This window comes from Musca domestica, unplaced genomic scaffold (assembly GCF_030504385.1).
Source record: "Musca domestica strain aabys unplaced genomic scaffold, Musca_domestica.polishedcontigs.V.1.1 48, whole genome shotgun sequence".
Taxonomy (NCBI): Eukaryota; Metazoa; Arthropoda; class Insecta; order Diptera; family Muscidae; genus Musca; species Musca domestica.
In genome coordinates, this window is record NW_026712340.1 from 483149 (window position 1) to 555237 (window position 72089).

Sequence of the window (72089 nt, forward strand, 5' to 3'; positions counted from 1 at the left end):
CTACTTGTTTTTGAAAAACATTTTAAAACTTTTGACATATCAGTGTTCCCAAGCGTTGATGCAACTGCCTGTAATCTCTACCATGTGGTATTTTTTTATTTATATTCCTTAGAAAATACTGATGCAATGGCTACCTTTAAAGAAGACGGAAATTACAGAGCCTTTTCCATTTATTTTAAGGCTCAGATGAAATGTTTTTTACATATGTAACGTCAATTTTTTTCATATATAGAAGTTAAACATATCATGTGATATTTAGAAAAAATTTCAGTTGTGAAATACATGAGTGAAGTGCATGCTTTTTTTCGATTCAATGAGCCCTATTTTCATCGGAAAAATATAATTCAAAAAGTATGTTGTTATACCCTCCACCTTGGAAAGAAGGATATAAAAACTTTGTCCTTCCGTTTGTAACATCCTTAAATATTCGTCGTAGACCCCATAAAGTATATATATTCATAATCAGCATAAAATTCTAAGTCGATTTAACGATGTCCGTCTGTCTGTCTGTTGAAATCACGATACAGCCCACATTATTTGACGTAGCCAAAATTTAGCAGAGCAATTTGCATTGTGTCTAGGATGGTTGGTATCGAAAATGAGATATATCGGCCCACGTTCTGGTATAGTCCCCATATAACGGTACCTCCTGATATTCGGTATTTTGATTATTTATGCCACATTTTTTCACGGATTTGTCTGAAAATTGGTATTGGTAGGTCATAACGGGTCCTCGAGCATGTGGCAAAACATTGCATGTATAGGTCACGTTGTGGTATAGCCCCCATATAAAGGTACCTCCCGATATTCGGTATTTGACTTTTTTTGGCACATTTTTTCACGGATTTGTCTGAAAATTGGTATTTGTTGGTCACTATGGGTTCCAACTCCGGTGGCGAAACATTGCATGCATGGGTCCATGATTTGATATAGCCCTCATATAACGGTACCTCCCGATATTCGGTATTTTGATTGTTTTTGCCACATTTTTTCACTGATTTGTCTAAAAATTGGTATTTGTGGGTCATAATGGGTCCTAGTTTATGTGGCGAAACATTGTTATTATAGGTCCACGTTTTGGTGTAGCCCCCATATAACGGTACCTCCCGATATTCGTCATTTTAATGTTTTTTTCCACATGTCTTCTAATGTCTCTTTTTCCCTAAGTTGGAGGGTATTAAAAATTTGGCCCGGCCGAACTTAATGTTTTTTTACTTGTTTTTTTTTAGTCTGGCTTAAGTCATCGGCCGGCTTCTTCGGAAAAGAACAAAGGATCGTAGAGCCAAAATCGAACTAAGCCAACCTACAACTCCTTTGTTCCTCTACGAAGAGGCCAGTCGATGACTTCAGCTAGTGAAAAAGAAACCTTCTATGCATGGTACAATAAAAAGGTAAGGTAGAGCTACCAGCTGATTAAATTTTTTTCTAAATGCGCCCGACTTCTGCCAATTTTGTGTATGTATTTATTGTTTTGAAAAACAAAAAAAAATATTTTCAAAATCAATTATTGGAATACGAGTACATTGCGGGACGCGCATTGAAGTTACTCGCCAGTTTTGCCATGTAATTGAAAGATCGAACTATTTAGATCATATTTTTAAAAAAAAAATCAGGCATTTCATTAATTTTACGCTCTGTATAACAGATTTAAAAAATAAGGAAAAATATTAAAAAAAAATTAAAACAACTTGTTTACATGCACATTTGACAGAAAGCGGGCATAGCCTCAGGGCTGTATTTCTGTAGTTTTACGAAGCTGTTCTACCTCCTTATTGTACCATGCTTCTATGTACATTCACCTGTAGTTTGTTGCTTAATACAATTACCAAGGTTATCTCATTCTATCTTCATTGTCAAATTTATATTTTATAGTTCTTCCTCAAATATGCGCGTACATCTGCCAAGAATGCATTTATTTCCAACGAAATATTTTTTTATTTTTATGCCTTTTAGAGGGTTAAACTTTAAGGAACAATATAATCAAAAACGGAAAATTAAAATATTAGTCTGTTAAATCATGAAAGGCTTAATTATGAAATGGTTTAATTTTTGTTCGCACAGGACAAGTATAAAGACAATATCACGCCTTGTTTGCTGCAATACTGGTATAAGATTGTCATACCTCATTTTCAGTCGAATTGACATTAAATTCATTGCAGGAAATTTTCAGTATAAGTTTTTGTTTTAGTTCGGAATCCATATAGCAGGTATTGTGAAGATTTTGACAAGATTTTTCAGCTGGTAATTCTGGGAATAACCCTTAAAGACGGACTTAAAATAAGAACGTTTATTTAAGATGAAGGTTATAAAATATCCGTCTTGATATGTTTAAACACATATGGAACGTACAACTGTTTTTACGTGCCAATGAACGTCGTTGCCACTCGTCATACGTAAATATTTTAGATATGAAAACAAATTGCATTTGAAAAATGACAAGGTCGAGTTCGTCAGAAAAGGGTTGCCATATTCAGTTTTGCAAATGAATTTACGATTATTGTTTTGTCATGGTTTGTTGCAAAAAATGTACTTTTATTCTGACATCTAAACTTACATCGAATTAAATGTACAATTGTCCACTTTAAAAATATTTCAGTCACACTCTCAGGCAATTTGGCATATTGTCACAGAATCTGCAAGAATTTTAAAACATACGATTTTTCTCAATTGTTTAAACAAGTTTTAAAACTGTTAATCCAAAAACACCTGATACGGATATAATTGGATTTGATTTCCAATATTTTTTTGTTTATTTCATCAAAAATTCAATTGAAATTTTTCAAAAAAAAACTTGATTGACTGTCTCACGCATTGGCAGCAATTTTTCTCTGACCAACATCCGTTTTTCAAGTGGAAAATTTATGTTTTCTTATTTCGATTTTTGTCTATGTCACCGTGTTTTATTTATTTTTTTTTTTTTTAATTTTTGTTTTTGAAAATGTTGTTCACCTTCAGCTGAACAAATCGACACACACATACATGGACATAGTCTGTTGTCCATTTTTGAGCAAAATATCAATGCGTTAATGATCTTCAGAGTTCTATGAATTAGCTTAGTTTCTGAAATTTGTTTTGTTTGCTAAGTTTGTTGTGTTCGGTAACAAATTAAGTCATTTTGGAGAACAAAAACATGTTGTCTAATGTGTTTTAAAAGGAATTAACAATTTTCATTGCATATATGTCGTTCTGTAGAAAAAAAAACTTTTACAATTACACTTCGAGCCAAAAAATTTCCCAAAACATGTTTATCGGTCACTGATGTGATTTACTCAAGATGAGAGTCATCATCTTCTATGAGAAGATCTTTGGATCTTCTATGGGTTGACCTTCTGGTCTTCTGTGGAGAAGATCCTTTTGTTCTTCTATGAGAAAGCTCTTCGGGTCTTCAATGTATCGATCTTCTGGTCCAACTATGACAAGACTTTGTGGTCTTCTGTGAAGAAGGCGTTCCGGTCTTCTGTAAACAAAACTATATAGTCTTCTTCTTCTAAGCATCCATGAAACACTGTCAAATTCGTGAAATTATTCCCTAGTTGTGTTTATTAATTATTTAAAAAGAACAATTCGGAAATCAAAGCGAGAGAAATATTGCATTCCACCAAAACTCTCAAAAGAAAACAAGTTTTTTAGTTAAAGCCAAGACAAAAAATCGATTTTTGCGACAAACGAAACGTTTTTCTCGAAAGCCACTACAAAATGCGTGACATTTGGAACATGCGTTGTTGTTACCTGTTGCGGTTTCCACTAACGCTATTTCGTGTTGCTGGTCGTTCTCCTTCACCAAGAATCGGGACAGACAGCCTACCGAAACCTACCTTCGACTGCCTTGCAACATGCATATTGTATGCCCATAAGTTATTTTAAGTGACTCTGGGTTGTGAACTCAATATCATCGATGTTAAAATCTAAATTTCAAAAACGAAATCTGCATATGGCTACCTTGAGATTCCATAGAAACAGCACGCAACTGGACCGAAAGCAAAAAATAAAACTCAAATAACTTCTAAGCGAAAATAATATTTTATTGTTTATTTAAAACGAGCACCCATTATTGGTCCATATGTTGGGCATATCACCAACACCATAAGACAAACAGACCGACAAACGGATCAGTTAAAAGGCCTATTACCAGCCAAGTCATTTGATTTGAAAACTCAACTATTTCGATATCAAGCTGACAAATATCCATATGTTTGTATGTAAATACCTATGCACGCACTCACACATTTGCAGAGACTCACGCGCAATGAAATGAATTTGCTAAACACCACTCACTTTTATTCTCGAACAGTGGGATAAAAGTAATAAAACCAATTGATTCTAAACATAGAGATCCTTCATGAGTACAATTTTTTGTATCCTATTATTTGTAATTTTTGTAGTTTATAGTTGTGTTCCAGTACTTTTTTAGTAGTAAAACTAGCAGAAGAGAGAACAGTTCGAAATGTCATTCTCAATTAGGTGTGCTCAAAAAATAAGGGAACGGAAAATTAGCAGAAATGCGATAAAATGTCAAAATTCAAAATTCCAAGAGTAAACAGTCCAAATCGGACTGGTGAAACCTTACTGAAACGGACGCCAAAATTTAAAAAAATAGTATTGAAGACGATACGTTAAAATTAATAATCTATAATAATAATTAATAATCTGATTCATCATTCAGCCAGTCCTTTTCACTACTGGAATCATCCAAAAGTGTTCATTATTTTCGTTTTTTTTTTTTTTGCACTACAAATATTAGTTTTTTCTTTAGTTTTTAAGTAGATCATTTCTTTATTTTTGTTATGACGCGGGAACATTGAAATGTATCAATACATTTTTCAACCTTGTTAGCCCTGCCAATGAAATGTCAAATTTACAATATGCACATTTCTGCTCGGCCAAATTCATGTAGCTAAAACAAGTAGAAATGTGCACCACTCAGCGCCATTTTTTTCTCGAGAGAGCTGCAAGTTTTGCTAGTCTTTGCAGTACGGGAACGCGTTGTAGCAGAATTAGTGCTAATTTGTAGGTTCTGGAACACAACTTATATTTCCCTAATCTAGTCCTACATTGATCCTATCAATAATATTATTTGTTTGTACAGATAGGTAGAATACCGTCTATGGGTCATATAAAGCTACATTATTTTATAAATCTTCTGTTTAAAAACGATCCTTTACCGATGAGTATATGAACTATTTGAAAAATCTTTTTACATATGTGCTATCACTTTTATTATCCATGTGCATTTCCGTGTGTATGTCAAAGTTGACATTTTACATATGACTCCTAAATCTTGCTAACAAACACTTGCATATGTTTTTTTATTTTATTTTATTTGGTTACATTATGATTATATTGTATTTTCTAAAAAATTATAATAATTTCAGGAAGACTTTTTACTACAAATTTAATGTTATATATTTTCCAATTTGGAAAGGAGGCTATATTAACTTTGTCATTCCGTTTGTAACAACCCTAAATATTAGATCCCATTAAGTATATATATTCATGATCAGCATAAAATTCTAATTCCATGTGTCTGTCTGTTGAAATCACGATACAGCCAACATTATTTGTAATAATATAGTTGTGTTCCAGTACTTTTTTAGTAGTAAAACTAGCAGAAGAGAGAACAGTACGAAATGCCATTCTCATTTAGGTGTGCTCAAAAAATAAGGGGACGGAAAATTAGCAGAAATGCGCTAAAATGTCAAAATTCCAAAAGAAAACAGTCTAAATCGGATTTTGTTTTCAGAATGCGTTGAAGAGTATTTAGAGGTGGTCTGCAAGAAGACTTAATGCCACAAGTTGGGAAGACAACCAACCTAAAAAATAAAAAGAAAATGTTCGCAGTAATAAGCAAACGTCTTTGATTCTAAGCTTAATTTTTCAATTTACCTTTTACTAATTTTGCACTGTTTTCCAATACGTTTTCTTCGTCTGATTCCTCATTCAGCCAGTCCTCTTCACTGCTGGAATCATCCAAAAGTGAATACATCAATTGCTCCATATTTTCTCTTTTTGTTTTTTGCACCTCAAATATTAGTTATTCTTTATTTTTTAAGTTAATCTTTTTTCTTTACATTTGTTGTTACGCGCAAACATTGAAATGTATTAATACATTTTTCAACCTTGTTAGCCCTGCCAATTAAATGTCAAATTTACAATTTGCACATTTCTGCTCGGCCAAATTCATGTAGCTAAAACAAGCAGAAATGTGCACCACTCAGCGCCATTTTTTCTCGAGAGAGCTGCGAGTTTTGCTAGTTTTTGGAGTACGGGAACGCGTTGTAGTAGAATTAGCACTAATTAGTACTAACTTTTAGGTTCTGGAACACAACTTATGATAGCATGGGATTACCTTGGTAATTGTACCATGTAACAACTAACAACATTTCTGTTTAATTATATTTTTCCGATGGAAATATGGCTTGCTGGATCGAAAAAAAACTTTGCTCGTATCCATGTATCACACAATATGTCCAACTTCTTTATATGGAAAATTTGTCTTTACGTATGTAAAAATAAAAAAACATTTCGTCAGATAGAACCTTAAAATAAATAGGAAAGGTGTGGTAGTTTCCGTCGTATTTTCATAATAATCAATATTTTCTTAATAATATCCCATGGTAGAATAATGCAGGTAGTTTTAAAATGTTCTTTACAAAAATTTATTTTTATATTTGTACTTATACGACGCCAATCGGAGGTTGTTATGGTATGCATTTTTCGACAATTTTAACGAATTTGAATAATTGTTCATTCAAAATTTTCAGTTTCAAAATTGGTTTGACAGTTCATTGTCCTGGCAGCTGTGTCGATGCGACTACCTTTATTCTTCTACCATCTATTACCCATCATGTCATACCATGTTCATATAGTATGTGACTCTCTCTCCATTTATTGTTTGATCCTTAGTTATAAAATATCTACTTATTTTCGCACACAATATTTTCAAAACAATATATTTATCATGGTGCAATAAAAAGGTAAGGTAGAGCTTCTAGCTGATTATAATTTTTTTCTAAGTGTGCCCGACTTCTGCCAATTTTTTGTATGTATTTGTTGTTTTGAAAAAGAAAACGAAATATTTTCAAAATCAATTAATGGAAGAAACTTAAATTATGGGGCGCGCATTAATAATATTAATGAATTTTGGCATGGAATGGAATGGATCATATTTTTGAGAGAACATTCAGGCATTTCATTCATCTTTCGCGCTATTTGACTCATTTTAGAAATGAACAAAAAGTATTAAATAAATGAAAACAACTTGTTGCCTATAATTTTGAATAATTCTGACAGGGCATGGGCTCAGGGCTGTTTTTTGCAGTTTTACGAAGCTGCTCTACCTCCTTATTGTACCATGGTATTTATAAGAAAAAAGGAATACAAAAATCTCAAAATAAAAAAATAGAACGTTTTAATGTTTTATTGACATTCAAATGAAAGTAGGATGTATTATTATTTCTCACGGATTCACATTCTCATATACAAAACAAAATAAATTCGATATAATAAAATATCATTTTGAAAAGTCTTTCCATGGTAGAATTAAGAAGGTAAAGGCATGCAATCATATGTTCACAATTTTTTTAAAATTAATTATTGGACAGCATTTCATTGTCAAATGTTCGTTTATTAGTCCATTGTATACACAGAAATCAGATATAGGAACTTTTTCTCAAATTTTCAAATTTGTCAAGGTAAATTACAGATAATGCAGAGATGGGAATGCTTATTTGAAAAGACTTCACTTTCTTAATTTTATAATGGGGATATTAATATAAGTGAACTTAACCCGTTAGTTACATTTGTAACAATATGAACGGTATACAAATTTGGTCAATTCAGAACCCAATGATGTGAACTTTTCGTTAACGAAGTAGCATACTCTTGCTTGTCCTGTAAAGGTAGATCTATTGTTGGACTTCGATTTGGAAGCCAAGCACAGCAAAACGGACAGCATTCGAGAGCATTTCCTACCCGTATAGACCAATATTTTCAAAAAATATGAAGATAAATACGTAATCCAAACCTGGCTGAAATAATCTCTTTCCTCAGACCTTTTTACATCTTTAAAGATTTTATAGGAAACCTCAATTCCATAGGCATAATTTCGCTTCAATATCAAATTTCCCCTCAATCAACACCTATAGTGACATTAAAAATCATTCCATTGAAAATCACAAAAGCAATGGGTCAACCTATTGACTGAACATTCCATTATTTATCCCAAACGGATTCCAATTTGTCTTCTCACAATGATTTATCTCGGCGACTGGAGTTAACTTTATCACTGTCCAATGACAGAATGTTGATAGGCCACCAAAGCCCAAATGATCGCGAATAAAATACATGAAGCTAGGTGTTGCGGCGATAGCCGAAACACACCGATGGTTGGTGGTTGTGGCGTGGCGTGTTTGGGACATTGTTATTTGGGGTGTAACCGCTGTTCTGGTTAGATTTTTTTCTTGCGTTCTGAACACGCATTTGACGAACATTTGAGGTTTGGTCAATTGAGTTTGGTGGCAAAAAACGAGAATATGTGTGGCCAAGTGTTATCTAGGCAGGCAACACACATTCGTTTATGTGTTTGAAGGCGTATTCTTTTTTTCTTAAACTGATATTCAAATTGGAATTTAAAAAGACTTTAAGATAATAAAAGTCCTAAAGTGGACCATGTGAATGAAAAGGTGTTGCTTTGTTCTACTGGATGGCCAAAGGCGGTGGACATTTGTCCGATGTTGGCGTAAAAGAACGCCTTGAGATACATGTGTATTTCCCCCAAAGATTTGCCTTTTGTTTTCCCATAAATTTTCTTACTTGTTTTTGTTTTAACAGAAAACAAAACTACAACAAAATTGTGGGGAGGGGAAATTTTTTTAATTGTCAGTTTTATTTGGTTTTAAAATATCTGAATTGGGCCTATTAAAGATAACATACGAACGTAATTTATGCCTATTCAAACATACATTTGCACACACATTGTGTGACAGAAGTGAATGAATTTGTCTGACAGCACGGCAGTTTATTTGAATTTTCTGTAACTTTGTTGTTGTTGTTGCTAAAGTTGTACTATGCGGGGTGTTCGCCCAAGTTTCATTGTCACTTGCAAACACTTGTTTTCAATTAAATTATTGCCTAGTGGTTATTGCCGTTCCAGTACAAACTTTGAAAATAAATTTTCATTTTTTTTCCAATTTTTTGTTTGGGTTTTTTTCTCGCCGAGCGTTCGCAACAACTTTCATTTAAAAACAAAAACATGTTTGTTAGGCCAGCGCGATAATGAGTATCCTTGATAGAAAGGTCTTTGCATTTACACTCAATACGATGTGCGTGTGTGTGTGAGTGTGTACGTAATTTCAACATTAATTGATTGTCACAGCGACATGTAAACGCAATTTCTAAGTTGATAAAAATAAAATGAGCTTCGAATGTAAAGGGGGCGTCAGCTAATGCATTATAATATTGATGTTTTTATTTGGGTCAGTTTTTTCCTGTTTCCCTGGTAAATGTACTCATAATTGGCTAACAAACTCGTATATGTAATATAATATATTAATAATTCTCATACTCTCGGTTGGCTTGAAATATTTGGATAGACCGCAATTTTAGTAAAATATTGACTTGTGTAAACAGGTAATGAACTGGCAAACCAATTTTGCAATTGAAAATGTTGAATGAAAAATTATTGAAATTTGTAAAAATTTTGAAAAATTCATATTACAACAACCGCCGATTTGCGTCGTATAAGAAAATATTTAAAAATATACTTATTTTTAATAAAACATTATTTTTTTTTTGACATATCAATGTTTCCAAGCGTTGATGTATCTACCTATATTCTTCTACCATGAATTTATCTGTCAAAACACTGATGCTAAAATTGTGAAATTTTGAAAACGTCTTGCTTTTGACACTAACTCGGGCCTATGCGAAGACCTGGACCTGCATAGAGAATTTTCTGTCACAGGCTGTAGTACCTATTGGGAGGTACCGTTATATGTAGGCTAAACAAAGACGTGGGCCAACATACGAAATTTTTTGTCATAGTCTGTAATAGCCATTACGAATTCTAAATACGAAATTTAAAACAACTTCCCTGAATAATGTCCCTAAAATCGTCAAAATACCGAATATTGGGAGGTACCGTTGCATGTGGGCTATACGATATCATAAACCTATATAGACATTTCTCTTACAGGGGGTAAAGTGCTTAGAAAGAAGGAACACCTTTTGTTGATTTTTAGGCAATTTCATTGAAAAATTTGGGTACAATCATCAAAATACCGAATATCAGGGGGTACCGTTATATGGGGACTATTGAACTGATTGACCTGCCAGCAGGCAAAAGACAGATGTGTGCAAAATTTAAGCTTCATATCTTTATTCGTTTTGACTCTAGAGTGATTACAACAAACGGACAGACGCAATGAAGGACAGGTCTAAAACGTCTTAGAATTTTACAGAAATACAACCCTGGAGCTACGCCCGCTTTCTGTCAGAATTATTCAAAATTAGAATCAACAGGTTGTTCTAATTTATTTAATATTTTTCCTCGTATCCGCAAATCCGATGCGGAATTCACATACTGAAGCATCACTGCTGTTTACATTAGTACTTCGATACATCCAAAGTCGCAAATATTTCCGCAAAGTCGTTATTTGAATTTAGCATTGGAAATGTAACGAAAAAAATAAAAAAAAAAAACATCTCTATATTAGGTTTTTGCATAGAACATTTTTGGCTATTTATACCCTACACCACAAGGTGGTCAGGGTATTATGTGTTTGTAACAGGCAAAAGGAAACGAGATAGACCCATAATTCCTTTTGATGATCTGCATAGAATCACATTCTGAGACGATTTTTGCATGTCCGTCCGTCCGTCTGTCCATGTACCGATCTGTCCGATCCAGATGAAAGTTTGCACAAATCATTTGTTTGGCCCAAGGACGAACCCTATTGAAACTGGAGATAATCGGTCAAAATTTAGATATAGCTCTCATATATATCTTCGTCCGATTTGCCTTTCATTGTGCACCAAACGTGTAATATCAACCCGAATAGTATGGAATTTTGCACATACAAGCAAATAAGGTCTGAAAATAAGTATGCCAAATTTGATCGAAATCAGAAGCTATATCGGTCAGATAGAGCTCCCATATATATTGTTCATCCGATTTGTTATTATTGTCCTCCGCATCCATAATATGCACTCTGTAACAACGATATTCAGGGAAATATATGAAATACAGCTGAGAAATATCTTTGACAAAGTTTATCAAGATCAGTTCAGATTTGGATATAGCTCCCATATATATCAAATGGGCAATACAAGTCCGAATTTAAAAGATACAAATGCTTCGGCATATTTAGTCTTTTGAACTTTAAATTAAAATTGTAATCATAGCGTGTATGATTGAATTCTCCCATAATTTATTATTACATTTTTTCGATAGATAAAAAGTTACGTTGTCGAACAAGTTTAATTTAAATTTGAACTATCCGATAAGCAAAAGGTCAAACCATCTTCCTTTTGTCTGTAACATGGTAGAAGAATATAGGTAGACGCGTCGACACAGCTGCTGGGACAATGAACTGTCAAACCAATTTTGGAATTGAAAATGTTGAATGAAAAATTATTTAAATTTGCAAAAATTGATGAAAAACGAGAATTATAATAGCCTCCGAATGACGTAGTATAAGAAAACATATAAAAATTTACTTATATTCGAAAAAACATTTAAATTTTTTTGACATATCAATGCTCCCAAGCGTTGATGCATCTACCTGTATTCTTCTGCCATGGTCTGTAACGTTACTTAATTCGTGTTGCCATATTTTTTTATCGATAATATATATGGCAATAACGGCAAAATTTATTCAAATCATGGTACAATAATGAGATCGATCAGCTTCGTAAAATAACAGAAGACCTACGGCTATACCCGCTTCCTGTCAAATTTACATGCAACGAGTTGTTTTTATTTTTTCAATTTTTTTCCTCATTTTAGAAATGTATTAAATAGAGCAAAAAATTGATTGAAATTGCGGGATTTTCTCTCAAAAATATAATTTAAACAGTTCTTTAAACGTTAGAACTTTTTGTAGGGTTAACCTTCTTTGAGAGGATTTATTTGAAGTAAAAGTAATGGATATGACAATTTAAATCCAAATCCAGTGGGTTAACCCTCATATATATAAACGTACTATTAGAGTATTTAATAATTCTTTCCCTTTTATTTTGTTTTATTTTATTTTATTGTGGATATTCCCAAAAGTCCCCTTCAACGGCCTACAATTGTTAATTTCCGTAAAAATTTAGCGCATTTTCTGGCAATAACACAAATTAGCCTTTCAACACTTGGCACCAAATTCATAAATTATTTGTTTAATATTTGCCAACAGCTAAGTTCTTTGCGTAAAAGTTGTTGTTTTTTTTTGCAAATTATTTTATTTATTTACATTTTACAGTTGTAATGTCATTGCCATAATTGCCATAAAAATGAAAATAATTAAATTGTTGTTGTTGTTTTATAGCATTTAAATTGCCATGCACTTGTCGACATACAGACTTATAGGCAGACACCCAATTCTACAGATGCACATTCAGAAATACACACATATGCATATGTTTGTATGTATGAATGCTATTAATAGCCAATCTATAATCATTAGAATGACCATACATACATACACACAAACATACATACCGACACATTTATTTATATACAAATGTACATTTTCCTCTAATGTGATATCAACGACCTTAAATACAGACAGATAACCTTGGCCTTACATACAATACAAACATAGTGATCGACATATGTACATACGTATGTATTTGTTGTTGGATTTGTGTATGTAAAAAAGTTTATTAGCATAAAATGTCAATTGTACTAAGTGATAATATTTGTACAATGCAAAGAATCTAAACTATGAAGACCTACACACCACCTACACTTCAACATATATAACAAACATGGTAGAAGAATATAGGTAGACGCGTCGACACAGCTGCTTGGACAATGAACTGTCAAACCAATTTTGGAATTGAAAATGTTGAATGAAAAATTATTTAAATTTGTAAAAATTGTTGAAAAACGCGAATTATAATAGCCACCGAATGACGTAGTATATGAAAGTATATGAAAATCTACTTATATTTGAAAAACATTTAATTTTTTTTGACATATCAATGCTCCCAAGCGTTGATGCATCTACCTGTATTCTTCTGCCATGATAACAAACTTTTAAGCACACCCAAAAATTTTTAATTTTAAAAGAAATGCTATGCAGATATTAGGTTTATATGATACGTATACTATAAATATATTAATATATTCTATATAAAGCGTTTCCCTTCGGACAACAAATTGTGTGAAGCGCCTTAACGTATGCTTTACATAAATGTAAAAAAGTAGCTTCACATATGATTCTAACATTATGGCCGGTTATTACATCTTCCCGATGGATAAAAAAGTGATGTTGTCGGACACATAAATCGTTTTTCGTTATTACAAATCTGATTTAAATATAAACTGCCCCATAAGCGAAAGGCCAGACCATCTTCCCTTTATATTTTAACGTTAAGTTTACTGAATTCATATTTTATATTGATAATATGACAATAACATCAACATTTATTTAAATGAAGAAATTAATAACACAAATCGTTTATTTTATATTGAAGAACTAAATTATAAATATATTTCACGAAATTAATTACAAATTTGTTTTGTTTATTATTATTTTAAACTAAAATGAAGATGCCATTGTGAAAAATGTAGTGACTACCTGTTACTTTTACAAAAAGCTTGCCATATCTCTGTAAAAAGTGCTTATATTTTAAAGGAAAGATGTAATAATGAGAGCCCGATAATGTGACCTTTATCCTTCACTTTTACTAAAGTAAGGGATAACAAAAGTGGACTATAAAGGGAAGATATAGGAGCGGGCCTATGTGAATCCTAGCTAAACCTAAATCAACCATAGAGAAGAATACATGTAGACGCATCGACACAGGTGATGGGACAATGGATTGTCAAATCAATTTTGGAATTGAAATTTTTGAATGAAAAATTATCCAAATTTGTATAAATAGTTAAAAAATGCATATCATAACAACCTCCGATTAGCGTCGTATAGGAAAACATATACAAATTTACTTATTTTTGAAGAAACATTTAAGAATTTTTGACATATCAATGTTCCTAAGCATTGATGCATGTACCTGATTCTTCTACCATAGTGACATGGAGACATATAACCCCAGGTCCTATCACATATGTGTTTTTTCTATCAAATCTGGCCACTTTATTTTATCACTTTTCTAAACGAGCTCTCTTAGTGACGACATGTTGGATGTTACAATATGGCATAGACAAATGAAGATATAGACAACGAAAAGTTAGTTTTGTCTTTTTATCCAGGTGGCTCTCATCATGTTTTGCATAGTCAACATGCTGATTTACGCGTTCAACCCACTCGACTTCGAAAACACATTTTATTGTTTTTCAAGAATTTTACTTGATTATTCCGGAATTTTTTGATGTCATCACGTAATTTTCACATTTATTTTATTATGTAACAATTTCCAACCGACAAATATCCTACAGTTTTTGTTATTTTTAACGTTTTAGAATTGAGTGACTTCAATATTCCCACTCAAACCCCTGAAACGATATAGACGACATCTGCTGCTTCGATTTTTTTCGAAGATAAACGGTGAGAGCATTTCGTTGTCTATATTTTCATTTGTCTATGAATATGGTCGAATCAATTCGAGCGAATTTGCAATTTATCCTCCTTTATCTCGGGGTAACCCCGATCTCTTTAGTGATAGAAACCCTTACAAAACTGTCAACTTTAATGTTCATCTACAAACTATGGACAGTCACAACTTAATCTAATGTTCGGAGAATCAAATTTTTAGTTATCTTTCTGTTGGCTCAAATTAGTTTTTGTTTTGTTACAAAATTAATACCATAATTAATACTAAGAAACTAATATTTTCGATTTCTTTCGGATTATGTTAAATCTCATGTAAGGAGGTGGGTTGTTGGAGGTTATCCTGATTTATCATAAGCATTCACATTGGTACATATATTCAAAATTTTACCTGGTTTTTATGATATTCAATTTTTGGTTTCCTTTCATCTCAGATCAACATGTGCTGAATAATCACCAGGATTACATGACGAGATCCAACAGCAACTTCATTTTTTTAAAATATGTAGATTTTGGGCTGACCAGTTTTCTATGAAAATTTTTGCTGAGCTCCTCCATACAAGTGCTGAGGTCAATATATTCATTGGGGTTTTCGTCTTTTTTCTCGGCCCATCTACTACACACAAAGCACAACACAAGATAATTAAATAAAATTATAATTATTATTTAAATTGTCCACTTTTTCTGGTATGTGGATATGCAATCTGGCTTTTGAAGAAACATTTACAAATTTTTGACATATTAATGTCCCCAAGCATGGATGCATCTACCTGTATTCTTCTACCATGGATTGACCAGAGATTAAGGTCCAATTACACATAATGTAACAATCATATATGACTTTTTTCATATTTTACTAAAGGCCAGATTACACACTATGTTAAAGTCATATGTACTTTTTCATGTTTAATAGCATACTTTTAAAGTTCCCAAGATTTTTATACTAAAAATCTAGAATAAATATTATACAAGTGTTACTTTCACATGTTTACTTTTGGGAGCTCCTTAAAGTATGCTATAAAAATCAAAAAGATAAACGTCGCGTCATATTTGTCTTTAACATAATGTGTAATCTGGCCTTTAACAAAATATAATATATGAAAAAAGTCACTTTAATTATGACTATAAGATTATGTGTAATCGGACCATAACCTCTAGTGCATCTGAAAAATCTACAGTTAATGCCTTTTGCATTTTAACCTAGCTGCATGTGAATATGCACATGTACGGCATGTCGTATCTGTACGAGACGAATGTATTGCAGTTTGCTTGCCAAAAGATCATGACTATTGGTTGTCTTTGAATTGTTGCTGTTGTTGTTATTGTTGCCACCATTGTTTTTGTTAGTAGTTTTATTGTTGATTATTTTCACTTAATAACGCTCTCACATTTGACCCCCCACTCTCTTTAGGCGCTTTGTCATCTGACTGCAACTGAAAAGTTATGTCCAACCTTTTATTAGAAATTAAATGGAATACCATATTTGAGAGAAACATTCTATATTTTAAATATTGTTGGCAACCGGAAAAATGAATTGGGTGTCAGTTAATTAATGTCAAATGGACCAAAAATAAAGCACAGACTCTCTCAAGGTTTCTAGTTATTGAAAATATTACCCTAGAAAATTAAGCATACTTATTTACCCGAATTGAAGTATATAATTCTCATTATACATTTGCTCTGTTCCAGAACTGCAAGAATGTAAAAGATTTTACTACGATAACCGATTTTTCCTTTATGTATCGAAAAAAATGCAAGACCTGTAGATTCTTGCAGGTTCTGGAACAGAGTTATTATTGGCACAATATCGAGCAATAATCGGCTATATAATCAAATATTTTAAATGTCCCATATTTCGATAAAAAATTTCAAAAAATTCTATTTTTTTTTACCTTGGTGCAAAGTGCCTATTAATGCACTACCCAATCTTATGAAATTAACGATGCATTTGTTGTTGTGTTCTTTCAATTTCATTGAAGACCAAAAGTAAAAATAATTCTGTGAAAAATGCAAACAATTAATGTTGATCAGCAGCCGCTGCAACAAAAACAAGTTTAAGTGATATTGGCTTTTACTCTTCCGTATAGTATTTTATTAAATAATTGCGAAGCCCAGTAGAAAATTTTAAAACATTTAACATTTAAAAATTTAAAATTTTAAAATTTTAAAACAAGATTTCGCACGTGGTAGAAGAATACAGGTAGATGCATCAACGCTTGGGAATAAGTAGATTTTTATATGTTTTCTTATACGATGAAAATCGGACGTTGTTATGTTATGCATTTTGCAACAAATCCATTGCGTATACGTCAAATGAAATCGACTCTGAAATCCGATAGATTTCATTTGACGTATACACAATGGAATTGACAGTTGAAATCCATTCGATTTAGTAAGAATAAACTTTCTTTAATTTAGTAAGTGTAAACGTACTTCAAGTTCCAACTCTGTAAATTCCATGGCAGAAGAATACAGGTAGACACATCAACGCTGGGAACATTGATATGTCAAAAAAGAAATTAAATGTATTTTGAAATACAAGTAGATTTTTATATGTTTTCATACACGACATCATTTGGATGTTATTATAATTCGCGTTTTTCAACAATTTTTACAAATTTAAATAATTTTTCATTCAACATTTTCAATTCCAAAATTGGTTTGACAGTTCATTGTCCCAGCAGCTGTGTCGATGCGACTACGTATATTCTTCTACCATGGTAAATTCGTTATGTGCGCCCGGAGTTGTATCTACCATAAACAAAATTTTCCAACTGGGTATATCATTTGTGTGTTTGCAGCCATTTAATTCCAGCATATTTTTGTTGTTATTGTTGCTGCTGCTGCATTAGAATGCATATCAATAACGGTTCCGTAGACAGGAAATAAATGGATGCAATTGCTTTTGAATGCCATCGGACAAAAACACGTCAAGGATGATCAAGTGATTCTATTTTTTTTTTTTTTTTTGCAAACAAATAAACATTGAAATGTTTGTAGGAAAACTTGACTCGGAAGTACAAAAACAACGGCGTTTCAACAAAAGCAAAGCTATTAATAAGTTTTTATACACATGTTCACACACAAGTATTCATATTTGTATTGTTAAAAATAATAAGTCAATTCCGTGAAAAGTGATAGAGTGGAGAATTTTATTAAAATTAAATTATTATGTCCATATTCTTGAGTAGAAAGTTCGCCATGAAGAAAACTGACGATCAACTTACTTTTTTCCACAAAACTCTCATCCCAGAAGCCTTTGTGACGGATAAGACATCAAGACGGGAAAACCGGAAGATTTTGTCGAGGTATTCGGGGCGCTGAAAAGAACTCCCGAAGGTCTTTTATGGACAAATGACCTTCCAAATTTTTAAGGAGAATACTTGCAAGATAGAAGTGTTCAATATGGAGAATACCTTCTAAAATTCTTGTGGACGAAGAGGTCGCACAGATTTCTTTTAGACGGAGAAGACCACCTAAATGTTTTCTTGGCGCAGAAGACCACCAGATGTTTTCTTGGCGCAGAAGACCACACAGAGGACTACTGGATTGAGAAGACGTCTCGAAGATTTTGTAGATGGAGAGGACTTCACAGAAGTCTTCGTCACAAAAAAGAGCCCCCAGAGGACTTTGGGCCTGACCTTAGATCTTTGGGGCCGGGAAGACATTAAAGAGGTATTATGGACAGAAAATAAATTCTCGTTGTCTTCGGGACGAAGAATATGTCTTCTGTGCGGAGAAGATCTTGTGGAGGCCTTTTCATAAGGAGAATTTCTCCTAGAGGTCTTTAATATGGAGCAGACCTTTTAGCAGTCTTCAAAATGGAGAAAACCTCCGAGAAGTTTTCAATGTGGAGAAGACGTCTAGTTTTCCTTTCGGGGAAAGTGCTTTCAACGGTGCTTTCAATTGAGAACACTTTTTATACTTTTATTTATTTATTTACTGATTCCTGCACCGGTAAGATTGAAATCTTAGAATTAAAGCGCAAAATTACAAAAGTACAACATATCTAATTGGGTTGATGTCGGTGAAGACTTCCCAGGGAATTTTGAACTGTGAGTCCTTCTGGATGTTTTCTATGCAGAGGAAAAAGGTAGTTGGGGGTAGACCTTCTAGTTGTCCTTTTTAAGGCGAAGAGCTTATTGAGGTCCTAGGAAGGCCTTTTAGATATCATCTTAACACAGCAGACCTTCTATAGGTCTTATGGGCGGAGACGTCCTCATGCACAGCATTCTTTCTAGAGGTATACAGGGCGAGATGAAAAAACTGCAACCAATTTCAGTCTGCTGTCATTTCTAAGCCACTCGTCCGACTGCTGATAATATTATTCCAGTGACAGTTCATTATGTTGTTTACAAGCGTACATTTTGGTGAGAATTTTCCAGAAAAAAGTTATTCGTGATGGAAGTCAAGCGTGATAGTGTGATTTCCTGATAATTGGCTGAAAAAACCACAAGTGGCTATTGTTAGAGCACTCCAGCATTTAAATGTGAACAAATCTTTTGTGTCTCGTACCATCGCTAGTTACCTTGATACTGGTTGCGTAGCCCGACCGACGACAAGGAAGTGACCTAAAGATGACTCGTGAGCTGAACATATCGCAATATTCCATTAGGCAAATATTGAAAAATAAGCTAGGGGTAAAGCCATTGAAATCCCAAAAAGTGCAAAAACTTACACCGCAACAAGAAAATAGACTCAAAAGAACTAAAGAGTTGCTTCGTTTGGCCGAAAGTGGGGAACTGCCGAATTTGGTTTTCTCCGATGAGAAAACAGTCGTTGTCCAGCAGTTTGTAAACAAAATGATGGTGTTTACTTGCCAAAGGCGTCAGCTGAAATGTACCTTCGGTTGGCCACCAGAACTCATGCGCCGGCTAAGGTGATGGTGTGGACCGCCATAACAGCCGATAGTCGCTCTCTGCTCGTATTAATCGACCGTGGCATCAGAATAAATGCCGAAAATTACCGCGAAAATATTCTGGAGCGTGTATTGAGCACGCGAACATTTTGGCCGCAGACCATGGACATTCCAACAGCACTCAGCACCATCGCACTCAACATGCGCCTCCCAAGAATGGTTGCAAAATGAGGTATTGTGGAAAGCAAGGTTGGCACTAAAAATACCAATGTAAAAATACCAATGTAATACCAGAACAACATTCGGCCAGCGTGTGACGGTTTCATTGGCCGTTTGAAGGCCATAATTCGTGCCAAAAGTGACCAATTCGAACAAATCTAAATTTATTCTAAAAGTTTATGCTATTTCCGACATTTTGGCTTTCATTCAATAAAATTAAAAAAAAAATGTAGAAATTATGGCGTTTGACTTTGTTGCAGTTTTTTATATCACCCTGTATTTTACAGAAAATTCACTTTCTTCTCAAGTCAAGAAGAATTTCTTGAGGTTTTTCTTACTTCTATAGATGTTTTCTAAGGAGGCCATCTAAAGGCCTGCACGGTAGATCATACAAGAAAAATGAGTTAAATAGCTCGAAATATTCATAGTGTTTAATATTTCAGTTTCATGGCAAAACTAGTTAATGTCCTATTCGGGAGCCCTGCAATGTACGTTTCTTCTCGTCCTTGATTCTGAAAATTTTTTGTTTTTATTTTTCAAAACAATAAATACAAAATCAAAATTGGAAAAACTATGGATATTTTACATATGACTCATAGGTCATTTTACATACGACTCTAACAGTATATGTAACTAGTTACAGAATCACACTACTGATCACGTACATATGTATTGAATGGGTCTCCGACAAATTTTTCAATACATTGCAAACGGAATGCCAAATATATCATTCATCCTATGATAAAACATATAAAAATAAGATATAAAAACTAGTCTTAATAATAGGAAGATACAGGGAGGAAAATTTTTAGCACTTGGTAGAAAAACTTAGGAAGTGTAATCTAATGTACGATTAGTTTGGCCATTGTACGGACTGTTGATGATTCTGTATCGGATAAGTAATTCAGGTGCTGCATTCTATCACAATGCTATCTCAAATACAAACACATATTTAAAATTATCAAACTTGATTAGCAAATGAATTTACTTGAACTTTAATCGATTTCAATCCTCAATTCAGATACAACGGAAGTTCATAAAAATATGCATATTAACCTATATGAAATTTATTAAATAATGGAATAAATTACAGACATCAAATTATTTTTAAATTTACGATTAACATATTGTTAAGCCTTTATTTCCGATTATTAAGAGCTGTTTGTTGTGTTTTTCAAGATCACCCAGACGATTTGTGTGTCAATCTCACTGACAAGCATTTGACATGATTAGACATTTGTATTGGTGTTTAGTTGTTCATGTATTAATTTTATAATGTAGAGAATAGATTTGAAGTTAATACTCATGAATATAAAGTATATTTATCTAATGTAAGTTTTATGTTTGCATTTTGCTTTTATAAAGTGACTTAATCTTAAAATTTAGTAATGTTTTTTTTTTTTTTTTGTGAAATCAAAATATAATTAATCTTATTATTAAAACTTAACTTATTGTAAAAAATGTATTATGAGTTTAGTTTTACAATTACTTTGAAACTAAGAATTTGTGTTAAAAGTTTACTATAATAAACATAAATGAGACAGAGGTGTTTGGTCGCTTGGATAGGAAATGATCTGTAGTTTATAAGTATTATTGCAAAGGAAATAAAACTACAGCCAATTTTTGTAAAGCCAGGCCATAACTTAAGTTCTTGCCAGGGATGAGAAAAATACTATATTAACTATTGACTCGTTTTACGACAAATGCCATTATATTGTTCATTTCAATTTTACATCATAATAAATTATCGTAAATAATAGATTTGAATCGCTGGCACCGCACCGCAGTTTAATTTTCTTCTGACCGAGATTTATTCCACCTCATTTCCTTAAAACTATTTTAGATATTGTGATTTTTGCAGTGGCAATACAGCTTGTATATCATTGCACTTTCCGGTTACACAGGAATGCAACAGATATCGATAGCATTGCATATAGAAACTTTTTAGATACTACAATTTGAGATGCTTTTTAGCTTGACTCTTTTCCAATTTACGTTGTTTTATGCTAAGAAATTCTCGACGTACCTCCGATGAGGTCATCTCTAGTATACAATTAAGTTTTTTGAATATTTGTTCAGCCGTAGGCAGTGTGGTTTCAAAATCGTAATGTTTAAAACGTATACTTTGTGTAGACGATGATGATGATGTGGGATGCGATGTTGATGATGTGCTGGCGGTGTTTGTTGAACTTCCTAGGAAGTTGAAGGGCGATGAAAAATGTGGATAATGTCCAGGGCTGGTGGGTGAATGTGCTGTAACACTTAATCCAGCTGATTTGGTATCATTTAAGTTGATGGCATTTATGGCCGATGCTGATTTTAACCATATACGCAGGACTGCTTTCATTGTTCGTTTTTCGACAATTTCACAATGTGCCACTGCATCAATGGGATATGTTACGGCCCGTTGTTTAGTCCAGAATTTACCATGTTTATGCTGATCGATTTCGATACGCTCGCCAGATATGCCCAAAATTACTTCAGTTTTAAAGAATTTCTTATCGATAATATTAAGGGTATAGGTGCGATAAACTGGAGCCTCCAACATATCATCTTGACTTAGAATACGTTCTTCCAAATCATCAACGCGGCCATCAGCCACCACATTATTGTGACTGCCATCAACGTCATCCCTATCATCACCCTCAGCTGTGCTGTTGTTGTGTGAACTAATTGCCATTGCAGCCAAACGGGCCTTGTCGTCTTCTGAAGTCATTGACTTTGTGGGGCCGGCTGTGGAGGGTACATTTTTTCTTTCGGCCAATGTAAGATGTGAAAAGCCAAATTTGGAAAAAGGCTCATCATTATCTAACGGTGGGAATTCTTCCAAATCATCATTATCTTCAGTCATATACAGGCCATAATGTCGCACAGATTTTAGGGGTAAGTCCGGAAATTCAATGGAAGCTTTGTAACACACCAAACCAATGACCTGCAAGAAAACGAAATTCATGTTCAAGTGATTTTACCATAATCTACTAGACAACTCACCTGATATATCTTTGCATGCGACAAAACACATATTTTCAGTGGATAATTTTTCTCCTTCTCGGGCAGCATACTTATAAATATTTTTATGCTCTTCACAGGCACCCCAATCTGAGATGTACCATCGAACTCGGCATATCTTTGAAACTTGTTCTCCACATGTTTTGGACTATTGGCTAATTTCAGTGATAGCTTACTTTTCAATTTGCTGCCACCAGTTAATCCCTCCCCTTTATCCGTATCCAGCGGAGGTTGAGGTTTCACAGGTTTGCGCTGAAAGAAATCATTGCTTTCTGGTTTCACAACATCATCTTCATAATTGACACGTTTCGTTTGGGCAGCATTGCGGCGGGCTCTATCCATTTCTTCCAATTTCTGTGCCGTATTTGAACGGAAACGATGCGCCCCAACTTCCGGATACATTTGTATATCAAATGACTGGGCCGTTAGGTCAACTTCTTCGTCATCACTTTGATCCAATCCGGGATAGCAAATGAAATCTACCTCCTGCAGTGGCGGATCATAGTTACGATGATGTAACGGCTGTGGAGGTTGTTGACCTGCAATCATTGATCGCCTCTGTTGCTGCTGCTGGAAATTACGTGTTCCATTGCCCTGAAATTTTTTGAGGTAGTGTTTGGGCAGATCATCACTAACCATTACAGTCTCACACATTCCCGTATCGTCTGTGGATATAAACGAATTCCGTATGTGACATAGCAACCAATGTGGATTCGAATAAGTTGCCATTTTAGGATTTTATTTAAAAAAATTATTGAAATTTTCGAAATTTTCTGAAAATTTCTTCTGAAAATCTAATCTACTTCTGTACTATTGTATTATTTTCTTAGAGAACAGAAATATAGCGATAAAAGCTAGGAACAAAGCAAACTTGTGTGGACACTGCAATATGGCATCTCTGAAACGAAAAGCGACACAGCCAAATAGGAATAAAAATGTGGAATCAAAACAAAAATACCAACGCTGTGAGATTATATATGTTTACTTAGGTAAACAGCTGTTTACCCGGTAATAGAGTTGCCATGGTAGAAGAATATAGCTAGACGCATCGACACAGCTGCTGGGATAATGAACTGCCAAACACATTTTGCAATTGACATTTTTGAATGAAAAATTAATCAAATTTGTAAAAATTGTTAAAAAACGCATATTACAATAACCTCCACTTGACGTCGTATAAGGTAACATATCAAAATCTACTTATATTTGAAAAACATTTTGAAATGTTTAACATATCAATGTTCCCAATCGTTGATGCATTAGAAGCATGTTAAGATACATTAACATTAGATGTGTTTTGTTTTTTTATGACAAGTCGACAGAATATATTTAAAAAAGAACCATAATTATAATAATAGGCCGGAAAATGTAAAACATTCTTCTTTAAAAAAGTTATGCCCTTAGAACTTTCAGTGTAAAAAAAAGAAGTTTTGGTGTATATTTTTTCTTGTGAAATTCTACTTTTATTAATTTTTTAGTAGAAACGAAATAGGGTATAATAAAAGCCAGAAACAAAATCATATTTATGTTTAAGATTTGGGTAAAAAGGAAAGCATTTGCTTACCAATCATTCACTGTGAATTGATACCAAACCTCCACACAAATAATCTATTTAATATTTCAGCCCTTTTTTCTTTGAGAACTTGAGACTTTGTGAACCCTTAATCATCTGTTTTGTCATGTTGCCTCTTTTACCATTCGTCAATAACCACTACTCAATATTCAAAATGTGAACCAATAGAAACACCTGGACTGAAACTAGTTCCAATATATCCATTACGTGAATAGTTCCTTTGACCAAGTTTTTTATAACGACAAACTCAAAAGAATTGCACTATGACGCTATTGAAAAAACCCACTGGGGTATTGCTTAAACACTGTTGGAGGAAATCGGTGACAACATGGACACCTTTGGCCACCGCTTTTAATTCACCGCCATACAAGAAAATTAATTTTACGCGCAATGAAGCAGTATGTAAAAATGAATCACAATTGTATTGACTTATATCACTCAATGTTTTCGTCATTTACAGGGTCTCTTTTGTATGCCCGAACTGAAAAACCATGAAGGTTTCTATTTACTAAAAGACAATGTGACCAATCACACAGAAGAACTAATACAGGAGGCAATATCGCCGAATCGCAAGAGGAAAATGGTACAAATCTTTGATGAGCTATCTGACTCGTTGTGTAAGGTTGCCGATTTATCGGAATTCATACGAGTCGCTCATCCTCAGAGCAAATATGCCCAGGCGGCAGAAGATGCTTGTATAAGTATAAGCGGCATTGTGGAGCATTTGAATACACACAAGACACTATTTATGGCCTTGAGCAATGTTGCCCATAATGGGGACATTGTACCCACAACGGATGTCGATAAACATGTCTCGAAATTGTTTCTATTTGATTTTGAGCAGTCCGGAATACACTTAAAGGAAGAGGAAAGAGAAAAAGTGGTACGCCTTAATGACCATATACTGCAATTAGGACAAAAGTTCATGCATGGAGCTGTGGTGCCAACATCATTTCCACGTTCACAAGTCCCTGAGTCAATTCGAAACTACTTTCCCTCGGAGGGCGATCAAATTCTAGTATCAGGCCTTTACACAAACTCCAACAATGGCATGGCTCGCGAAGCAGCCTATAAATTGTATTTATACCCATCGGAAAGACAGGAGGAACTACTTACAGATTTATTGAAATGTCGACATGCTTTGGGGAAAATATGCGGTTTTCAAACATATGCACATCGCGCCCTTAACTCCAGTACGGTAGAGAGCCCTGAAATGGTAAAAGAATTTATAGATGAATTGACACGAGAATTAAGACCCCGTGCCGATGCCGATTTTCGAATCATGGAAGAAATGAAGCGCAAAGAGAGTGGCAATAAAAATGCCACACTTGCGGCCTGGGATACACCATATTTCACTTCGCTCATGAAAAGAAATGCTCTGAATGCCAACGCCAATGAATTTTTACCCTATTTCAGCTTGGGTGGTTGTATGCAAGGTCTGGATAATTTAATGCGTTCTTTATATGGTATAAGCCTACAAAATACTGAAATGGAACCTGGAGAGTCGTGGCACAATGATATATACAAACTGTCTGTGGTACATGAAAAAGAGGGTCTCTTGGGATATATCTATTGTGATTTCTTTGAGCGAAACGGAAAACCAAATCAAGACTGTCATTTTACCATTCAAGGGGGTAAACGTTTGTCTGATGGCTCATATCAATTACCTATAGTGGTAGTGATGTTGAATCTTTCTCAACCCCGTTGGACTGGACCGACATTGTTGACACCATCGAGGGTGGATAATTTGTTCCATGAAATGGGTCATGCAATGCATTCAATGTTGGCAAGAACTGAATATCAACATGTTACGGGTACCCGATGCTCTACAGATTTTGCTGAAGTGCCATCCGTCTTAATGGAATACTTTGCAAGCGATCCACGTGTAGTGCGTACATTTGCCAAACATTTCCAAACACACAAACCCATGTCAGAGGATATGTTACAACGGTTGTGTGCCTCCAAAAATCTCTTCTCTGCCAGTGAAACCCAACTGCAAGTATTTTACTCTGCTTTAGATCAAATCTATCATGGGGATCCATCAAAACAGGGAGCAACCACAACAGAGACTTTAAAAAATGTACAAAGTGATTATTACAGTTTGCCATATGTGGAAAATACGGTAAGTTAATTGATGAGGTTTTATAGTTTGCTTTATTTCAATAAACATTTTTATTGTAGGCATGGCAATTGCGTTTTTCCCATTTGGTGGGCTACGGTGCCAAATATTACTCCTATTTAATATCCAAGACCATTGCATCTTGGATATGGCAGACATATTTTGAGGAGAACCCTTTCAACCGCGAATCAGGTGAAAAATATCGCCAGGAAGTACTGGCCCATGGTGGAGGCGTACCATCCCGCCAACTAGTGGCAAACTTTTTAAAGCGTGATCTCACTCCCCAAAACTTGGCTCAAAGTCTTATTACCGAAATTGACATCAACAACGATAAAATTAAGCATATGCTAAAGGTCGATGCTTAGACTCCCATTGTTAGATAAAATCCCTGTTAAAAGTTTTATTATTTTAGTTTAATAGACAATTTTGTTATGTTTTTAGCAGCGTTTTTTAATAGAAATGTAACACGACGAAATACATACACATATTGGCCAACAAAACAATACCAATTTTGTAGTTTAAAGTTTACATTTCATGGAAAGGTATTCTCTGGACTTAACATCTAAATTTAATAGAAAGTTCCTAATGGGCAATGGCTGGCATTATTTCCACTCCGGCAAATTCTTTTGCAATGCGTACACCCAAAAAGAACAATCCGAAACTTTTGACCACGGACCTATGGAAACAGAATAATAAAAACAAAACAAGTTTATAGGTTATTGGTTGGAGTAGTACAAAATTTGGTTCTATTATTGCCAACTTACCATTGGAATTCATTGTGATAAATGCTTTTGAAGAAATTTACAGCTACATTGCCTTTTTGTGCCATTTTTATGTAATATTTGTTACTTTCTGAGGTTTTACGCGAGTAGAAACACAAGGAGAATTTTGTGGAGCTAAAAGAAGAAGAGGAGCGAAAATCAGAACATATGATAGCCGGCAGCAATTCGTAGTGATTGGCCAGTTTCATGATAACACCAAATGTTTATTAGACGTTACCGTAACGTAACCAATACGCGACAAATTACAGTCAGTAACTGGGAAAAAATAAAATATAAAACAAAAGTAAAATAATTAACAGTAAATAAGAAGAATATGATGACTTTTAAATTGTTTGGAAGCTTTAGGAATATTAACATCAAACGGCAAAATATTAACTTAATGTACCATTTTTTGTCATTATATGTGGATGGTTAATATTGTTTCTGTTTTTTTGAAGTAAAGCCTTCTTAAAAGTTATATATAAAATATATAAATTAAGACAGGAACAATCCACATTTGACTTTGAATGTGAACTTTTAAATTGTTGAATAATCCAAATGCGTTTATTTTATTTATTTTTTCTATATTAAATATACTTAAAATGATAGAAAATATGTTTCAGTATTGGCAACGAAGACCGTCTGCTGATATATTTTTTAATAACTAAGTTGTTGTGCTTAATGTACTAAAATAAACTTTTCATTTCAATACGCTGATGCTCTGTATATCGATTCCGAAAAAAGAAGAAACATTTCAATTTCAATAAATAACATAGTAAAAAACCTCCACAATACCCATACGGATCTGTACGTTTAACTAACTTCTCATGGTGTTTATTAACTACACACATCTGGCAACACTAGCCGAGTTTGTTAGTTCCCTCGTCAGCTGTTATTTTAAGGTTAGGTTTAAAAGTTAAATAAATATAAGGAAAAATCCAAAAATGAGCAGTTTACTGCGTTTATTAATTAATCCCTTAAAAAGCGCCCACTGCCAGCCGCAAAATGTGCGACTATTTAGTCAACGGCCTACTTTATTACACAGGCTTAAGGAAACGTTGACATTTACATCCAAACCAAGAAATTGTCCAAAACAATACTGCACCCGGGCCTATGATGTAAATACAAATGTTGCCAAAGATGTTATAGTGTATAAATATGAAAATCCAAAATTTTTTAAAATTATCAATATATTTGGCATTTGCCAATTTACATTCTGGACATATTTATCACATTTTGCTTTCACGTCATTACGAGATGCACCGGTAGAAGTCAAAGAGGGACAGGAGTTGGCTTGGTATGAGCGTATCAATCTGGGAGAGAATAAATATCGCAATGGCATTACCGTTATGTGTTTCTGCATTGGTAAGTAATAGCAATTAGAAGATTCTCACATTTTAAAACTAGTTAATTTGCCTCTCTTCCAGGATATGGTGTCTTATTTGCTGTGTGGATGTTTACACTGCGTTCGGTGAGATTTTTGATTTTGAGAAAAGGTGGGCAAGATGTTACCTTTGTGACATACGGTCCTTTTGGTCACAACCGCATTATGACAGTCCCCCTAAAAAATGTCTCAGCGCAACAACCTCGCGAAATTGCCAAAGTGCATTTGCCCCTGAAAGTACGAAATCGCTCGCTGTTCTACGTTCTTGATATGAGGGGAGAATTTAAGAACGCCCGACTTTACGACTACACGGCCGGTTTGAATCGACGTTTTTAAATACTGAACAAAAACAATTGTATTATATAGAAAACGCAATGTTATTTATTTCTAATACACATTGAAAGTGTTTAATTAAGTCTTATAAAAATATGCTTATCAGTTACAAACTAGGAAAATTTGATACAAATTGGGAATCTTAATAGACAGGTTCTGGTTTCTGTGTCAGCAGTAAACCGAAACGTTTTTTAATGGTTAAACGTTGTCTGGAGTACTTGTCTTCGGGAGAGAAGTGAGCTGGATGGGCGGAGATTGTGGGACGTCCATCTTCAGTGCGTTTCTGTAACAAAAAATATGCTTTTGTTAATTATATTGTATCAAATGATAGTTTAACGAGTTATTTTACCTTCAAGGTGTATACACGTTCACCATTTTCATTTAATGTGTACATCAAATACATTTTTAAGTTTTTTAATAAATTTTTCTGCGGAAAATTAAATTTTGTCTCTGGTCACAAACACGTGTGTTTACTTTTTGAGTACTGATAGAGATGACAACATTTGATTTATGTGTTATCGATAGTATTTTTAGTTAATAATCGATTTGTAGCCAACAAGTTAATTATCGATAATATCATAATACATTTAGTGTCATGTTCTTACGGTCTTAAGAACAACGTAATTGGGCACTAGTTGAAGGCATGGTAGAAGAATATAGGTAGACGCGTCGACACAGCTGCTGGGACAATGAACTGTCAAACCAATTTGGGAATTGAAAATGTTGAATGAAAAATTATTTAAATTTGTAAAAATTGATGAAAAACGCGAATTATAATAGCCTCCGAATGACGTAGTATAAGAAAACATATAAAAATTTACTTATATTTGAAAAAACATTTAAAATTTTTTGACATATCAATGCTCCCAAGCGTTGATGCATCTACCTGTATTTTTCTGCCATGAGTTGAAGGGTTAAATTAATGAGCGAGTCAAAGATTTACAATAAAACAAAAACCACAGGTGATCTAACATAAATTAACCCGATGATGCGTAATGAACATTCATCAATTTTTAATGCTAATAAATTTGTTGTCAATAATTCAACTTGCATAACATATCATATGGATACGTTTCAGTGATTCAGTTATTGAGTATAAATCAATGCATTGCGAAATCCTAGATGTCGGGGCTATACCCTTAGTATCCACTTGCTCTTTTCCAGAACCTGTAAGAACCTACGAGATTTGAAAATGTTTCGATATCATAAAGAAAATATATATTATCATAGTAATTACATGTTTCACATTCTTGCAGCTATTGGCCTGTTCCAAAACCTGGAAGAATCTTTTATTTTTGCTATTTTTTTAGATGTCATAAAGTGAAAATCAGTTATCGTAGTAAAAACATTTACGTTCTTTCAGTTCTGGGACAAACCAAATAATAACAAGGTACGGCAGATCGATAAAATATGAAAAGTGCAAATTTTAAGCGAGTTTCTTGTAAATTCACATCTTATTATAATAAATAATCTGTTGCAGAATCTGAAAAATTTTCTGGTTTAGCATTTTTTTTGATATCATAAAGGGAAAATTGGTTATCCTCATGGTTTTCCTAGTAAAGTTTTTAACATTCTTTCAATTCTGAGTCTTATTTAACACTTTTTCCACAATATTTTATATCTCAAATGTCAATTCCATAGCATATACGTCAAATAATTGTTCTATTTCAGAACTGCAAGAATGTAAAAATCGCTTTGTTTAACTATCTGCAAGAATGTGCTAGTTTTGAGTTTGTTTTCGTTATTATAAAAGGAAAATCGGTTATCGTAGTAAAAAAATTTACTTTCTTGCAGTTCTGGAACAGACCAAAAGTTTACTATGATAATCCATTTTTTAAAAAATATTGCGTTAAGATGGAACATTATCATTATTTATTGCTTAATCCGGATCTATTCAACAAGATTTCATAAAGGTTTTTGCTTTTTCTTTGGTTTTGTATGTATATGTAACCATGGCAGAAGAATACAGGTAGATGCACCAATGTTTGGGAGCATTGATATGTCAAACAAATTTGAATGTTTTTTTCACATATGAGTAGATTTTTATAGGTTTTCTTATACGACGTCATTCGGAGCATGGTAGAAGAATATAGGTAGATGCATCAACGCTTGCGAACATTGATATGTCAATATTTTAAAATTGTTTTGTCAAAAATAAGTACATTTTTATATATTTTCTTATACGATGCAAATCGGAGGTTGTAGCAATATGCATTTCTCAACAATTTTTACAAATTTTAATAATTTTTCATTCAACATTTTCAATTCCAAAATCGGTTTGACAGTTCATTGTCCCAGCAGATGTGTCGAAGCGACTACCTGTATTCTTCTACCACGATTCGGAGGTTATAATAATTCGCATAATTCAACATTTTTTACAAATTTAAATAATTTTTCATTCAACATTTTCAATTCCAAAATTGGTCTACCGTCTACCTATATTCTTCTACCAGGTATGTAACCAAACATTAGCTGAACGTCATTTATATCTTCCTAAGGGTGTATCTATACACACACAGTTGGCTAATGTTCGAACAAAGATTTAATATTTATACACATTTTTTATTTATAATTTTTGGTCTTTTCCATCGTAAAATAAGGAAGGAAGGTTTAAATAAGCATTCCCAGCTCTGCATTTCTGTAATTTACTTTGTCAAATTACATGGCATAGAAAACAGTTCCCCATCTCTGATTTATGTGTATAAGTTATTTGTTTTAACTTCTTGATTATCTTTTTTTAATTATTATTTATTAAGTATTAAGCGTTTCACTAAAATTATTAGAGTAATATTAATTGTTGTTGTTTCTTAAGTTTAGTTATTAAAATTATTAATTATTATTAATGTTGATTGTTGAATGTTGTTGTTATTGTTGTTGTTGCTGCTCAAGTTCCTTTACTTGTTGGTGCTGCTTGTTTTAAGTTTGAGTTTCGATGGAAGACTGTCGAGTTTTAGTTTTGTCTTTCATTTCATGGTGGTGCTTTTTCAAAATGTGTCGACGATGCACTTACAGTCATTTATTGTGGGAAAATGCTAACCAAGCATTTCTCAGCGACGAGTGTTTATTTCGGTAACTTATACAATGGATTTTTAAATACACATAATTTTGAAAAAAAAAAAAAAAAAAAATGTAAACATATGATTGCATGACTTTACCTTTTTAACTCAACGTTAAAAATGCCATTTTAACTTATAACTCATAATTCTTACTATCTATTTGACACCATATGTGTAAACCCCTTATCGTCTAATAGCAGCTTAATCGCGTTGGTATGCCGTGATGTGAGACGAATGGTATAGAATAAGTCAGAATTTTAATGATAATGTATACCCCATGGTAGAAAAATACAGGTAAATGCATCAACGCTTGTGAATATTGACATGTCAATTTTTTTTTATATATTTCTGCAAAATAAGTACATTTGTCTATGTTTTACCACACAACGCCAATCAGAGGTAGTTAAAATATGCATTTTTTAATAATTTTTACAATTTTGAGTAATTTTTCTTTCAAAACTTTCGATTCCAAAATTGTTTTGACAGTTCATTGTCCCAGCAGCTGTGTCGAAGCGTCTACCTATATTCTTCTACCATGGTATACCCCAATTAATAAATGTTGACCTATATAACATATTTGTTTTGCAGCTGAATGGTTAATTTTATAGAAACTTACTAAATAACAAAAACTAAAATTACCGTTAACCTTGTTTTAAATGCCATAAAATTAACTTATATTCTCTTTTTTGCGCAATTTCAATATAAAGTTTTTGTGCTGCCATTTTGATTATTTGAGATGTGTTCACTAAATTCATGCCGATTGGCAGCTCTGTATCAATGACATTACATCTGTTAACTCAACATAGCTGCATTCAATGTTTGTGGTTTGACGGCATACAACAAGAGGTAGCGGACAGTTTTATTTTTTCACGCCAAGTTTTTATAAAAACAAACATATTTTTGTGCTATTAAAAATATATCCGATAAAAAAAAAAACATAATAAAAATAATACTTCACAGCATTGAAAAAAAGTTCAATGAAATTCTGGAAACTTATGATTGAATGAAATAGTTTTGTTTGAAAAGATAAATGTTTATTTATATATGAAAGAAAAATTGTTGGAGTTGCTTCTAAAAAACAACTTAAAGTAATAATAATAAATCGGTAAGTATAGGAAAAGTAGAAAATATGCTTATATATAATAGAGCTAGTTGCGACAGTTTAAAATAATCCGTTTTTGTTTTCATTTTTTTGTGCATACACGCCATGAACGCTTCCATAAGGGTTGCCAATTTGTCGTTTGTTTTGAAAGAATTGTGGGATGCGAATTGTTATTGTGCACTGAAGGTTCTAAAAGGCAAATGTAAAAAAAAACGTTTTAAATTAAAAATAATATATGTTCTGTTTCAAAACCTGCAAGAAACGTAGAACTTTGGTATTTTTCTTTGCACTTTTGCTTTAAAATGTTTCATGTTTTTTTTTTTTATTTTATAATATTTTTATTCAAAAAACAAAAAAAAAATCGGGGAGAACTTAAAAGATTGCAAATAGCAATCGATCAAGACGCACCTTTTTAATAAATCCTAAACTGGAGTCGACATTGCTCCAGTTTTTCATTCATATTCAAACCTTATCGGATCTGGTTTGTTATTTTAATTAATTTTTATTTTTTAAACTTATTTTCCATACTTGTCATACCTATACAGTTCCATGCAATTTTGTAATAATTTGGTTTTAGATATTTGCCTAGACACTTAATCAATTCCAGTTATATTATTAAAATACAATTGACCGATTTATTTAGGTGACGACAAGTTGCACCACAACTGAGCTCAGTAAGATATTTTATTTTAGAAGTGAAAATCTGACTAGTTAAAATGCCAATTAGAAAATTAGGCTAAAAGGCCGATTTTTGATAATCACTTCCATATAATTAATATATAGTTATCAACATTTCTTGGAACATATTAATATGAATATTTTATTTTTAAACTACTATACTCTCAAAATTTAAATATATTTGAAATTATTTTGTTTTATAACAATCCGTTCTTTGCGTGATCTTTGTAAAGTAACGACACCAGCATAAAAGTGTTTTGTTTAATAAAAGAAGTGTATTAATTTGATAACGGGAATCTGGGTACTATACGGTACCACTATCAGTCGAAATCAAGCTTAGAACCCTGACACAACTTTCAACGGTCACATGAATTCTCATTGAAGGAAAAAGCAGACCAAAATTTGATGACTGGAACATTAAATAAAAATATGGAAAGCAAATGTCACCGCCAGGAATGGATTAAATAAGGATATTTAATCGATAATTAATTTAAATTTTCTAAAAAGTGTTGAGTGTATTGAAATCAAGAATTCCTTATTATGGCCACAAATGTTAGCATTTCGGTTTTTATGACATTAACTTGAATATATTAGTAATTCGTATGATATTAGCTAACATTTTTTTTTAAATTTCAAGAAATTTTTCCATTTATATTGGATTTCTTAGCTCAGGGTATTTTCTGTTATTATTTCCCTTGCAAATCCTCAAAAATGGTTGAATATTGTGACGTTGGCAACCCTAAAATGTTCTGAACATCAATTACGGTACCAGTACTTTTTGCAAAATAATTTAAATATTTGTTATATATTTATTAACAGATTTTTTATGTTTAGTTGTTGTTGTATGCTGTAAGCCATGAACTTGGTATGGGTAAAAAATGATTTCCCTTGGTAATGTGTGCGAGACATAACCTCAAACATTACACAAAAAGTCGGCCATCTTTAAAAAACATCATCATACGAGCAGAACAACAACGACGAGACTTTGCATGTCACTTTGTAAGGTCCCTAGTCTGAAAATGCGATAAAAAATCAATATGGCTGCCCCTCTACTCAAATAGTCTCTATGCATTTATTTTGCGTATTATTAGTTAAAAAAAGTTTTCCTAAATGTCATTTGCCTTATTTTGTCTCAAAAAAAAGTTGCAGTTCCACATTTGTGTTCTGTACCTACCATACAAAGTATTACCCATTCATACAGTTAAATGTGTAGTATTTTGTTAACAGCAAATTTAGCTATAACCAGAACTCTCTTCCCATACTTTCGCTCTCTCTCTCTTTCTCCCTTCACTTCTTATTGTATTCTTTTTGATAGGTTTCGGCTATATTCCAATCTGGAAATCCAACACATTTAGGCTCGGATTTAGTTTTACGGTTATCTATATAGGTACACATTATAGGTTTTGTTCAGATTGCCATATATCGATTTATGGATCATTGCTGTGCTACAAAAGCCAATGGCGTGTTACTTTTTATACCTAGGTGGTATGACAAATCAAACTTGTAGGTTATGTTATTTGTTTTCAGGTATGTTTTTAATAAAAAAAACCAACATCTTTTTATAAAAATCATCTTCATGGATGGCGAGGCGCACACACACAAACACATGCATATGTACGTATGTACATTGTGTAACCTTTTGCAAAGAGCCCCTCTTTAGTTGCTTATTGTCGATTTTGTTATGACCCACCATGCTTCGTGGCGTAGTCATGTAGACACACAACTTTTGTGCAGAATGTTATTTGGATTTCTATTGAGACTTCCCCAGGAATTGGACTTTGACCTTTAAAGGAGGATTATAAACATTCTCTATTGTATAAATAAGCTAAAAAATTTCTTTAAAATAGACATATTTCAGAAATTAGTAACAAGTATTTAGGTATATATAAACTATTTTCATTGGTATTTCATTGCTCTATCTCTGTCTTACATACGGACTATAATAGGGGAATAAACCTAACTACATAGCTCTCTTTTTTTTAGCTGGGTAGGAAATAATTTATTTTCTGAATTGCATTTTACTATTTAACAAATGTGAAAATAGGAACATTTTTGTATTCATATTTTTAATAGGTTATGATGCCACTGTTGCGTTGTTGTTAAATCTAAATATCTACTATGAAGTTCTAGTACTTTGGCAATAGAGTTAACATTTCATTTATTACTGAAGCGTTTTATACAGAATGCCCTTAAGGCCGCGGGTACAATTTGCAACATTCATTTCACATTCATTTTTTGCAATCTGTAGTTTATTAAAGTATCTTCCGAAACTATAAAAAGCAAATAAAGAGCACCCTACATCTATATATTGTGTGAGAGCCACACAACACATTCTCTCTCTCTCTCTCTAGCTCTCTTTTGGTGTCGTTCATATAATGCATTAACAGGTTATGAATTTTGTTATACACACTTGAAATGAAAATCTTTGAAAAAATCATTTTCTATTATTCTATTTTGTAAAAATATTAAATTTAACTTATAAAATAATATTAAATATACAATGAATGAATGATGTTGTTCTACACATGACATGGTCTCACCACATCATTTTGAAAATAATGTTAGGGTTGTAGATAGGTAGTTTTTGTTTAACATTCCATGGTTCGTATTGGGAAATTTGTTTTGCCGTGCTGTAGAAAAAGCCGGTAAAATGTTTAGTATCAAATTCTATACAATGTGACTTTGTTTATCAATATTTCACGGACAAATACTAAGGCAGTCGTTGTATGTGAATTTAACATGGGAGACTATTAACGACAAGAGATTTCAGATTACAATTTTGTTAAACCAACATATAATAGGTGTAATGGTACAACATTAATAAAATTGTTTATAATTCGAAAAGCCCGGTATCTATATACTATAAAAAGAAATTATAACATAAAGTAATAATCGCAAACATAACGTGGATCCTACAATAGAGAAAATTATCATTTTACTTTTACCGATAAAATGACCTGATTAGATTTTTTGTAATATAATTCAATAGACATAGGGTAAGTGTGCCTAAGTTCGGCATGTCCCAGTAGTCGGCACTTTTTATTTTTAAGCTCAAATAACTGAAACAAATGTAAGCAGAAATTTTTGTTTGCTTCGAATCATGGTAGAAGAATATATCGACACAGCTGCTAGAACAATGAACTGTCAAACCAATTTTGGAATTGAAAATATTAAATGAAAAGTTATTTAAATTTGTAAAGATTGTTGAAAAACGATTATTACAATAACCTCAGAATGACGTCGTATAAGAAAACATATAAAAATCTACTTATATTTGAAAAGACATTTAAAATTTTTTGACATATCAATGTTTCCAAGCGTTGACGCATCTACCTGAATTTTTCTACCATGCTTCGAATATAATGTCAGCTATCTTTGAGTACAGTTTCGCTAAGAAAAGATGATATATTCTAACAAAAATTAAATTTTTGTGTGTGAAGGTCCTCAGCATAAACGGCACAATCCATATCCTTAAGAAATGTACAATGAAGACGTCGAATCAGTTTAACAAAAATATAATATTTTAATAAACTAATTTTTTTATTAATATTAATTATCCTTAAAAAAATCGGTATGCCGAATGTTGGAACATGTCATACCGACGATTGGCAAGTGGTGCCGACTACTGTCCATATAATTTAGTGTGAAGATTATTTCATGTCAATGTTGACCGCGACTGCGCCTCAAATGGTCCATCCGCTTAGTTTAATTTTGCCATACTCTTTACAACATTTCAACCGGTTTCTCACGATTAAATTCTTCAATGTTATCTTCCAATGTGCCCATTGAAACGGACGTGTCTTGATAGACATGAGCTTCAACATAACCCAACAATAAATAGCAATAGTCTTTAAGTCGATAATGAAATTAAATGTTCAACGTACTCGATTCTCAATAAGTCCATTGTTATGCGTGCTATGCCACCTTAAAATGGAAGAAGTGCGCCATGAGTTTTCTTAACAGAGCATGCATTTTGGTAATAAAATTCAAGGATTTGGCAGTCAGGTACTATAGACTGAAACTGAAGATGTTTGACAGTGACGTAAAATACGAAACGTGTTTCATGTGTTTCATGAAGCTCATAAAACGCGAAATTAACACAAGGTTTGTTATAAAGATGGCAGAGACCGGACCATTTACTTTGCTACATCTCTCACATAGGGTTCCAGATTTGAAAAACAAATTGCTCAAAGAAAGCGAAATAAAGAAAGCGAAAAGCAATCAAACGTTTTTGATAACATACGATCTTTTGTGAAGGTACTACATATCTGTGAACGCCTTCTGGTATCTCAGACACAAACGGTCACAATTTTCCATAATTTTGTCTGTCATAACTTGCGAAACAAGTCAGCTATTCTTTACAACTTGCTATGCGTAAATATTTCTCTCAACCAGAAACCTGATATGAATATGGAATTTATCGGAATTAATGATTTCGCATAAAATTGGATATGAATGTTCGATTTTCTTGTAATTATTATGTTATTTAGTTATTTTAGATTGTAAGAAAAGATTCATTGCCAATGATTTTGTCCGAATGAGAATGTCCGAATTTTATGTTCCTCTGTGATTTTTGAATTGTTTATTGCAAGACATTAAACTTGATTATTCGGAAGACCTCTACAACCATATCTTTCTCCATTTCATATATATATCAGTATGAATTAAAAGTCAGACGTTCCCGTCTATAATATGAATACCATATAGTTCGATGCTCATGTGACATTTTTAATGTTTTTCTCCTGGTTACTTGCAAAATACATGAAATACTTTTTCAAATAAAGTATCGATCAGAAATAAGTTAATTTCAACACGAAAAAACAATAACAAATAAGGTGTACCATTTTATTTTTCAGTGGATATCAAAACGAGTAATCATCAATTGCCAATAAAGTACTGCGAACGCATTTTAAAGTGAAGATGATACATCTTTACGTTATAAGTCTTCACACTGTAGGTTAATGGACACACTTATTCGTCATAACAGAAGATTTTAAATACAACATACGATTGGATACTTTTAACATATTCCTTTTTGTCGTTTTATTAATTTTTATAGAATTTTAAAATGTTAAGGAAATTTGCATTAAATAAAAACAATTTAGTTACCTACGTATGAATAAAAGTCAAATCTTTATTTTCCAGAATAAGTAGGTTATGCATTAACATTGTGGATAATTGATTATACACTCTCTCCCTCTCTCTCTCTCTCTCTTTTTTTCTTTTGAGTATATTATGTTCCCTTGGTTTTAGGGCACATATGTGACTTTAATAAGTAAATTAAAAAAAAATATATTTTTTAAGTATTGTTCGACTTTTTATATATTTTTCCTGTGTTTATGGGTATATGAGAAATGCTTTTATTAACAACTATTTGCTATGGCAGGTTGTGTCATTTGTGTATGTATACGTGACGCGAATCAGGTGCGACGGGTTTTTATTTTCTCTTTGGCCTTTTTATCTTATATTTTGCTTTTTTATAATGTTATATATCTCAGGGAATCGGGTAAAAATTTTTCTTTAAAAATGACTTAACAAAATCAAGCAGGGTCAGAGCACACGGCGGTGGTCCAATGTATTGTGACGTCATGTCTCTACAAAAATATACCCAACAATTAGCCAAATATTCATACATAATTTTGATTTAGTTGATATTTATATTTTTTAAAGCATTTATTAACATTAAATGTATATAAAAATAATAATTTGTAAATTTTTTAACTTTTCTCTTTAAACTTTCAGTTTACCTCATTTATTCTGTACTGCCCCCGTATGTTGTTTGCTGTGGATAGCTTTGTAGTTTTGTTTGTTGTACCAATGACTATTGGTATAAAACATGTTTTTCTTTATTTATGCAACTATGTCCGGGTAAAAATCCCATGTATGTAGGATAAAAATAAAGGTACCTCTCTATAGATATTTATATTTTTTTTAAGTCTGATTTATTGAAAATCTCTTAAATTAAACCTCAAAGCAAATAGAAATCGCCATTATTTTTTTTATTATAACATTCAAAATCTTTAAAAATAAATTGCCCTATAGAATATGTTTCTAAATTCTCGGTTCATATTCCTCCCTTTCTTTGTTCATTTTTATATAAGTAAGCGGGGCGGGCCGCACAGAGCTAACAAACAAAACAATAATGAGCACAACTGACAACAAGAAAAAAAAAACGTTGCCCCAACCAATACAGAAAACTAAGAGAGAAAGAGAGAGTGAATTTTATTTTCAGAGAGTATCTGCTCTTACTCTCATTTTTATAAACATGTAAAATAAATTACCTATCTTCGTACCTACATTGATTTTATAAAATTTTATGATAGAATTTGGAAAAAAAGTTAATAATAAATGTAACTATCCATTCAGTAGATACTATAGATGGTTATTTAGAATTCTTTCTCTATTGTAAGCAGAATATGTAGCTGTTATGTGTGTTTTTGTTTACCTATAATGAGGGCCTTATTTTTTACGTAAAATATTAAGATTTTATTTAAAAAAGTCCAATTCCTAGGAACTATTACTTGTGAAAAAATTTCTGTAGATGACCTGAGGTATTTAAGCCACTATACTTGCCTTTAACTGAACATTCATATCCATTCACCACCACACACATACACACTACAATGATGAGTGATTTCATTAGTATTTGGTCGTTGCATAGCAAATGTTTCCTAAACTGATTTTTTAGCTGAATGCTGAGGAAAATAATAGTTTTTTTGATGAACTATTAAACGTTTCCGAAAGACTTAGGGGGTATTCTAGTTTACCATATAAGTAAAGCGGAAACATTTGGTTCCGGGCTATATCTAACTAGCTGGATATTGTTGGTTTTCGTTAGAACTCCCTAGAGATTGAGTTACCAATGCCAGTTACCTTCTTTTCACATTTTAAAGTGGATTTACATTATCTCAATTTTTCTCCCCGTCATATAGGTAGTTAGGTATACATGCTGGAAACATTTCAGCCAGTTGTCTTCTCATATCGCAAACCTCGTTTTGTGTATGTATAATACAAAATTTCGCTTATGATGCCGCCATGCAATGTTGTCTGTTAGTTCACATCTGGTTTCTCTGTAATGTTTTTTATGTATAGATGCATTCTATTTGTGTAAAATTTCAGTCTTCAACCCATATCTGGATATGTTGAACAAGTATATTTCGTTTAACTAAAAAGGGGTCTTTGAGGTTAGGGGGCAATATATTAAAACCTTTCGAATTTGTTGTTTTATTTCGACTTTCTCTGTGTTACGCAACAGTATTTAGTTAGGTAGGTGTATCTTTTGTCGTGCCCCCCATTGTCTCAATGCCTCAAATTTGCACACACAAAATTGTTCTGTGTTGTCTCTAGCAAATGAATATGCTATAGATGGCAGCATTTTGTTTGGCTGCTAAGTGTGTTGTCTGTTACATTTGAACGCTTCAGAATAAGCTCTACTTTGCTCAGGACCTGGACTCATATTTCATGTCCACAATAAAATAGGGTACTTGATATGAAAAATCGGTAATCTCCCCTTACCTAGCCCAACATTTTATTTTCTTTAGGACAGGAAGCGGGCCATTTTTTTTTGAAAAATATCTAGATATTTTAAAAAACAATCGGCTCCCCCCTTGGAACCATTGGTCCCATTTATCGACTTTCCTTTACCCGAGAGTACAGCCTAACCTGAAACGAACCTATAGCCGAGCATGTTCAACACGAACATCGAAAATCATGCAAGCACAATGTCTCACTTGTTTCTTTATAGCTCGCTGCTGTTCAGTTCTCCGCTTCACGTGGTGACGTACGGTTGCGTTATTTTTGTTAACATTTGCGACAGTGTTTCTGTAAGCCTGAGGCTTTACATAAAGCTAAATATTTTGCAATATACTTTAACATTTTAGAACAAACAATGTAAGTTAAATAAAAATCTATTATTTTTCTTATTTTTACCTATTTTTATAGTTATCTATGTCCCCGCTTTGGTATCTTTTCTTGCTCTCCCTTGTACTGCCACTCTTTCTCTCGCTCTCTTGCTTGCTCTTATTGTGTTGTTATTAGTTGCGCCTTGTTTGTTGTTTATCTCGTTATATAGAAAACGTACCGTACATTGACATATCATTTATAGAACACAACAATTGCCTTGATGGGAACGCCATTTTGTTTTCAAGAACGAAATGTAAATTATTTAAGTACACGCAAATAATTTTAAATTAGGTTGAATTAAGCAGTAATACCTTCTTTGATATCTGGCCATGGGTCTCCAGGGTTACCACGGACTTTTTATTATTTAGATTTTCCAAAATTCTTAACGTATTCAAAATCTCCGCACAAATTCAGAATCCTACATGCAGTTTTTGGTGTAGTTAGCCACTTCGCAATCAAAATTTTTGCCAAACATTTTGCTTGTATTTTCTTTACAATTTTTCTTTTTTTGTTTTTCGTAATTACCATTTGTAATTTTTGTTTCCATGTATCATAGTGATGTACACTCTAAAGGTAACCGAATAATTTGTCCTTTCATAACAAAACATATGATGACGATCTAAAGAACAACCATGAATTGTTGGTTATGCTAAGGGTATCTCAAGTCTAGCTTAGTTGATTGCGTTGATTGTGTATTATTAATTAATAGTTCATATTAAATTGTTTTAAATTGTACCTAGATACAGAAAATTAGTTCAAAACTTCAGTTCGTCTGGCTTTATTAAGTCATGCATATCATTTAATTTTTTTTGAAAGTTTTGCCTTCAGTCTTTGTAGAAGTTGTAGGTACATATTTTTATGTAACTACAGTGTATTATCGTTTTTTATTTAGAACTAATGAATGACAGCTAAAATTAAAATTCCGTGGTTGTTGTTTGTTATAATCGGTTCAATTGGCTTTGAGCATTTGTCTCTGACGTGAACAGCTGTTTATTTGTTTGGGGTGCGTTCAGTGAATGTTATCTGGGCACAGGTTACGTTCAGTGTTTTTGTTTAATTTGATAGGGGAAAACTAAAATGTACTTTATTGATCGTAAAACTTTATTAGCATTATTGTTAAAACTAAAAAAACGGAAAAATTATAATATGTTAACTGGGGAAGAGATTAGCGCTTGACAGGAACTTATTTATAAAAAAAGTCAAACAATAAATTCCGTAAATATTATTGTTTTTTCTATATGTTAATTTATGATTTATGGTTCTTATATTTGGTGTCAATGCTTGTTTGCCAAAATGTGGAATTAATTAAATATTTTTTTACCTGTTGGCTTTTACTTAAACAATGAAAAGCTGTTATTATTTTGGCGCATGTTCAGTGAACCAAGCTAATGTGTCGAAGGAGTATGTTTATGTCGTTTATAAGAAAAATATATGAAACTATATGGATTATTTTAGGGCCCTAGTTTCTATAATCTATGTCGAGCCTTTAAGTAATGGATGTGCATGGATTGGTATCACATTCAATGTCAAGATGCCGTTGGCTTTCGCTTCCTTGCTTCTACCGGCTTGACATGAGACCAAAGTTCTGTGGGAATTTTAATTTTGTGTTTGTTTTTGATATTATTTTTAATTAATTTATTAGTTTTTATTTATATTATATTTATTTTATTAATAACAGATATTTTATATTATTCAATCATATCTTTATATTTGTTTTTAGAATCCTTTATCAATTCAAATGAATGGAAATTAAGTTTTCTTAACAAAGCACCAAACACAATATGATGGAAGTAAAACAGAGTGCGTCCGTTGACTTAAATGACCTCTTGGCCCCTGTAAAAAGCACTGATGTTACAGATGGTGTCAGCGATGTAGTGATGAGAGACTTAGCAGAAGAAGTTAAACCTGCCCAACTGAATTGTGATGACATTATAAAAACAGATAATGATTGTGGTGAGTTCAAAAAATAAAAAAAACAATTAAATGTTCAAAATTTATTAAATTCCTTTCAATTATAGAAAAATCAAACAATGGTATAGTTACAAATGGTGGCGATGAAACTATATCTTCCTTAATTGATTTGGAATCGACGGCAGCTGCACCCGTCACGTCAGATCTTGAAGATGCTTTATTAGCCGAGGATGATGCTTTGCCCAAATTGACAGATGTCAAAGTAAATAGCATTGCATCCTCAGTGTCGGTGGCAGTGGATGATATTTTAGCCGATAAAGTTGAGACATCCAACTCTACCACCAGTTCAACTAATGTCCGTGACCCTGGTGATGACCTAGATACCCTACTGTCTAAAATTAATGACATCGTAGAGGATTGTTTAGACGAAGAAAGTGCTGTGACTGAAGAAAAAGAAAATGAAGTAGAAGCTGTCAGTAATGCTGCTGATGAATCAAAAGTCGAAACTATGGAAGATAGTGTAATTTTATTAGATGATACAGCAGCAAATGAAAGTTGTTTGGAAGTTGATAAAGAGGTATCGACAGCACTGGAAACTCAGGAAGAGTCAAAAGATGAGGTGGAAACCATTACACGGGAAGATAACTCCTGTGCAGAAATTAAAGAAACGGAAGAAGTCGCAACTGAAAAGAAAGATGAAACCGTCAGTGTCATTCCTCCAAATACCGAAGGAATGACTGAAGAAACCAGCAAAGACGAAGGTAATGTTGAAAGCATTGCCGAAAACAAAACTGGTGATGCCAAAACCAATGATGCAGAGGATGTTTCACCAACTTATGAAGCTGACACACCGACCACTACAAAAATCACAGAAGAAAAAATCGCTGAAGACGTTCCTCTCGAGAACGCTGATAAATTATTGGAAGAAGAAAATACTAACGATCTGGACAAGATGTTAGTGGATGATGAAGAGACAGTAGATTCTATCAAAGAAAATGAGTTGTTGGATGCTAAGAACGATGAAGATACGGTATTTACAGAAAGCGATAAAATCGATGACTTGATTCTATCCGAAGATGAAAAGGATCTCAATACTGAAAAATCAAAAGAAACAGACGATAATGAAACAAAGACTTTGGATGAAGAACAAAAGAAACCCGATGAGGTCGACAATACAATAGAAGAGAACCATTCAGAGAACAAAACTAAACCTCAAGATTCTAATGATATTAAGGAAGACCAGGAATCAAATGAAAGTAATACCGTAACACCTGCAGCATTGGAAGAAAAGGAAAGTCCAAAGAAGGTGGAAGAAACAACAGAAAATGATGATTCAGACGATGAGATTGTCTTTTATGTAGACAAACCACCAGAAAAGCAGGATGAGGCGAAATTGTCAGAAGTGGAGGATACTGAGACAAACTCCGAAAAATCTTCGGTTCCATTAACTTCAGAAGAAAAACAACCAAAAGAAAACAAAGAAAAATCTGAGGAAGAAAATGACATTGTCATCTTGGACGATGATGATGAAATGCAAATTGACAAAATAGCAAAGGAGACAAGTCCGAAAAAGAAAGAAAGCGAAGAAAAAAGTATGGACACAGAAAAAACTAGTGAAATACCCACAAAGACAAATGAGGAAAGCGAAAAAGAGAACAAGGAAGCCGAAAGAAAACATTCCACCATTGACATGGATAATTCAGATAATGCTCGCGATGACTTTGTTGTTGGCACAGATAAAGCGACGAAAAAACCTGATGATGCCGAGGAGAATAGTAATTGTAGCAGTAGTAGCAATTTATTGCTGGAAGCAAAACAAAGTGACAATACCGGTGATGAACCAACACCTGAGGAAAATGAAAACGACGAAGAAGATGATGATGGTGATGTGGAGTTAATTGAAACTGAATCTAAGGAAGCTGAGATTTCTTCAGAAAAGGGCGATGAATCCTCCGAAGCTGTTCCACCTGCCAAACGTCCAAGACTGAGTGAGGACAGTGAAATATCCTCCTCCAAAACAGATGAAGATAGCAAAAGTAGAAGAACATCAGAATGTGTGGAAAAGAAAACGGAGGCTGAAAGTGCCTCCACTAGCATTTTATCAACATCGCTTAAACGAACCCACGATGTCATTGAATTAGAGATGGACAATGAAAAGTCCAATGATTCTAAGATATCCGTTGCAGAAAACTCCACGAAAAAACCAAGAACAGAGGAAACTGAGGATAAGAAAATTGTGGAGGATGTAAAGAAGATGGATGAAAAGGTCATAAAAACTGATGAAAGTATCGATGAGAAGAAAGTGGATGTAAAGAAGGATGTTTTAAAGAGTGAACCCTCTGAAGAGCCCATACGCTTGTATCCTGCACCAAATCTAAAGAATCTGGGAGAAGGCGATGCAATTAGTTTGGGCTTTTTGAAAAAATTCCGCAAGTCCTTTGACAAAATGACAAAACAAGATCTCGAAGAGTTGGTCTTACAGAAGGTGGTTGAAGCCATTATACATCGCAGTGAATTTGCGGAAATGCGGGAGCTAATTGAGAAACAGGAAAAACTGATAACATCACATCGAGCCAAAATATCTGAATTATCCAAACAGTTCCGGGATCTTGAAATGGTGCACAATCGTGTGGTCAAAGATATTGAACAACGAAATGCTCAGTTCATAATGCCAGTCAAAATTACACGAGCTGTTGGTCTCCAAGTGTACATACCCAATAAGAAGACTCTCATGGAAGCAAATGCTGCCGCTTCTGCTGCTGCGAGTGGCAGTAGTTCAAGTAATATACCGGCAGTTTCCCCACAACGTGCATCGACTGCACCATCGCACAGTAACCTAACATCACCTCAAAGACAATTCAATCCTCCCCAAACCAATGTCGAATCGGCTTTACGTACTGCATCCAATGCTAACGTCAATTCAACGTCAACGAATACGGCACCAAGACGTGGATGCGCTCAAAAAGTCACACCCATTCGACCAATGCCCAGCAGTAATTCAACGTCATCGGTTAACGCTTCGCCAACCTCCAATACGGCAACACAAGTTTATCGCAATAATCATACCCAGAACCAATTGCAACAACCAAGAATATTGAATAAAAATGCCACGCCATCTCCAGTGGGTGCTACGCAGACGTCAAATATGAATGCAGCAGCCATTCAAAGGCAGAGATATATACAGCAGTCTAAGGCATCGCCCAATCAGGATGTTTCGGCTCAGCGAATACCACAGCAGCAGCAGCAGAGCCCTAGACCGCCAGTCGGCAATTTGCATAATAAGTGAGTATAAAATGTAGATTAAAATTCCAATATGTAGATTTTGTTAGACATAGATTTCGTCTCTGAAAGAGAGCCAAGGCAACTCACTATATGCCTTCGGGACGGAGGTCATGTTCATAATCTTAGTAGACTCTTCAGTAGACTGGTTGTTGTTAGACATCAGAAGGAATCTTATCGATTGTCGGACATTATGGAGGAATTTCGCTTCGTTTTCACACATAAACTTTGTCCAGTATTTGAGGATTCCTCTCGACCCAGTGGTTTAAAGGGGAACTCCGCGCCATATACATTATTCGGCAACTAGATTTGAGGACGCTCATCGACTAAACTGCCGGCGGTGCATGTGTCTCTACGGTGCTATAAAGTACCGCTGAGTTCTGAAGGTTTTCAGGGAGGAAATCTCCTCCGATCTAATGAAACGATATTTATTTTAGGGTCAATATTTCCATTAGACCGATGTGCTCACATTCGCATCATTGCTATTCTAAAGCCATTGCGTCAGTGCTCATGTAATCCTTGTTTATCTCTACTCTAACGTGACTTTGTTTCTAACTCCAAGATCAAAAAGAAAATGACCTATATTGGTTGGGTCCATAGCGATACAGGAGTTAGGAGAGTAGGTTTGGCTGAGCAGTGAAAAAGGTGGGCCGCTCATTTGGAATAGGAGTTCTGCGCACTACTGTCATTTCCCAATACGAATTGAGGCGGCAGCAACATCCAGATCTCAGTTGTGCCAAAACTATTCTGGTTTGTCGAGGCAGATCTCGTCGTCTAGCTGCAATGGGAGGCGGATGATCTCCGACTATGGTATTCACCCCATATTCTGTTATTACTTTTGTGAGCCCATCAGAGTGAATACTATTCAGACGTTCTTGGTAGGTCTATTGATCTAGGCGCTCTCTCTTATACATCTTTACCGCACTCTCTAGATCATAAAGGTCATTCCTTACATTCCTGGGCTGAGGTTGCCTATCCACCATTTTATAATGCTGTCGCACCGGTAAGGTTTTCGCCTCCTCATGTAAATGGTCAACGGGTTTCATAGGAAGGAACTTTACTGCGGTTGTTAGTTCGCCGTCCTGGCAGGACTGAATGTGTTTCTATTAAATAGCACTTACATTGGCAGAGTACGCCGCATAGTTTAACCCATCGCGTTGTGAGAGGTCAATAAGGTCTCTTTATCAGCTCCTCAAGTACTGCCGGTACTCTCCGACCAGGGACCGCCATGAACGTGTTCGTTCATGTGGTCCTTGTATATTTTCTTGGTGTCATGTAGACGTTAATTTGTCATCCCAGGGGTAAACGAACAATCGGACATCTAATTCGAGCCTTTACTCCCTTTTTCTGAAGATCACTGAAGAGATTTCCGCTAGTATGCCTTAATGTCATGTTCTCCATCAACTACCTACTTTGAAAATCAAAAATTTCCCAAACAATAAATTTACTTATATTTTTTATACTTTCCTTTTTCAGCCAACGTGTTGTGCAACAGCAGAAAATGCCCAACAATACAACCGCTGTTCCACGTCGTCCCGATCCCACACCATCTGCTGGGACCAACAATTCATCTTCTTTGGATAATTACATGAACACATTGACACAGCTTACTGGCGGTAATACTGCTGTCAGCATAACACCAGCAAAACCGAAAGAGAAAGCCGTCATTGATCTAACCGATGAAGATGAAATACCACCACCCGCACCACATCCGATTAGTCCACAGCAAACAAATTCTGCGTCAATTGCGCAAGCACAACGGCGTAGTTTACCTGCACAGAGTAGTAACGCAAATGTGTCACAACAGTATGGTCGGACAGCACCGCCGTTGGCACGTATACCACCCTCTCAGGTGGCGAACAGCAATAAAAATCGTATGCAAGGTAAGTTAATGCCAGCTATTTGGAATGCAAGTGATTTGAAACTTACATTTGTGTTCTCTTTTCGCAGGTCTTAAAAATAACTCATTTGCATCAACAATAAGTACACCTCCTGGAACAAGTATTACACGCATTAATGTGGCAGCAAATACTCAGGTTACACAACGTGTTAAATACAGTCATCCGGCTCCGTTGCCTGCCACGCCGCCACAAGCATTTAATCCTAACTGGAAGTTACCGCCTCCAAGACCTACTATACGTATAAGTAACCTGGACAATGGCATTGTCATCTCTTGGACAATGGAGGAATCTATGGATCGCCATGCCGAATGTGTCAGCTATCAAATTTATGCCTATCAAGAAACATCAGGTCCTCCCATGGCCGACTCATGGCGTCATGTGGGCGATGTTAAGGCCATGTTACTGCCCATGGCCGTAACCCTTACACAATTTCAAGAGGGTCAACGCTATTTCTTTGCCGTGAGAGCTGTTGATTGCCATCAACGTTATGGTCCCTTCAGCTTACCAAAAACCTGGAGTTAAATTGTTAGCTCCGCTTCCGTCACTCTCATCTCCTTTTCATGCACGCTTTGAGAGTGCCTAAAACCAACCCCCACAACTAAAAAAAAACAAAATAAGGAAAATTTGAAAATAATTTGATTATTGAATTTACAAACATTTTTTATCCATTTGCTACTGGATATGTAATTAGATATTTATTTTATTTTCTCTTAGGTTTAAATTCATTTTACATTAATCATAAGACTCTCCTTCCTTGTAGAGTAACATCCATAGATAGCTGCTCACATTCACACAAATTCAAAGACACTCATCAACTAACTCCATGGTGGTTATTGCAAATGAAGTAATGTAATTTATTTGACTTTAAATTGCTTTGTTTTATTATTTATTATTTTAAAGTTGAATCTTCAAAAAATGGTAAACATTTGCTTACCATAATCCAACCACCGCCCTTGTTTTTTCTTTTAATGAATACGTGCACACACACACATACGTCAGCAGTAAGGTGTTTTAAGTTTTATCGATTATTAGCTTACCTTTATAATTTAATTGTAGTTTTTATGTTTATATACATATTTGCATTTTTTTTTAAATCGATAACCTATTAATCACATTTAAAACTTTAAACAATAACTATTTCAGCTGTTTGAACAGCCAGAAATGAGCAACATCGCAGACATTATTTAGACATATAGCTTTAAATGGCTATATTTTAATTTATATTACATGAATAATATAGAATATAAAATGCAAAAGAAACTGAAATCAATCTGCTATAAATACATAGGGAGAGATATTGAAAAAACAAAATAATAATAAATTCTTAATACAATATTGAAAATGTTTAATTCGTATTTATTTCGTGGTTACAAATTAAGGAGGCAACGGCAGGTGTACATTTATTCTTTTATAGTTAATAGCCAAATTAAAAGGCGGGTACGCCATGAGGATGACAAAACAAAGATATTGTGGAGGAGAACGAGAATGCGAACCTTTCCAAACACACTGAACGCTCTTTTTCCTACAAATGGAAACTTTATTTTACAGAGTATAAGGAGAAAAAGCAATATAACTGGCAGAACGGAGAATTAAGGTGTATTATATCCTGTCAAAACTCTGCGCTTAGGACCGTTATATTGTGCCTCTTCATGACACCTGTTGATAACCTATATAGGGGACGTATGTTTTTCCTGTGATGAGGCACAATAAAATGCTGTCGGTGCAACCCTTGCTTGGATGGTATGCACATAGCCATCCTTATTATTACCAGGTCGATAGGCTAACTACCCCCAGGCATGTAAAGAAAGACCATCATGATCTGGAGAGAAATCTATAGGAGGCCTCTTGCAGAATTGAATTGTATTCTCCCTGTCAAGGTTATGGAAACACGCTTGGGCACGGTGGGGTGATATCTTCGAAACTGTTTAACTTCTATCTTTCTGACATTCCACGCCCTCCTGATGGCTTGGAGATAATTACGACAATTACGGACACGCATGTCGTCCGGACGCATCATAGATAACATCTGCTATCGGTTAAACTATTACTTAGTTGATCAAAACCTATTTTCGAGGAATATGAAATATCCGACACGAAATCCACGTCCACACGGACTGTTTTACTTCCGACCACCAATAACCCCAAGGTCTTTGGGGTCGCATTTGATAGCGTTCTTAAGTCGTCCGCACATACCACAGCTTTGAGTTTTAAGATTAGCAGCAGGAACAAGGTTTTCAAGTCTCTCTTGTGAATCTTGTTGACCCCTTTCACCTGGCGATAGGCTGGTTTGTGGTAAAATATGGGGCTCCGGTGTGGTCCACCAACGAAAATGCTGCCTAAATGAAAAAATATTCAGACTTGCCAGAACGTCGCCCTTAGAATCGCATTAGTGTACCATCTCATACCACTTGTCGACCATCTATATGAGGGGGCCATGGATCTTACCGGTGCGACAGCATAATAAAATGCTTGCTTGGGTATTACAAACAATGCCATTCTTATCACCATCTGGTGGATAGGCAACCTTCTCCCGGCAGATAAGGAAATAACTTCATGATCTAGGAAGAGAGGTACAGAGGCATAAGAGAGAGACTCTAGTTCAACAGGCCTATTAAGCAAGACGTAATGGTCATCACTCTGACGCGGTCATAGAAGTCATGGAGCAATATAGAGTAAAACCATCCTCGAAGATCATCTCCCTCTCATCGAAGCTGGAGAACAACTGAGATCCAGTAGTGCAACCGCCTCAATTCGTTTTGGGCTTGAATTGACAGCAGAGGGCAGAACACCTGCCCACTTGGCATGCTGCACCTCTTTTACTTTTCAGCCAACTAACAAACTATACACGTTGCATCCTTTTCGAAATAGAGGCAAAAAACAGAACAAGTGGAGGAAATTCCGAACGAACAAAGCAGTAGGACGTGCTACAATTGCAACAGAACCAATCGCAATGATGAAACAGTCGAATGTGGCATGATTTGAGTATCTTACAAAAGCATTCATCGTTTCCGAAGCCTGGAAATAGGTCGGTCACCTAAGGTATACCAGGATACCAGAAAGTAGCGAAAATTCTATAAGCATTAATGCTATTAATGTAGTATCCATAGTCGAAAAATACAGGTAGTCGCATCGACACAGCTGCTGGGACAATGAACTGTCAAACTAATTTTGGAATTGAAAATTTTGAATGAAAAATGATTCAAATATGTAAAAATTGTTAAAAATACGTAAAACACCACAAAAAGGTAAGGTAGAGCTACCAGCTAAGTTCAATTTGTTTCTAACTGTGCCCGACCTCTGCCAATTCTGTGTATGTACTCATTGTTTTGAAAAAATTAAAACAAAATATTTTCAAAATCAATGACTGGAAGAAAAATAAATAGCGGGGCGTGCATTAGAGATATTAAAAAGTTTTGCATTGGAATTGAAGGATTGAGCAGTTTAAGTCATATTTTGAAAAGAAAACCCAGATATAACTTTATTTCATTTTATAAATAAGAAACAATATCAAATAAATGAAAAAACTTGTTGCATAAAGTTTTGAATAATTCAGACAGAAAGCGGGCATAGCACAAGGGCTGTATTTCTGTAGTTTTATGAAGGCGTTCTACCTCCTTATTATACCATGGTTATAACAACCTCCGATTCTTAAAAAAAAAACATGTTAAAAACTTTGAAATATCAATCGGCCCTATTATGGTTGTCGTCGGCGTCGCAAAATGAATAATGATATTAGGGTTGTCGTTTTTTGTCGATAGCGACAAATGATTGCTATTATAATTGTCGATACAACAGTCGACGTGAAGTCGATTTTTAAGAAAATCTGTCGCCGTAAAAAAATGTGACGACATTGAAAATAACAACAGCAAAACAATTCGAAATGTATTTGGCAAAATGGTTTACCAAAGGTACTTTTCCAGCTAATTTTAAATCAGATTGGAATCCATTGCTACAAAATTAAATGTAAACAGGTCACCGATTGGAGACCGGCAAAAAGTATGTTAAAATTAAAATTATTTTTGTACGTTTTTATTAGTTAGTTTTTTAAAGTTCTTCTAGGTTTGGGAAGATTTAAAATTTAAAACTAAAAAACAATTAGGCTCAATAAGGGTGAAATCAGCAGCACTGGAGGTGGTATTTTTAAGCAAATGACTTTGTCGCTTTGGGATGAGTCCTTCGCGAACGTAATGCAGTTTCAAAAGTAACTGAATCCACCAGGTCGTGCACTTGGAGTAAAAAATACGGAAGACATAATTTTAACAGACGATATAGATCTGGAAAATGAACCAGTGGACAATGCTGATGACGAGTCTGATGTAACAACTATCCAAGCTTCTCGATCGCCCAGAAAGAAGCAATGATAAAGCGTCATCAAGGAAAGAAAAAAACTATTGAATTCTTGAAAGAGCAGTATAAACTTTTGGAACCCACAATCAAGATTCAGGCAATGCAAATATGTTTGTTTGCTGCACTCGCCACTGCACTACTAATACATTCTCCACTTCATCCTAACTTGAACTTAAGATATGTAACGCATTTATAATATTCATTTTTTCACTATATTTTTATTTTTCCGAAAGAGACGAAATTAGAATTCAAAATACAAACAAATTTTTATCTTATTTTGTCAATTACAAGGGAGTGTTGCCAACGCTCTTTTAATTATTGCCAACTTTTATTTTAAACTGTCGATGTCGCTTCAATGCCTTACCGTAATTTTTGAATCGGAGCGACGGTAAGAGCGACTTGCACATAAAGTCGACGACGATTATAGAAACTACAACCGTAATTGGGCCGAATGTTCCCGTTAATGCATCTACATGTATTCTTCTACCATGGTAGTATCTGAATGCATGTTACAGAGTCGATGTGCTGCAGTTGTCTTGCTGAGGCTTTTTGATATATTATAAATCACTTCATACATTCTAAATCGATTGGATTTGGATACTACTTAAATATATTAAATTTTAAACAACACATAAGTGCCAAAAGTTTTTAAATTGCAAAATCAATATCCGTAATGTTGTGGCGCCCAGCACAAGTGAAAATGTCCTTTTTAATTTGCAAAAACATGGCTCTAAGCCAAATTCCAATTCAGGTTAAGTAAAATAAAGAAATGAACAAAAATTGGCATCCGGTCAATAATCAATGGCAATGTCAACAAACCCACAAACATTTTGTTGAGAGAAATTGCCTTTATAGAGTAGAGTATTAAAGAATGTTTGAAGAAATTGGCCAGTCAAGCTGTCCTCAAAGTTCCAGTGGGTGTTTTATGGCACCAAGGATTCTAGTGAAATATGTTTATTTCCGAAGGATAAGACCAGTTTATTAGTACTGGTTAAAAATTCTGGGTAGCGGCTAAATGTATGCTATAAAAACTCTAAACAGAAATGTTGACAAAGCCACTATCAAAAAATTCGAAAAATCGCTTTTAAAGCGAAATATCACTTTCTACATGCAAACAGGTTGCCAAAAATCATTGCTAAATTTCCGTGTAAAATCAAGTATGGTTTGAAATACCTAGTTAGAGATTAGGTTTTACTTCTCCTCAGACGGCATATAGATTGTTAAATACATGTGCGGATGATTGTACTATCACAGCATCGGAGGACAGACATACGTGTCTGAATGTGAAGGTAGAGATATTTTCGACGGTTTTTTTACCCAAAATCCAAATTTTGTCCGCATACACCAAGGGTTTGTTCTTCGGATTTATTAATTTCATAGCAAATGCCAAGGGTGCAGGAAACTGCAATCTTTTAAAGTTGAGTGGCATTTCTGTTGCAATTAGAGAATTCGTAATAATCATTTCATAAATGTGTGTAGTTTTTATACCCTCCACCATACTATGGAGGGTATATTAATTTTGTCATTCCGTTTGTAACTCCTCGAAATACTCATGTCAGACCCAACAAAGTATATATATTCTTGATCAGCGTAAAATTCTAGGACGATTTAGCAATGTCTGTCTGTTGTAATCACGCTATCTTTCGAACAAATTGAGATGGAAGGCTAAAATTTTGCGCACATGTATATTTTGCCAGTAGGTTAAGTTCGTAAATGGGCCATGTAGGTCCAAGTTATCATATAGCCCCCATATAACGGTACCTCCCGATATTCGGTATTTTGATGATTTTAGCGACATTATTCACCGGAATTGTTTCAAATTTGGCCTAAGACAGAAAATTATCTGTGCAGGTCCAAGTTATCATATAGCCCCCATATAACGGTATCCCCCGATATTCGGTATTTTGATGATTTTAGCGACATTGTTTACCGGAATCGTTTCAAATTTGGTATTTGAAGTTCGTAATGGATACTACATACTAAGTCAAAAAATGAGCCATGTAGGTCCACGTCTTCATATAACGGTACCCCCCCCTGATATTCGGTATTTTGATGATTTTAGCGACATTATTTAGCGGAATCGTTCCAAATTATATATTTGAATTTCGTAATAGATACTGCAGCATAAAACAGAAAATGGGCCATATAGGTCCACGTCTTCATATAGCCCCCATATACCGTACTCCCGATATTCGGTATTTTGATGATTTTAGCGACATTATTTACCGGGATTGTTTCAAATTTCGCATGTGAAGTTCGTAATGGATACTTCAGCCCATGCCAGAAAATTGTCTATGCAGGTCCACGTCTTCGTGTAGCCCCCATATAACGGTACCCCCATATTCGGTATTTTGATGATTTTAGCTACATTATAAACAGATTTTTCTTCAAGTTTCGCATTTAAATATTGTAATAACTTATGACAAAAGTTGCCTATGCAGGACCACGACGTCGTATAAGCATTCGGTATTTTTAAGGATTTTTAACAAATTTTATTTTTTGGAAATTGCCAAATTTGTACCAAATGGTGGAGGGTATTAAAAGTTCGGCCCGGCCGAACTTACAGCTTTTTTACTTGTTTAATATTGGCTTAATACAATTGCAAAGGCGTTGTGGGTCAATGCTTCTTATTAAAATCAAACCCCAATCTGAACCCATTTCAATATAATTTCAGAAAAGTTACTTTTACACCAAATTCCGTCACACCTTCTATAGTTCATTGAAATTGGATGTACATACCGTGTTTGGTGCATCAAATATGTGAAATTGGCCGAGAATCTTAATCTTAACCGATTTCCAATTAATTTGCCAAATTTATTATTGTAACCAAATTCCGCCACACATTCTGAATTTCATTGATATCGTACTTATATATCTCCCGAAATATATGTATGGGAGCTATACCCAAACGTAAACCGATTTCAATATAATTTGGCAAAATGTTGTTGGTAGCAAATTTCGTCTCTCTGACCGAATTTCATTGGAATCGGACGTACAAATCGCGTTGTGTACATCAAATATGTAAGGCCGAAAATATGTATAGAAGCTATATCCAAATCTGAACCGATTAGAATATAATTTGACAAATTTATTTTCTGATAAAATTCCGTCGCTCATTTCGAATTTCATTAAAATAGAACATACATATCGTGTTTGGTGCATCAAAAAAAAAAAAAAAAAATGAAATCGGTCGAAAATATATATAGAAGCTATAACCAAATCAGAACCGATTTCAATATAATTTAGCAAATGTATGTTCGTTTTACATTCCTTTACACATTCCAAATTTAATTGAAATTAGCTACTGAAGCCACGCAAGAATGTCAGCCAAAAAAGGTGAGTCATACAGTCCGTTTTTGATTAATCGCCAGTCGATTAAACTCTTAAGGTATTACACTTTCTTATCATTATCATCATCCACCATCAACATGGGCCACGTCAGCAACAGAACAAATCGAGGACTCGACCAGAAGCGATCCTGTTGGTATCAACATCAAGATCATTTTGTACATTCAACAAGAATGTCTGGAGCCCAGTCGTACGTGAAATTCCGAAATGAAAAATCCAAGACAAGGTGATTTGATATCTCCGAAACTGTTAAATCTACACATTTTTGGAATTTGACGTTCTTTGGACGGCATAGAGATGATAACATTCTTTATCATGAAACCTGTGACTTCCTTACAAGCGAAGAATATCGAAAATTCTACCACTACAACAACGTAGGCCGAGGAGGACAAATTTTCAATCACAGGCTACCTCAAAATAGGCGTCTCATGGGACATCACGTTTAAGTCGTCCGTGCAAGCCAATTGGCGTGCAGACGAGAAAACCATGCCAACCACTTATATATTGGTCGGTCTGTGGTTAGTCTTGCACTGACAGACTGACCCACAAACAGTAGATCTATGTTAAGCTGCTATCAGACGATAAGGGTTTTACATATGCGCTGTCACGTTTATTATCCAAGTGTATTTCCGCGTTTATGTCAAAATTGCAATTTTACATATGTCTTATAATTCTTGCCATCGCATACTTGCATATGTTTTTTATACCCTCAGCCATATGGCTTTAGAGGGTATATATCATTTGATACGGCCGAAACGAAAAAATGGTTTTAGACCCTAGGCCTCTTTGGACCAAATCCGTTTCAGGACATTTGGAGTCAATCTAGCGATGTCCGTCCGTCCGTCTGTCTATCTGGCTGGCTGGTGCGCACGAAAAGTCTCGAAGGAAGTATTCGATTTGGTTTAAACTTGGTACATCATAATATAATTGTCAAACTTAGATCGAGTTCGCATATGGGCAATATCGGTCCACTCCTTCTGGTACCTCACCCAAAAAAGGGTCGAAATTTTGAATATGCATGATACTCATAAAACGAGAAATTGACATCCGACTCGGACTTGGCACTTCTCTATATTTCCATCAACACAAGATCTGTTATAAAGATGGTACCTGCCCCACAAAGGATCAACGATTTAAATAACCAAAACGATTATAACATCCGAAGTAATCATCATGTTCTCTTCATATTTCAAACATCCCTTTATTTTAACTAACACTAACACTCTTTTGTGAAGATGATATATATCTGCCAACCCCTTCTGGTACCTCACCCACAAAGGGTCACAATTTCCAGTATTTATATTTTTCATAACTTGCAAATCAAGTCGGCAATTCTTTACAACTTGCTATATCTAAATATTTCTCTTAACCTCTTCTTCTTAAAAATCTTATATGAATATATAATTTATCGAAAATTTATGATTTCGTATAAAATTAATTTCCTTCAAATTTTGCCCGTACCAATTTATCTGTATTAGATGAAATATGAAAATGGAATACTTCGGTCTGCTATACCTGTTACCTCACGCATATTTCCACATTTTCCAAAAATTGACACATTTTTCACATAAACTATAGGAAGTAGTCGATATAGTCCAAATCTTCACTTTACTATTGAACCATGTATCACACGGTGTGTTTGCAACTTCTACCCCTGAGAATTTTACACCACATATGTAAAACTTTTATTGCCCGATAGGAGCTTTAGCGAAAAGAAGAAATCTAAAGCTCGTAGGGTGAAACAGGTAGTTTCCCAAAGTTTTTGATATCTCCGAAACGTTTGGACCTAACAAATATTCCCACGATTTCATTGCGGTATCAATTTTCAAATTTTTAAAAATTAAAACTAACATTTTTTTGGACAATGCGAATAGTAATGAGCAAATATAGATCAGAATCGAAAGTTTATTTGAAATAAAAGTATTGTCCATTTTCTTACGCGCCATAAAGTATGCACGCATTTTTTAATTATACACTACACCACAAGGTGGTCAGGGTATTATGTCTTTGTGCATTTGTTTGTATCAGGCAAAAGGAAACGAGATAGACCCATAGTTCCTTTTGATGATCTGCATAGAATCACATTCTGAGTCGATTTATGCATGTCCGTCCGTCCATCTGTCCATGTATTTTTGTAAACAAAGTACAGTTCGCATTTACTGCCCTATCCAGATGAAATTTAGCACAAATCATTTGTTTGGCCCAAGGACGAACCCTATTGAAATTGGAGATAATCGGTCAAAATTTAGATATAGCTCCCATATATATCTTCGTCCGATTTGCCTTTTATTGTGCCCGAAACGTGTAATATCAGTCCGAATTGTATGGAATTTTGCACGTACGATCAGATTGGACCTGAAAATAAGTATGCCAAATTTGATCGAAATCGGTTCAGATATAGCTATAGCTCCCATATCTATTGTTCATCCGATTTGTTATTTTTGTCCTCCGCAGCTGTAATATGCACTCTGTAACAATAATATTTGGGGAAATATATCAAATAAAGCTCAGAAATACATTTGCTAAATTTTATCGAAATCGGTTTAGATTTGGATATAGCTCCCATATATAACTTCGTCCGATTTACATTTGATTGTGCACCAAACGTCTAATATTTGCCCAAATTGGATGAAATTTGGCACTTTCGCCCAAATTGAGTCTAGAAGCTAGTACGTCAAATTTGGTGAAGATCGGTTCAGATATAGCTATAGCTCCCATATATACTGTTCATCCGATTTGTCATATTTGTTACCCACAACCGTAATATGCACTCCGTAACAACGATATTCAGGGAAATATATCAAATACAGCTCAGAAATATCTTTGCCAAATTTGATCGATCTCGGTTCCGATTTGGATATAGCTCCCATATATATTTATATCCGATTTCAAATTAATTGTGCATCAAATGGGCAATACAAGTCCGAATTTAAATGGTACAAATGCTTCGCATTATTTAGTCCTTTGAACTTAATTATAATTATAATCATAGTGTGTATGATTGAATTCTCCCATAAAAACTTTTAATTATTAAGTGGAGCTCAACTAAATTAGCAAAGTGGTGTAGGGTATCATAAAGTCGGCCCCGTCCGACTTTAAGACTTTCTTTACTGGGTTTTTGGTTGACTTTCATCACAAATAAAAAAACAAGTAAGCAAAGGCTATAGCCGCGCGGGGCCGACTATGTTATACCCTACAACACTACATTATGTTAGAAGCCCCCTTATGTCCAAATCCATACTGGAAGATTTCACTTTTGAAATTAGGATTTTGACTAGGGACATTTGCCCAATATTTATGCACTCCGTCGTGCTGTTAGTTGTTGTGGTCCATTTTACAGTTAAATATAATCCAATGGTCATCCAAAATGCTAGAATTCTTCCCGGTCCTTAATTCTCTTCACAGGCGTGTCGATTGGCTTCAGTTGTGTGATCGGAAAAACATTTCTGCATTTGGTTAACTTGAACCCCTAATATTTTGCAATCATATCCAAAAGCCCGAAGCCCCTCTGTATCTCCACATTTAGACTTATCTATATGATTTGCTTGTCTACAATATTTGGCTATATTCGTCAACGAGATCAATATAAAAGTGCCATAGGTTCGCCTTTTATGTATTTCGGATATCGCCTGTACGTAATGCTGGTATTTTTTCACACAAAATTAGTGGTCCATTCTACCCGCTGTCCTAAACTCTAACTTTATGCGAGATTTCGTGTCCTATGGTTTCTATTTGACCTTTATAACGGCTTCAAAATTAGGAAAATTTTTAGTTGTTGGTTCATTTCAACTCCTAATATATTGCGGACATCTTTGAAAACAATAGGCCTAGTCCTTCTGAGCCCAACCCTACCCTTGTGAAAATTTTCGTGAGGATCGGAAGATATTTGCAATACTTATATAATATCCCCAACCTGTGTTGTAAGGTGAAAAAATATTACAAAATATTAAAAGTCAAATTGAAAAAATCGCATGCGATAAAAAATATGAAAAAATAAAAAAAAATTTCACAAAATACTACAAAATCTATAATAACACCATTATTGGCATATTTTTCTGCGATTTTTTTAGATTTTATACTTTTATGTTAGGAGGGCATTCTGAATTGACAAAATATGTCAAAATCGGTCCAGCCATTCTTGAGATATAATCATTCTAACTAACATCTTCTTCCTTTGTATATACACATTGTATATATTTCGCTATACATAACCAATATATTTACTATCTTCATCTACGCAACGGTCAGAATTGACCTGTTCGTCTATTTGTGATTTCGCCAGGATTAAAAATATTCGCGGTTTAATGGAAAATTTGACTTTTATTTAACACAAATGTTGTGGCCTATTTCACCCACTAAATATTACCCGATGACCATCAAAATTGGAAGGCTTCTGCCTAGCCCTAAGCTCTAGCCCCATGCTAACTTCCGCTTTGATTGGTCTATAATTGCGACCTGTAGAGCAACTGCAAAATTAGGAAATTTTTCAGTTTCTGGTCCTAAATATTATGCGATCATCTCCAAAAGAAATAGGGTTCTATTCTGACCTTAACCCAACCTACATTTTAAATTTCGTGAAGATCGGGCCATAATTGCGACCTGTAGAGTGATTACAAATTAACATGGACAGACGGATGGACGGACATACATAGCTAAATCGACTCAGCCTGGCGAGATAGGAAGATCCATATATGCTTTCCTATGTGGGAAACCAATATTTCGTGGTGTTACATAATTTTTGGCCCAATCAAACTTATAATACCCCCTACACATAGTGTTGTAGGGTATAAAAACAATTAAATTATACATCAAATTTAAATTCGAAATCGACTTTGGTTTGGGAAGAAAACCACGATGTATTTTCGTTTCGTTTTTGCTGATTGGGTAGTATTGGTAGACCGAAAGGTACACTTTTTTTGTTGAATAGTGGATATTTGATATTGAATCGCTGTGGCCATAAATCATAAATTCAGTACAAAACTGAGAATTCAGTGGGATGTAGCCGTCTCAATGTTGATAAATGACTTTTCTGCGTACTTCGTTGTCCTGCAAAATTCACTTATCTCGGTATATGATAGTCAGAACAGGATTAAAAAAAGACGAACAAGTAAAAAAGCAGTTAAATTCGGACGGGCCGAACTTTTTATACCCTCTACCATTTAAATGAAACTTGAAAATTTTCAAAAAAAATTGTTTCGAAAAATACCGCTTAAATGAAAACCGTTATGGGGGCTATACGAAGATGTGGTTCTGCTTAAGTAATTTTTATCATAGGCTGTAGTAACGGTTCTGAACTTCAAATACGAAATTTGAAACAATTCCGGTGAATAAAGTCGCGGGGGTACCGTTATATGGGGGCTATACGTTATCGTCGACCTACATAGACATTTCTCTTCTAGGGATAAAGTACTCAAAAAGAAGGATTTCAGACAATCCTATTGGCTGAAATCATCAAAATACTGAATATCGGCGGTTACCATTATGTGGGGGCTACACGATATCGTGGACCTATACAGACAATTCTCTTCCAGGGGATAAAGTACACATAAGGAACTTCTTTTGTGGATTTTCAGACAATTCCATTGCAAAATGTGGCTAAAATCATCAAAATACCGAATATCGGGATGGGCCGTTATATGGGGGCTATAGGATATCGTGGACCCATATAGCCCATTCGAATTTGACCTGCCTGCAGACAAAAGACAGATCTGTGCAAAATTTTAGCATTCATTTTGACTCTAGCGTGATTACAGCAGATGGACGGAAGGACGGACAGGGTTAAATCGTCTTAGAATTTTACGCTGATTAAGAATAGATAAACTTTATTGGGTCTAAAATTATTATTTCGATGAGTTACAAACGGAATGACAAACTTATAATACACTCTATACTACGAGTATGTTTCGTGGAGGGTGTAACAAGGTTAAATATTCAAAACTTGGTTATCAATAAAGATGTATGCACACGTATTTTAAAGCGTGGAGTTAGCACCTGAACAACATTACAAAAACAAGTTGGAGTGATATTTTCGGAAAATTTATTTTGGTAGCTGATTAAGAGATCGATGAACAGTAATTTTGAATTCTTTTTATCTGAGACATGTAACTCGACTTTCGTTAAAACGACTTTGGATAATTTAAAGTCCAATTCGATTTCTGCCTGTGGCAAACTTTGCAGTCAATATTCCATGCTTTGATTTCAATTTTTAAACAAGCCTAAAAGTATGCACTGAATATATGCTTTAATTCAGTCAGTCATAAATTGATCTCGAGTTTGATTGTCTTTGAATTTGAAAGTAAACCAGTAAAGAAAGTCCTAAAGTCGGGCGGGGCCGATTTTATGATACCCTACACCACTTTGCTAATTTAGAAGAGCTCCGCATAACAATTAAAAGTTTTTATGGGAGAATTCAATCATACACGCTATGATTATAATTATAATTTAAAGTTCAAAGGACTAAAGGTATTTCTGAGCTCTATTTGATATATTTCCCCAAATATTGCTGTTACAGAGTGCATATTACGGCTGTGGAGGACAAAAATAACAAATCGGATGAACAATATATAGGGGAGCTATAGCTATATCGTAAGTGCCAAATTCCATCCCATTTGGACAAATATTAGACGTTTGGTGCACAATAAAAGGTAAATCGGACGAAGTTATATATGGGAGCTATATCCAAATCTGAACCGATCTCGATAAAATTTAGCAAATGTATTTTTGAGCTGGATTTGATATATTTCCCCAAATATTGTTGTTACAGAGTGCATATTACGGCTGAGGAGGACAAAAATAACAAATCGAATGAACAATATATATGGGAGCTATAGCTATATCTGAACCGATTTCGATAAAATTTGGCATACTTATTTTCCGGCCTAATTTGGTTGTATGTGCAAAATTCCATACTATTCGGGCTGATATTACACGTTTGGTGTACAATAAAAGGCAAATCGGACGAAGATATATATGGGAGCTATATCTTAATTTTGACCGATTATCTCCAATTTCAATAGGGTTCGTCCTTGGGCCAAACAAATGATTTGTGCTAAATTTCATCTGGATAGGGCAGTAAATGCGAACTGTACTTTGTTTACAAAAATACATGGACAGACGGACGGACGGGCGGACATGCATAAATCGACTCAAAATGTGATTCTACCACCTTGTGGTGTAGGGTATAAAAAATGAATATTGATTTTGGTTGTCTTTGAATTTGAAAGTAAAAATCGATGATCGATTATTTGCTGATTAGAGAAAATCGATGAAGTTAACAGTAGAAGTTTTTGTTCCAAAGCCAATGGGACCCTAGGTAGTACCTAGTTTGTGTTAAGAAGTTGTATTTAACTCTAGATGCTTGCTCTCTATCATCGCCATTCTTAAAGCCAAAACTATTTGACAAAACATACGTACATACATTTAAAATGCTTATATGTAACGCTGTATTAAAACTTTTACCCCTAATGCATAGATGAGGAAAAAGAGAATTTTGTATTAGTTGAATAACAGCCAAAAAACCTTGACATTAAACAGCATATATTCGTTGTCGTTGTTGTCGTTCAAACATACCAATACCAACGAAGTATGTATGTGTGTGTGTCGGTATGTATGTGTACAAACACATATGCCATGGGGTGGTGTACCGGACCCAATGTGCAAATATTTACGTGGCAACACCAACAGTGAAATGCGGATATCTTGGCTAGAAGGAATCACCAAAAAACACACTCACTCACACACACAAAATCGGCTGTTATCCAAACGAAACGTACGGAAGGACACTACTCAAACGCAGCTACACCCATACAAATGGATATCCATTATTTGGCGACACATCCTTAATAATTCTGCACAAATGCAAAGCGCTTAGTACGACTCTATCTTGTGTTACGCGCCGAATGTTGTTGAAACAGCGTGTACGGGGCACTTGTGCTCCACGGACGTGCCTAACCTTTTTTCGTTGATGACTCCACATAATATTTTCCATCATATTGTAGTTTATGGAATTCTACCGAAATATGTAGATGGTTAGACGTTTTTTGTTTTTTTGCCATTTATCCTACAAGGTCCTCTGGAATTGAGAATAAAAAAAAAAACTTGGAAATTACTTGAAAATAGCTTCCATTTAAAAAAAGTCAAAGTCAGACGAAAGTAGTATCTTTAGCAATCAAGTTAAAATTGCAACGACTTGAGGCACAGTGGTTACAGAAGAAAAATAAATTAGAAAATATGGCTAGACCTAAATTCTAAGGATGTCTATATGGATGTCGCCATGGGTTAGGAGATGTGGAACATGTTTCTTCAAGGGCTGCGAGGCTGGATTACCATTGTTCAAGTAGGAATTGCATATTGCCAAAGGATCCAGAGAGCCTACGTTCGCTTAGTACGGACCGTAGAGAGATGAGTTCTTGGGCTAAAAGGTTGCCTGTAACTGCCCTTGGAGCCTAAATTCGCTTGGTACGGACCGTAGGCAGAAAGCCTTCCTCGTCTGAAGATTTTCCCTACAACTCTCTCTCTGGGGCCTACGTTCGCACAGCTCGGATCGTAGGCAGCTTTTCCAAGCCAATTCTCTACAACTCTCTCTCTCTCTCTCTGGGTACTCTCTCAGTCCGTGTGCTGTTACAGATTTCCTTGAAGCATCGGTGCTTCCTGCCACCTCGGTGCATTGCGATTTCGATCTCATACAGATACTCTTGTTTGAACATCGGAGCTCACCGCATAACAAAGGTAATCTGTCAACTCGGGTTGATCACTTTCCAAAATCCTAAATAAACGGATATCAAATGTTATATTTAATACTAACCCACCTTGGTTTTATTTATTTTTTATCTCTTTTTACACGGTTTGTATACCTGGGAGAACCCTACGTCTCAAGCGGAGAGAAACAACCATCATCGTTGGAGTATGGAACTCCACCGAACCATGACACGTTGGTCCCACTACTGAAGACAGGAAGCTTAGCAATTATGGTTAATTGGGATCTTTAGGCATAACCCCTCCTCATAATCAGAGATAGCTATCCAGTTGCCGATCGTCACATTGGGTTTCGTTGTTGGTCGAATAGCCCGAGTAAGGCCAAATTTTAAAGCAGTACATTTGGTCCTACCGTACTGATCCCAGAGTCGGGGAACTGACATTGAGGTGTGCCTAACTACACTAAAACCTCAAAAATACAGGGTGAGATGAAAAAAACTGCAAGCAACTTCAGACTGCTATCATTTCTAAGCCACTCGTCCGACAGCTGTTAAAATTATTGCAGTGACAGCTCATTATATTGTTTACAAGCGTACAAAAGAATTTTTGTGAGAATTTTCCAGAAAAAAAGTTATTCGTGATGGAATTCAAGCGTGATAGTGTGATTTCTTTATATTTGGCTGGAAAATCACAAGTGGCTATCGTTAGAGCACTCCAGCATTTAATTGTGAACAAATCTTTTGTGTCTCGTACCATCGCTCGTTACCGTGATGCCTGATATTGTAGTGTAGCCCGACGTCAAGGAAGTGGACGGAAGAAAACAGCAACATCAGCAGAAATGTTTCGAAAAAGTAAAGAAGCGACTTGATCGAAATCCGCGTCGCAGTGGCCGAAAAATGGCTCGTGAGCTGAACATATCGCAATATTCCATTCGGCAAATATTAAAAAATGAGCTCGGGGTAAAGCCATTGAAATTCCAAAAAGTGCAAGAACTTACACCGCAACAGAAAGAAAATAGACTCAAAAAAACTAAAGAGTTGCTTCGCTTGGGCGAAAGTGGTGAACTGTCGAATTTGGTTTTCTCCGATGTGAATACATTTGTTGCCCAGCAGTTTGTAAACGAACAAAATGATAGTGTTTACTTGCCAAGGAGGTCAGCTAAAAATGTGCACCTTTGGTTGGCCAACAGAACTCAAGCGCCGGCCATGACGATGGTGTGGGCCGCCGGTGGTCGTTTTCCGCTCGTATTATTCGACAGTGGCATCAGAATAAATGCCGAATATTATCGCGAAAATATTCTGGAGGGTGTATTGAAGCCTTGGGCACGCAAGCATTTTGGCCGCAGACCTTGGACATTCCAAAAGGACTCAGAACTCCATCGCACTCAGCACGCGCCACCCAAAAATGGTTACAAAATGAGGTTCCTCGTTTCATTTCCAGCGCACAATGGCCACCAAAATCTTCGGATACCAATCCGTTGGACTATTATGTCTGGAGTATTTTGGAAAGCAGGGTTGGCACTAAAAAATACCAAAGTGTCTATCACCTCAAGCAAGCGCTTCGCCCGACATGGGCCAAAATACCGCATAGCAATATTCGGGCAGCGTCTGACGGTTTCATTGGCCGTTTAAAGGCCATAATTCGTACCAAAGGTGAGCAAATCGAACAAATCTAAACTTATTCTAAAATTTGATGCTATTTCCGACATTTTTGGCGTATATTCCTTCAAAATTAAAAAAAAAAAAAATGTAAAAATTATGGCGCTTGACTTGGTTGGAGTTTTTTTTGATCTCACTCTGTATAGATACTCGCTACTTAGGTGTTATTACGCTAAATTCAAGGAGTTAAGACGCCGATAGTAAAATCGAAATTCACGATCATCGTAAGCGAAATTTTCATTCAATGGTCTTTTTAAGGCATCCGGGGGTAGGTACTTTACTGCCCGCAGTTTGTCCAAGAATACCAATGCCTCTAAAACCAGGACCCTATCAATTCCTACTTAACCTTCCCTATAATATATGAAACTATTTAAATGCCGCCGTCCTGGCTTATAATAAGTCCCCTCAAGCCGTAACATGAAGTCAGGACCTTACGCTCTCTCTTCCTAAACCTTTCTATCTGGCTGGGCGAGATGCCAAATCAGACAGAAAAAACGTAGACGTCAATGGGTCGCATTATCTATATATATAAAAGAGTAGTGAAATATCTGACTGACTAACTGAGAATCAACGCCCAGACGAAACGGCTGAAGCTAGAATTTTGAAATTTAGCATGAGAGCCAGTCTTGGTGCTAAAAGGGTACGAAAAGTACTAAAAATGTAATACTTATTGACAGGGAGATGAACAAAAGGGTTTTTGGAAATTCGAACTTTAAAGTTACGAAAAGTTCTAAAATGGTACCATTTGGAATTTTCTAAAACTTGAAATTCGGAATGAGAATTAAGTTTCCAACTTTGATTAATAAATTTATATATGAAGTTGTTTTTGGAATTGGGTACTAACTGTAAAAAATGACCCAAAATTTGGAACAGTTGGTATTGGGTGACCAGATGAAGCTGACATTTTATATTGGGGTCCCTGCTAGTGGTAGGTTTGTGATAAAGAGGCGGTTTTGAAAATGTGTACCGCAAGTGTAACCTGGACATATAGAGGTGATTTCGGAAATTTGTACTATAATTGTAGGAAAAGTACTGAATATTCGGTATTGGATAAAGGAATAAGGATACAATTCTGTAATTTGTTAATTAGATTATTTATGTAGTCTGTGTTTGAGATTTGGCGGTGATTTAGAAATGCGTACAAAAAGTACTAAATGGTACAAGATTGAGATATGGAGGTTGTTTCCGAAATCTGCACTATAATTGTACAAAAAGTACCGATTGACACTAATTGGCTGGAGGAATAGGGCTGGAATCCTCAAATTGTACGAAAAGTTGTAATAGTACCAGTAGTATTGGTATTAGGCATTAGTAGTACCAGTAGTAGTACCATAGTTGGTACAACTTGTCATTGGGCTTGAAATCTGAAATTTGGTATTAGAGTTGATGCTTATGTATAGCCTGGACATTTGAAGGTTGTTTCCAAAATGTGTACTATAATTGTACGAAAAGTACAGAATGACACTAAATTTGGTACTGGGTGAAGGAATAGAGCTATAATCTTGAAATTTGATATTGAAATCTCTGATGGTATATGGGATTGAGGTTCGAAGATGATTTTGGAAATGTGTACCATAATTCTACGAAAAGTACTAAATAGTACTATAGTTGTTGCATTCTGAAATTTGGTTTTAGGATTGCTTTTCATGAGTAAACTGGACATATGGAGGTGATTTCGGAACTCTGTACTACAATTGTACGAAAAGTACTGCATAATAATATATTTGGCGTTGGCTAAAGGAATAGAGAAGAAAATTTGATATTTAGATTACTGATGGTATCTGTGTTTGAGATTTGGCGGCGATTTAGAAATGCGTACTAAATGGTACTAAATTTAGTATTTGTATAGGTTTGATATATTTGATATTGAGGTCTATGTCGGTATTTGAGATTCAGGTATGGAGGTGGTTTTGGTAATGTTTACCATAATTATACTAAAAGTACAAGTTGGTATTGGTCTTGAAAACTGAAATTCGGCATTCCGATTGAGATGAAATTTTGCAAACAATATTTTTTTGGCCCAAGGACGAACCCTATTGAAGTTGGTGAGAATCGGATCAAATTTAGATATAGCTCCCATATATAACTTCATCCGATTTCGGGTTAAATGTGCACCAAATGTCCACTATCAGTCCAAATTATTTTAATTTTGGCACACCCAACCGAGTTCAGATATAGCTATAGCTCCCATATATATCTTTCATCCGATTTGATCCTTAAGTCCCTCACATTCCTACTATGCACTCCACAACCGTGATATTTGGTACCAGGTATTAGATGGAGTACAGAAATAGCTGTTTTAAATTTTATCAAAATCGGTTCAGATTTGGATATGGCTCCCATATATATCTTCATCCGATTTCGGGTTATGTGACCACCAAATGGCCAATATCAGCCCAAATGACCCGAATTTTGGCACATGTGACCGAGATTAGCCTTAAAGCAAATACAACAAATTTGGAGAAAATCGGTTCAGAAACAGCTATAGCTCCCATATATATGTTTTATCCGATTTGGTGTTTAAGCCTCTCACATTCGTAATATGCACTCCACAAGAATGATATTTGGTACCAGATATAAGATACAGGCCAGAAATAGCTGTTTGTAATTTTATCGAAATCGGTTCAGATTTGGATATAGCTCCCATATATATCTTCATCCGATTTCGGGTTAATTGTGCACCAAATGGCCGATATAAGTCCTAATGGACTGAATTTTAGTACATCAGACCAAATTCAGCCTAGAAGCAAGTATATCAAATTTAGTGAAAATCGGTTTAGATTTGGATATAGCTCCCATATATATCTTCATCCGATTTCAGGTTAATTGTGCACTAAATGGTCAATATCAGCCCAAATCACCTGAATTTTCGTACATAAGACCGAATTCAGTCTAGAAGCTAATACGTCAAATTTGGAGAAACCCGGTTCAGAGATAGCTATAGTTCGTAAAATGCACGATAGAATTAGATAGATTTTGATTTTGTACCAAATATCTCATAGAGCTCTGAAATGCCCTGTATAAACCTTTTTACGAGAGCTCTACTAAATATGCATAGTGGTGTAGGGTATCATATAGTCGGCCCCGCCCGACTTTTGAGCTTTCCTTACTGGTTTTGATTGAGATTTGTAGGTGGTATGAAATGCGTCCCATATTTATACGAAAAGTACAAAATGGTACTACATTTGGCATTTTTGGCGGTTATTGTAACCTCAGGCATATGGCTAAAGAGGGTATATATTATTTGATACGGCTGACACGTGACTCATCGAAATAACGGTTTTAGTCCCTAGGTCTCTTTGGACCAAATCCGTTTCAGGATATTTGGAACCGCCCTCCGTCTGTCTGGCTGGTGGGCACGATAACATTCGAAGCGAGTATCCGATTTGATCCAAACTTTTTACATCGTAATATTATTACTAAACCTAGATCGACTTCGGAGATGCACCATATCGGTCCACTCCTTCTGGTACCTCCCCCACAAAGGGTCAAAATCTTGAGTATCCATTAAGCTCATAAAATGCGAAATTAACATCCGATTACATTTAGACTTGGCACATTTCAATATTTCCATCGACACAAGATCTGTTATAAAGATGGTACAGATCGGACAATTTCTTCTGGTACCTCCTAGAGAACTAGGGTCTAAAATCGTTATTTTTGATCTCTACAATGTTTTCAATGTCCATTCTCACTTCTATTTAAGTCTTGAGATTGACTTGGTTTTCTGATTTAAGAAATCTACAAAGGGAGTACATGAGGCATCCTGTTCCTGACATTTTACCCAACCTCCTGAAATCACTGTGCCAAGAGTTGCTATGAAACCGACAACATTTCATTGCCTGCATGACATGATGGTGAAATGTCCTTCTCTTTTTTTTTTTTGTTGGTTGGTTTGAGGTTTATGCGCGATTCTCGGAGCCTTGTCAATTGACTACTTATTCATCAATAGGCATTACAAGACCTCTGGTTCGATTATTGCTGAGCAGTGGTGGTGATTTGAGTGTCATGTTCTTACAGCCAAAGCCATTACCAATGCAGCACGGCCATTCAATGGGCTGTGACTTGTCTCCACTTATCACTTTCTTTCCTGACCACATTCGCTGGGGAGGGGGGATATTTGCCGGCAGAAAAATGCATTGAATGGCTTCATCGTCGTTGCTGTCGTCGTCTTGGTTATCATCACTCACGTGTTCCGAAAATGCATCACACAAATAAATTGAGTCAGCTCATTTTGTAGATTTTACAAATGACTGATGATGGGAATATTGCCACTAACAATGTTGATGGTCGTGCAGCAGCAGCAGCAGCCACTGTGGACGCTGACGACGACGATGATGATGACTCAGTCTCTTTGAAGGCTATGTTTGAATGAGTTTTGATTCCTGGCATTGTTATAACAGGGAGTGCGGGGGGACATTTCTTTTTTAAATCATTCAAGTTCAATGGTAAACTGAGAATAAACAAACCAACTGTTCGTTGGTTGGTTGGTTTTTGTTTTCTGTTCGTTCTGCATTTGTTGAAAAAGAAGGTCTGATGACGTTTGTTTGTTGTTGTTTTCTTTATATATATTTCTAATGCCATTGTTTGCAATGTGCATCGAAGTGTCGGGGTGTGCACGTGTTTGGGTGTTTGAGTAAATAAAATCGATAGGATGTCCTTGGCAGGGATATCATTGGCTTTAATATGAGGAGGACAATTGTACAGGAATTAAAAATTATATCTTTAAAATTTTTAAATCCATTTAAGGCACTGATTTAAAAAGGAAACTGTTCGGATTATTTCTTTAGAGGAAAAAAAAAGATTTTCTAAAGTGATGTAATAATTAAAAATCTGTGATTTTGAAACCGAAAATCGACTACCAAAATTAAACTTCGACAGATATTTCAATACCTCCAACTCGATTAATGGAAAGTCGTCTTACGTAAAGGGTGAGATAAAAAAAACTGCAACAAAAAAATTTTATTTATTTTTTAGAATAAGTTTAGATTTGTTCGTATTGGTCACCTTTGGCACGAATTATGGCCTTCAAACGGCCAATGAAACCGTCACACGCTGCCCGAATGTTTTTCTGCGGTATTTTGGCCCATTCTCGGCGTAGCGCTTGCTTGACGTGATCGAAACTTTGGTATTTTTTAGTGCCAACCTTGCTTTCCCAATTACTCCAGACACAATAGTCCAACGGATTGGTATCCGGAGATTGTGGTGGCCATTGTGCGCTGGAAATGAAGAGAGGA

General features: G+C 34.8%; 6 protein-coding genes and 1 long non-coding RNA gene across 8 annotated transcripts; 3 read left to right on the forward strand and 4 right to left on the reverse strand.

Annotated features, from left to right (window-relative positions):
* Positions 1–20898: 20898 nt before the first annotated feature.
* On the reverse strand, positions 20899–23659 carry LOC101891176 (stress-activated map kinase-interacting protein 1). The gene is made up of 2 exons (XM_005181750.4): positions 22789–23659; positions 20899–22729 (listed from the first exon to the last, which is right to left on the reverse strand). The coding sequence occupies exons 1-2, from the start codon at positions 23533–23535 to the stop codon at positions 21749–21751; spliced, it is 1728 nt and encodes a 575-aa protein (XP_005181807.1). The 5' UTR covers positions 23536–23659; the 3' UTR covers positions 20899–21748.
* An 892-nt stretch (positions 23660–24551) lies between these two features.
* LOC101891459 (mitochondrial intermediate peptidase) lies at positions 24552–27001 on the forward strand. The gene is made up of 3 exons (XM_005181752.4): positions 24552–24777; positions 24840–26501; positions 26561–27001. Exons 1-3 carry the CDS (start codon positions 24643–24645, stop codon positions 26861–26863), a joined length of 2100 nt encoding a protein of 699 aa, XP_005181809.1. The 5' UTR covers positions 24552–24642; the 3' UTR covers positions 26864–27001.
* LOC101892441 (uncharacterized) lies at positions 26890–27502 on the reverse strand. The gene is made up of 2 exons (XM_005181758.4): positions 27263–27502; positions 26890–27174 (listed from the first exon to the last, which is right to left on the reverse strand). Exons 1-2 carry the CDS (start codon positions 27466–27468, stop codon positions 27081–27083), a joined length of 300 nt encoding a protein of 99 aa, XP_005181815.3. The 5' UTR covers positions 27469–27502; the 3' UTR covers positions 26890–27080.
* A 622-nt stretch (positions 27503–28124) lies between these two features.
* On the forward strand, positions 28125–28984 carry LOC101892615 (transmembrane protein 223). The gene is made up of 2 exons (XM_005181759.4): positions 28125–28624; positions 28687–28984. Exons 1-2 carry the CDS (start codon positions 28204–28206, stop codon positions 28977–28979), a joined length of 714 nt encoding a protein of 237 aa, XP_005181816.1. The 5' UTR covers positions 28125–28203; the 3' UTR covers positions 28980–28984.
* A 134-nt stretch (positions 28985–29118) lies between these two features.
* LOC101891641 (H/ACA ribonucleoprotein complex subunit 3) lies at positions 29119–29482 on the reverse strand. Its single transcript, XM_005181753.4, has 2 exons — positions 29326–29482; positions 29119–29259 (listed from the first exon to the last, which is right to left on the reverse strand). The coding sequence occupies exons 1-2, from the start codon at positions 29377–29379 to the stop codon at positions 29119–29121; spliced, it is 195 nt and encodes a 64-aa protein (XP_005181810.1). The 5' UTR covers positions 29380–29482.
* Positions 29483–32846: 3364 nt separating this feature from the next.
* LOC101891810 (activating transcription factor 7-interacting protein 1) lies at positions 32847–50147 on the forward strand. Of its 2 annotated transcripts, none has more exons than XM_005181754.4 (5): positions 32847–33137; positions 43435–43667; positions 43733–46907; positions 48381–48787; positions 48855–50147. In XM_005181754.4, exons 2-5 carry the CDS (start codon positions 43496–43498, stop codon positions 49325–49327), a joined length of 4227 nt encoding a protein of 1408 aa, XP_005181811.2. In that variant the 5' UTR covers positions 32847–33137; positions 43435–43495; the 3' UTR covers positions 49328–50147. The 2 variants fall into 2 exon arrangements, with proteins under 2 accessions (XP_005181811.2, XP_005181812.2); XM_005181755.4 differs by lacking the exon at positions 32847–33137 and adding an exon at positions 41557–41702.
* LOC109612251 (uncharacterized) lies at positions 33144–42605 on the reverse strand. The gene is made up of 3 exons (XR_002194420.2): positions 42026–42605; positions 41742–41930; positions 33144–33323 (listed from the first exon to the last, which is right to left on the reverse strand). It is a non-coding gene; the product is annotated as an uncharacterized LOC109612251 (long non-coding RNA).
* Positions 50148–72089: the final 21942 nt, after the last annotated feature.

Excerpts from the sequence above, each read along its gene's own strand:
- LOC101891459 (XM_005181752.4), top strand. The coding sequence starts at position 24,643 with ATGACGCTATTGAAAAAACCCACTGGGGTATTGCTTAAACACTGTTGG. Across the intron at positions 24,778-24,839 it reads ATTTTACGCGCAATGAAGCA|GGTCTCTTTTGTATGCCCGA; the intron begins GTATGTAAAAAT and ends CGTCATTTACAG. Across the intron at positions 26,502-26,560 it reads TGCCATATGTGGAAAATACG|GCATGGCAATTGCGTTTTTC; the intron begins GTAAGTTAATTG and ends TTTTTATTGTAG.
- LOC101892615 (XM_005181759.4), top strand. The coding sequence starts at position 28,204 with ATGAGCAGTTTACTGCGTTTATTAATTAATCCCTTAAAAAGCGCCCAC. Across the intron at positions 28,625-28,686 it reads CGTTATGTGTTTCTGCATTG|GATATGGTGTCTTATTTGCT; the intron begins GTAAGTAATAGC and ends CCTCTCTTCCAG.
- LOC101891641 (XM_005181753.4), bottom strand. The coding sequence starts at position 29,379 with ATGTATTTGATGTACACATTAAATGAAAATGGTGAACGTGTATACACC. Across the intron at positions 29,260-29,325 it reads AACGTGTATACACCTTGAAG|AAACGCACTGAAGATGGACG; the intron begins GTAAAATAACTC and ends TTTTTGTTACAG.
- LOC101891176 (XM_005181750.4), bottom strand. The coding sequence starts at position 23,535 with ATGGCAACTTATTCGAATCCACATTGGTTGCTATGTCACATACGGAAT. Across the intron at positions 22,730-22,788 it reads CGCATGCAAAGATATATCAG|GTCATTGGTTTGGTGTGTTA; the intron begins GTGAGTTGTCTA and ends GTTTTCTTGCAG.
- LOC101892441 (XM_005181758.4), bottom strand. The coding sequence starts at position 27,468 with ATGAAACTGGCCAATCACTACGAATTGCTGCCGGCTATCATATGTTCT. Across the intron at positions 27,175-27,262 it reads TATCACAATGAATTCCAATG|GTCCGTGGTCAAAAGTTTCG; the intron begins GTAAGTTGGCAA and ends CTGTTTCCATAG.
- LOC101891810 (XM_005181754.4), top strand. The coding sequence starts at position 43,496 with ATGATGGAAGTAAAACAGAGTGCGTCCGTTGACTTAAATGACCTCTTG. Across the intron at positions 43,668-43,732 it reads AAAAACAGATAATGATTGTG|AAAAATCAAACAATGGTATA; the intron begins GTGAGTTCAAAA and ends TTTCAATTATAG. Across the intron at positions 46,908-48,380 it reads GTCGGCAATTTGCATAATAA|CCAACGTGTTGTGCAACAGC; the intron begins GTGAGTATAAAA and ends TTCCTTTTTCAG.